At 50.7% G+C, this 72,089-nt stretch overlaps 3 protein-coding genes across 4 annotated transcripts in view; 2 read left to right on the plus strand and 1 right to left on the minus strand.

Moving 5' to 3' along the window:
* Positions 1-1,396: 1,396 nt before the first annotated feature.
* MMP23B (matrix metallopeptidase 23B) lies at positions 1,397-20,212 on the plus strand. Of its 2 annotated transcripts, none has more exons than XR_012946404.1 (8): positions 1,397-1,884; positions 11,319-11,392; positions 13,607-13,743; positions 14,149-14,322; positions 16,534-16,698; positions 17,266-17,376; positions 18,096-18,892; positions 19,529-19,615. XR_012946404.1 is itself a non-coding variant. In XM_032968282.2 (8 exons), the coding sequence occupies exons 1-8, from the start codon at positions 1,816-1,818 to the stop codon at positions 19,785-19,787; spliced, it is 1,113 nt and encodes a 370-aa protein (XP_032824173.1). In that variant the 5' UTR covers positions 1,397-1,815; the 3' UTR covers positions 19,788-20,212. The 2 variants fall into 2 exon arrangements, 1 of the variants encoding a protein (XP_032824173.1); XM_032968282.2 differs by having other exon boundaries at positions 18,096-18,219; positions 19,529-20,212.
* Positions 20,213-20,520: 308 nt separating this feature from the next.
* On the minus strand, positions 20,521-28,114 carry PIGP (phosphatidylinositol glycan anchor biosynthesis class P). Its single transcript, XM_032968474.2, has 5 exons — positions 27,921-28,114; positions 25,527-25,599; positions 24,633-24,751; positions 24,344-24,442; positions 20,521-22,848 (listed from the first exon to the last, which is right to left on the minus strand). The coding sequence occupies exons 1-5, from the start codon at positions 28,006-28,008 to the stop codon at positions 22,799-22,801; spliced, it is 429 nt and encodes a 142-aa protein (XP_032824365.1). The 5' UTR covers positions 28,009-28,114; the 3' UTR covers positions 20,521-22,798.
* A 37,961-nt stretch (positions 28,115-66,075) lies between these two features.
* LOC116950488 (uncharacterized) overlaps positions 66,076-72,089 on the plus strand; it is a 234,081-nt gene continuing 228,067 nt past the window's right edge. Inside the window, exon 1 of the mRNA XM_032968281.2 lies at positions 66,076-66,376. The gene's annotated coding sequence lies outside the window, so the exon portion shown is untranslated. The remainder of the gene's footprint in view (positions 66,377-72,089) is intronic.

Raw genomic sequence — 72,089 nt, forward strand, 5'->3', positions numbered from 1 at the left:
TGTTAGTGAGAGTGTTAGTGAGAGTGTTTGTGAGAGTGTTAGTGAGAGTGTTAGTGAGAGTGTTAGTGATAGTGAGAGTGTTAGTGAGAGTGTTAGTGATAGTGTTAGTGAGAGTGTTAGTGAGAGTGTTAGTGAGAGTGTTAATGAGAGTGTTAGTGAGAGTGTTAATGAGAGTGTTAGTGTTAGTGAGAGTGTTAGTGAGAATGTTAGTGAGAGTGTTAGTGAGAGTGATAGTGGGAGTGTTAGTGAGAGTGTTAGTGAGAGTGTTAGTGAGAGTGTTAGAGTGTTAGTGAGAGTGTTAGTGAGAGTGTTAGAGTGTTAGTGAGAGTGTTAGTGAGAGTGTTAGTGTTAGTGAGAGTGTTAGTGAGAGTGTTAGTGAGAGTGTTTGTGAGAGTAAGAGTGTTAGTGAGAGTGTTAGTGGGAGTGTTAGTGAGAGTGTTAGTGAGAGTGTTAGTGAGAGTGTTAGTGAGAGTGTTAGAGTGTTAGTGAGAGTGTTAGTGAGAGTGTTAGTGTTAGTGAGAGTGTTAGTGAGAGTGTTAGTGAGAGTGAGAGTGTTAGTGTTAGTGAGAGTGTTAGTGAGAGTGTTAGTGTTAGTGAGAGTGTTAGTGAGAGTGTTAGTGAGAGTGTTAGTGAGAGTGTTAGTGAGAGTGTTAGTGAGAGTGTTAGTGAGAGTGTTAGTGAGAGTGTTAATGAGAGTGTTAGTGAGAGTGTTAGTGAGAGTGTTAGTGAGAGTATTAGTGAGAGTGTTAGTGAGAGTGTTAGTGTTAGTGAAAGTGTTAGTGAGAGTGTTAGTGAGAGTGAGAGTGTTTGTGAGAGTGTTAGTGAGAGTGTTAGTGAGAGTGAGAGTGTTTGTGAGAGTGTTAGTGAGAGTGTTAGTGAGAGTGTTAGTGAGAGTGTTAGTGAGAGTGAGAGTGTTAGTGAGAGTGTTAGTGAGAGTGTTAGAGGCACCGAAGATTGAATTTTGGTTTCCGCTGCAGGAGCCAACCACGCCACGTCATCACGCACAGACAAAGATCCCCCGCATAATCTCAGCCCCTGGGGGCAAGTGCTGTTACTGCACAAGGACAACGGTGGGTAGGCATCACCACGCCCGGCCGCCTTTGTCTCCCCAGTGGCGATGTTTATAACTCCGTACCAGGTGCTCATTTGAGGCCGAGTCGATCTAGGGGAGGGCCCAGGACCGCTCCAAATATTCGTCACCGGTGTTGGTGGCCGTTAACGAGAATCGAACTCGCGGGGCCGGGGTTCGCAGCGCAACGCGCTAACCACTGCGCCACCGCTCCCCCTAACGCCCCCACCACTCTCCCCCCCCCCCACCACTCTCTCCCCCCCACCACTCCCCCCCCCCCACCACTCTCCCCCCCCCCCACCTCGCCCTTTCTCTGATGCGGCCCACATCGCGTGTTGCCAGCAGTGCGTAGGGGCGGGTGGTGGTGGTGGTGGTGGTAGTGGTGCACGCATCGCTCACAACAATGGTGATGGGTGGTGGTGGTGGTGACAAGAACGTGAACTCGCGATGCGGGTGACCACGGTGGTGACCACGGTGGTGACCACGGTGGTGACGAGGTCGCTTCACGCGCTGTGTGCTGTGAGCTCAGCACGAGGAGCCGGGCGGCAGCTCCACGCCGCCTTCTCACCCCATAGAGAGGAGCTCGCCTCGGGGCTCCACGGGGACCCCCCCCCCCCCCCCACCCAGGGACCCGAGGCCTCCCCCGGCTGCCCCCCCCCCACCCATTACCTCGGTACCACCACAGCCCCCGCGGGGGGCCTCGGAGTAGCCGGCCTCGAGCCCCCACGACTTTGAGGGGTTCCGTCATGGGACTCCCGCACGTGGCGCTGCTGCCTCTCCCACTCCTCCTACTCACCGCGCCGGGACTACTCGTGGTGAGGACATTACACATTCTCATGGCGAGGCCACGTCTCGCCATGATCGCCTCTTGGGGGGTGGGGGGGGGACTGCTGGATGTGGCTGATGCCGGTAGCGACAGAGGTGGATCGGCAACTTTGCGGCTACGGAGTGGCACGTGACTCCGTGGCTGCCCCCACGTGACTCCGTAGCTGCCCCCACGTGACTCTTTGGCTGCCCCCTCGTGACTCTTTGGCTGCCCCCACGTGACTCGTTGGCTGCCCCCTCGTGACTCTTTGGCTGCCCCCTCGTGACTCTTTGGCTGCCCCCTCGTGACTCTTTGGCTGCCCCCTGGTGACTCTTTGGCTGCCCCCACGTGACTCTTTGGCTGCAACCACGTGACTCTTTGGCTGCCCCCTCGTGGCTCTTTGGCTGCCCCCACGTGACTCTTTGGCTGCCCCCTCGTGACTCTTTGGCTGCCCCCACGTGACTCGTTGGCTGCCCCCTCGTGACTCTTTGGCTGCCCCCTCGTGACTCTTTGGCTGCCCCCTCGTGACTCTTTGGCTGCCCCCACGTGACTCTTTGGCTGCCCCCACGTGACTCTTTGGCTGCCCCCTCGTGACTCTTTGGCTGCCCCTCGTGTTTAAACAATAAAAAAGAAACCTCCGTAAAACTTGAATGTATTTTAACGTGAAGATAATTTACAAAATATGGGCAGGGAAATGGGGTCACTGTGGAATGTCTTGCTGACGACAAAAATGCACAACAGTCAAACTGTGTAGTCAGAGTGAATCTATCCTAGGGAGAGTGAATCTATAGTAGTCAGAGTGAATCTATAGTAGAGTGAATCTATAGTAGTCAGAGTGAATCTATAGTAGAGTGAATCTATAGTAGTCAGAGTGAATCTATAGTAGAGTTAATTTATAGTAGTCAGAGTGAATCTATAGTAGTCAGAGTGAATCTATCGTAGTCAGAGTGAATCTATAGTAGAGTGAATCTATAGTGGAGTGAATCTATAGTATTCAGAGTGAATCTATAGTAGTCAGAGTGAATCTATAGTAGTCAGAGTGAATCTATAGTAGAGTGAATCTATAGTCAGAGTGAATCTATAGTAGTCAGAGTGAATCTATAGTAGTCAGAGTGAATCTATAGTAGGCAGAGTGAATCAATAGTATTCAGAGTGGATCTATCGTAGTCAGAGTGAATCTATGTTAGTCAGAGTGAATCTATAGTAGAGTGAATCTATAGTAGTCAGAGTGAATCTATAGTAGAGTGAATCTATAGTCGTCAGAGTGAATCTATAGTAGAGTTAATTTATAGTAGTCAGAGTGAATCTATAGTAGTCAGAGTGAATCTATCGTAGTCAGAGTGAATCTATAGTAGAGTGAATCTATAGTGGAGTGAATCTATAGTATTCAGAGTGAATCTATAGTAGTCAGAGTGAATCTATAGTAGTCAGAGTGAATCTATAGTAGAGTGAATCTATAGTCAGAGTGAATCTATAGTAGTCAGAGTGAATCTATAGTAGTCAGAGTGAATCTATAGTAGGCAGAGTGAATCAATAGTATTCAGAGTGGATCTATCGTAGTCAGAGTGAATCTATGTTAGTCAGAGTGAATCTATAGTAGAGTGAATCTATAGTAGTCAGAGTGAATCTATAGTAGAGTGAATCTATAGTCGTCAGAGTGAATCTATCATAGTCAGAGTGAATCTATAGTAGGCAGAGTGAATCTATAGTAGGCAGAGTGAATCTATAATATTCAGAGTGGATCTATCGTAGTCAGAGTGAATCTATATTAGTCAGAGTGAATCTATAGTAGAGTGAATCTATAGTAGTCAGAGTGAATCTATAGTAGAGTGAATCTATAGTCGTCAAAGTGAATTTATCATAGTCAGAGTGAATCTATAGTAGGCAGAGTGAATCTATAGTAGTCAGAGTGAATCTATCGTAGTCAGAGTGAATCTATAGTAGTCAAAGTGAATCTATCCTAGGGAGAGTGAATCTATAGTAGTCAGAGTGAATCTATAGTAGACAGAGTGAATATATAGTAGAGTGAATCTATAGTAGAGTGAATCTATAGTAGTCAGAGTGGATCTATCGTAGTCAGAGTGAATATATAGTAGGCAGAGTGAATCTATAGTAGTCAGAGTGAATCTATAGCAGAATCTATAGTAGTCAGAGTGAATCTATAGTAGTCATTGTACATCTATAGTAGTCAGAGTGAATCTATAGTAGTTAATCTATAGTCGAGTAAATCTATAGTCATCAGAGTGGATCTATCGTAGTCAGAGTGAATCTATAGCAGAGTGAATCTATAGCAGAGTGAATCTATAGTAGTCAGAGTGAATCTATAGTAGTCAGAGTGAATCTATAGTAGAGTGAATCTATAGTAGAGTGAATCTATCGTAGTCAGAGTGAATCTATAGTAGTCAGAATGAATCTATAGTCGTCAGAGTGAATCTATAGTAGTCAGAGTGAATCTATAGTAGTCAAAGTGAATCTATTCTAGGGAGAGTGAATCTATAGTTGTCAGAGTGAATGTATAGTAGAGTGAATCTATAGTCAGAGTTAATCTATTGTAGTCAGAGTGAATCTATAGTAGACAGAGTGAATCTATCGTAGTCAGAGTGAATCTATAGTAGTCAGAGTGAAACTATAGTAGTCAGAGTGAATCTATCGTAGTCAGAGTGAATCTATAGTAGTCAGAGTGAATCTATCGTAGTCAGAGTGAATCTATAGTAGAGTGAATCTATATTAGAGTGAATCTATAGACAGAGTGAATCTATAGTAGAGTGAATCTATAGTAGTCAGAGTGAATCTATAGCAGTCAGTGAATCTATAGTAGTCAGAGTGAATATATAGCAGTCAGTGAATCTATAGTAGTCAGAGTGAATCTATTGTAGGCAGAGTGAATCTATAATAGTCAGAGTGAATCTATAGTAGAGTGAATCTATCGTAGTCAGAGTGAATCTATAGTAGAGTGAATCTATAGTAGTCAGAGTCAATCTATAGTAGTCAGAGTAAATCTATCGTAGTCAGAGTGAATCTATAGTAGAGTGAATCTATCGTAGTCAGAGTGAATCTATAGTAGAGTGAATCTATAGTAGTCAGAGTGAATCTATAGTAGTCAGAGTGAATCTATAGTAGTCAGAGTGAAACTATAGCAGAGTTAATCTATAGTAGTCAGAGTGAATCTACAGTAGACAGAGTGAATCTATAGTAGTCAGAGTGAAACTATAGTAGTCAGAGTGAATCTTTCGTAGTCAGAGTGAATCTATAGTCAGAGTGAATCTATAGTAGTCAGAGTGAATCTATAGTAGACAGAGTGAATCTATAGAAGAGTTAATCTATAGTAGAGTGAATCTATAGTAGTCAGAGTGGATCTATCGTAGTTAGAGTGAATCTATAGTAGGCAGAGTGAATCTATTGTAGTCAGAGTGAATCTATAGCAGAGTGAATCTATAGTAGTCAGAGTTAATCTATAGTAGTCAGAGTGAATCTATAGCAGAGTGAATCTATAGTAGTCAGAGTGAATCTATAGTAGTCAGAGTTAATCTATAGTAGAGTAAATCTATCGTAGTCAGAGTGAATCTATCGTAGTCAGAGTGAATCTATAGTAGTCAGAGTGAATCTATAGTAGTCAGCGTGAATCTATAGTCAGAGTTAATCTATAGTCAGAGTGAATCTATCTTAGTCAGAGTGAATCTATAGTAATCAGAGTGAATCTATAGGAATCAGAGTGAATCTATAGTAGTCAGAGTGAATCTATAGAAGAGTGAATCTATCGTAGACTGAATCTACAGTAGAGTGAATCTATAGTAGTCAGAGTGAATCTATAGTAGTCAGAGTGAATCTATTGTCAGAGTGAATCTATAGCAGAGTGAATCTATTGTAGTCAGAGTGAATCTATAGTAGAGTGAATCTATAGTAGAGTGAATCTATAGTAGTCAGAGTGATTCTATAGTAGAGTGAATCTATAGTAGTGTGAATCTGTAGTAGACAGAGTGAATCTATAGTAGTCAGAGTGAATCTATATTAGTCAGAGTGAATCTATAGTAGAGTGAATCTATATTAGTCAGAGTGAATCTATAGTAGAGTGAATCTATAGTCGTCAAAGTGAATTTATCATAGTCAGAGTGAATCTATAGTAGGCAGAGTGAATCTATAGTAGTCAGAGTGAATCTATCGTAGTCAGAGTGAATCTATAGTAGTCAAAGTGAATCTATCCTAGGGAGAGTGAATCTATAGTAGTCAGAGTGAATCTATAGTAGACAGAGTGAATATATAGTAGAGTGAATCTATAGTAGAGTGAATCTATAGTAGTCAGAGTGGATCTATCGTAGTCAGAGTGAATCTATAGTAGGCAGAGTGAATCTATAGTAGTCAGAGTTAATCTATAGCAGAATCTATAGTAGTCAGAGTGAATCTATAGTAGTCATTGTAAATCTATAGTAGTCAGAGTGAATCTATAGTAGAGTTAATCTATAGTAGAGTAAATCTATAGTCATCAGAGTGGATCTATCGTAGTCAGAGTGAATCTATAGCAGAGTGAATCTATAGCAGAGTGAATCTATAGTAGTCAGAGTGAATCTATAGTAGTCAGAGTGAATCTATAGTAGAGTGAATCTATAGTAGAGTGAATCTATCGTAGTCAGAGTGAATCTATAGTAGTCAGAATTAATCTATAGTCGTCAGAGTGAATCTATAGTAGTCAGAGTGAATCTATAGTAGTCAAAGTGAATCTATTCTAGGGAGAGTGAATCTATAGTTGTCAGAGTGAATGTATAGTAGAGTGAATCTATAGTCAGAGTGAATCTATTGTAGTCAGAGTGAATCTATAGTAGTCATAGTGAATCTATAGTAGACAGAGTGAATCTATCGTAGTCAGAGTGAATCTATAGTAGTCAGAGTGAAACTATAGTAGTCAGAGTGAATATATCGTAGTCAGAGTGAATCTATAGTAGTCAGAGTGAATCTATCGTAGTCAGAGTGAATCTATAGTAGAGTGAATCTATATTAGAGTGAATCTATAGACAGAGTGAATCTATAGTAGAGTGAATCTATAGTAGTCAGAGTGAATCTATAGCAGTCAGTGAATCTATAGTAGTCAGAGTGAATCTATAGCAGTCAGTGAATCTATAGTAGTCAGAGTGAATCTATTGTAGGCAGAGTGAATCTATAATAGTCAGAGTGAATCTATAGTAGAGTGAATCTATCGTAGTCAGAGTGAATCTATAGTAGAGTGAATCTATAGTAGTCAGAGTGAATCTATAGTAGTCAGAGTAAATCTATCATAGTCAGAGTGAATCTATAGTAGGCAGAGTGAATCTATAGCAGAGTTAATCTATAGTAGTCAGAGTGAATCTACAGTAGACAGAGTGAATCTATAGTAGTCAGAGTGAAACTATAGTAGTCAGAGTGAATCTTTCGTAGTCAGAGTGAATCTATAGTCAGAGTGAATCTATAGTGGTCAGAGTGAATCTATAGTAGACAGAGTGAATCTATAGTAGAGTTAATCTATAGTAGAGTGAATCTATAGTAGTCAGAGTGGATCTATCGTAGTTAGAGTGAATCTATAGTAGGCAGAGTAAATCTATTGTAGTCAGAGTGAATCTATAGCAGAGTGAATCTATAGTAGTCAGAGTTAATCTATAGTAGTCAGAGTGAATCTATAGCAGAGTGAATCTATAGTAGTCAGAGTGAATCTATAGTAGTCAGAGTTAATCTATAGTAGAGTGAATCTATCGTAGTCAGAGTGAATCTATCGTAGTCAGAGTGAATCTATAGTAGTCAGCGTGAATCTATAGTCAGAGTTAATCTATAGTCAGAGTGAATCTATCTTAGTCAGAGTGAATCTATAGTAATCAGAGTGAATCTATAGGAGTCAGAGTGAATCTATAGTAGTCAGAGTGAATCTATAGAAGAGTGAATCTATCGTAGAGTGAATCTATAGTAGAGTGAATCTATAGTAGTCAGAGTGAATCTATAGTAGTCAGAGTGAATCTATTGTCAGAGTGAATCTATAGCAGAGTGAATCTATTGTAGTCAGAGTAAATCTATAGTAGAGTGAATCTATAGTAGAGTGAATCTATAGTAGTCAGAGTGATTCTATAGTAGAGTGAATCTATAGTAGTGTGAATCTGTAGTAGACAGAGTGAATCTATAGTAGGCAGAGTGAATCTATAGGAGTCAGAGTGAATCTATCGTAGAGTGAATCTATGGTAGAGTGAATCTATAGTCAGAGTGAATCTATAGTAGAGTGAATCTATGGTAGACAGATTGAATCTATAGTAGAGTGAATCTATAGTCAGAGTGAATCTATAGTAGGCAGAGTGAATCTATAGGAGTCAGAGTGAATCTATCGTAGAGTGAATCTATGGTAGACTGAATCTATAGTCAGAGTGAATCTATAGTAGAGTGAATCTATGGTAGACAGATTGAATCTATAGTAGAGTGAATCTATAGTCAGAGTGAATCTATAGTAGTCAGAGTGAATCTATAGTAGAGTGAATCTATAGTAGTCAGAGTGAATCTATAGTAGAGTGAATCTATAGTAGTCAGAGTGAATCTATAGTAGAGTGAATCTATAGTAGTCAGAGTGAATCTATAGTAGAGTGAATCTATAGTAGTCAGAGTGGATCTATAGTAGAATTAATCTATAGTAGTCAGAGTGAATCTATAGTAGTCAGAGTGAATCTATAGTCAGAGTGAATCTATAGTCAGAGTGAATCTATAGTAGAGTGAATCTATAGTAGTCAGAGTGAATCTATAGTAGAGTGAATCTATAGTCAGAGTTAATCCATAGTAGTCAGAGTGAATCTATAGTAGAGTGAATCTATAGTAGAGTGAATCTATAGTAGTCAGAGTGAATCTATAGTAGAGTGAATCTATAGTAGTCAGAGTGAATCTATAGTAGTCAGAGTGAATCTATAGTAGAGTGAATCTATAGCAGAGTGAATCTATAGTAGACGGAGTGGAGGTGGAGAGAGCCGTCCCCCAGTGCCGTGCAGTGCGAGTCGCGAGCGGAGCGCGAGGATTTTCAGTGTCCCTACTCCCTGTCACTCTGCGGTGTTCTACCCCTGCAGCTCCTGGGGGGTGGTACACGGAACCCTGGGGGGTACGTGGATCCCTGGGAGGTGAAAGGGCTTCACTGAGCTATGCAGCTTCTTATCAGAAGCGACCTGGGCCACAAATGATATCACCACGAAGTGGCTTGTCGCGTGTAGCGGGCAGCCACGCACTCTGCACGCGCGCGATGTTGTTGATTCTAAATGTGGAGGGGGAAACCGGAGGTGGAGAGAGACACGGCGAAAACTCCAAATATACAGCAGCAGCAGGCGTCAGGGTCGTGATCGAAACCACGACCTCCTGTACACCAGGCGAGGTAGTTAACATCTCATAGCCACCGTGATGATGATGATGATGAGAGACACCGCAAACTCCAAATATACAGCAGCAGCAGCAGGCGTCAGGGTCGCGATCGAAGCCACGACCTCCTGTACACCAGGCGAGGTAGTTAACATCTCATAGCCACCGTGATGACGATGAGAGAGACACCGCAAACTCTAAATATACAGCAGCAGCAGCAGGCGTCAGGGTCGCGATCGAAGCCACGACCTCCTTGCACACCGGTTCACCCAGAAAGGCGTCACCGACTCTCAAGGCTCCTTTTCAGGATGGTCCCCTGCCTGCTGTTTTGGCCACTGCAGCTGCTGCTGCTGCTGTGATCCCAGCTGAGTGATTCACAGGCGCGGTTCGTCCACTAGGGGCGTTGGGGTGCCGCCCCACCAAGCAGCTGGAGATGATAAATTATATTTTTCTAATGAAAGAAAAAACTTTTCTAGAAATAGTTTTGTCGTGATAGAATTTTTGTTAAATATTATTATTCTTTCTGGTCTCGCGGTGGCCGTGAAGGCGCCCTCCGCGTGAGAATTTGCACCTTCATTCATTGCGATCAGCTTCGCATTTTAGCCACGCCGTTTGAGACCCATTCCGGAGCGGTGACGATGTCACAACGCCAGGTCGCGCTGTGCAACTGTAGCAGCTCAAGGCATACACAAATCTGGCTGTCGCCTGATGAAGCTGGTTGTAATTGCCGGTCGAAACGTCGTACTCAGAATTGTAAATGTTGTGGCTTGGCTCTCAAACACACAACGGGTGTGCTGTACTAGTGACGAATTGGCCACGTTCTGTTTACGTGACAAGTCTTAGTAGTTGGCTGTGTCGGGTGGTGGCGGTATTTACGACACATTTATATATTTTCGCGATCTAACCGAAGAAATCCCCCCCCCCCCTCCTCCTCTACTCTGGATGATATTGGCCGCGAACAGCGTACGTGTTAAATTGGCCTCCACGCTCTAGGACGAAACAGGAATAGCGATGGCAGCAGGTAAAGCAAATGAAGAATTAGAAACGAACACTGTGGAGCCACTCCTCAGTGTTCCATTTTAAATTGAAAGGATGACTATGAAGGAGAAGCTGAATGTTCAGCAACTGGGTCCTGATTAACCGAAAATCGACCAGCCCTCGGGAGACCCGGGGAAAAGCATACGAAAGGACACTTATATTCTTGGTTCTTTCGGTAAAGTCACGTAGAAGGGAAACAATAAAATAATACAAATATATTGTTTTATATTTAAATATTTTTTTATTTTATTGTTTCCCTTCCACGTGGTGACTTTACCGAAAGAAGCAAGAATATGAATCCCTGCAGTCACGAAAGCTTTAGATCAGAAAGGACACTTGTTAAGTATTAAAGAAAGGTCCCATATTGTAGCTGCTCACCACGAGCTATGAATGCCCTGATGGTGGCATTGTCTTTGTGCTGTGTGACGCCTTTTGGCGTCCTCTGGTCTAACACCGTTTTGAGACGAGGCTCAAAAGAAAGCCGTCTCTGGTACGTGGACCAATCAGTTTCAAAGACAATGCATCGTATATTGTCAGAGCGTGTTTTTTGTTTGTTTGCATGTTCACCGCAAGCACCGTCGTGTGTGTGGTTAATGCAGACACGATTCCTTGAAGAAGTATTCTGTTTGCAGCTCTATTGCCAGAAACGGTAAAACTTATTGCTATACTTGTTTCGTATTGTTTATAAATGCCCATCGTTCTCGGCAGGATCGACAGTTCTTCCACGGGAAAGCCAATAGCATGACGAGGTTTTTTTTTTCTTAATTAGAACGCCCTCTCGTCAGAGGTCACTCGCAACAGCCCCACTTCGTGGGCAAGTCACGAGCCGCCACCAGTGACTGGCAGGGAGATTTCACGTCAGTAGTGGGGGGGGGGGGGTCGTGAATCGAACCCAGGCCCTTTGTGGCTGCGAGGCGCCTGTGGCCCCACCTGCACTGCGTCTGGAACTGGACCACGACTCGAATTCATGGGCGGCTCTAATCGAGAACGCGCAGCGCGACTCGATGGGCGCGTGGGTGACTCTGAGCTCCCTGCCTGCACCGTTTTCTGTGCGCGAGCGAGCAGCTGGGGGGCAGGGCTCCCCGCTACGCCCTCAACCCCCTGGGCAAGAAGTGGGAGCGAGACAACCTCACCTACAGGTGAGGCGACACGGGGGGAGGGGGATGACACGGGGGGGGGGGTGGGGGATGGCACGGGGGGGGGGACACACGGGGAGGACACACGGGTAAGAGACACGGGTGAGAGAGAGAGACACAGGGTGAGAGACACGGGGTGAGAGAGACACGGGTGAGAGAGACACGGGTGAGAGAGAGACACGGATGAGAGAGAGACATGGGTGAGAGAGACACAGGTGAGAGAGACACGGGTGAGAGAGAGAGAGACACTGGTGAGAGAGAGAGACACTGGTGAGAGAGAGACACGGGTGAGAGAGAGACACGGGTGAGAGAGACACGGGTGAGAGAGACACGGGTGAGAGAGAGAGACACTGGTGAGAGCGAGACACGGGTGAGAGAGACACGGGTGAGAGAGAGAGAGAGACACTGGTGAGAGAGACACGGGTGAGAGAGAGACACGGGTGAGAGAGAGACACGGGTGAGAGAGAGACACGGGTGAGAGAGAGATACGGGGTGAGAGAGACACGGGTGAAAGAGAGAGACACGGGTGAGAGAGAGAGACACGGGTGAGAGAGAGAGACATGGGTGAGACACGGGTGAGAGAGACACGGGTGAGAGAGAGAGACACGGGTGAGAGAGACACGGGTGAGAGAGAGAGACACGGGGGAGAGAGAGAGACACGGGGGAGAGAGAGAGACACGGGGGAGGGAGAGAGACACGGGTGAGAGAGAGACACGGGTGAGAGAGAGAGACACGGGGGAGAGAGAGAGACACGGGTGAGAGAGACACGGGTGAGAGAGAGAGACACGGGAGAGAGAGACACGGGTGAGAGAGACAAGGGTGAGAGAGACATGGGTGAGAGAGACACGGGAGAGAGAGACACGGGTGAGAGAGACACGGAAGAGAGAGACATGGGAAAAACACGGGAAAGAGAGACACGGGAGAGAGACACGGGTGAGAGAGACACGGGTGAGAGACAGAGACACGGGTGAGAGAGACACGGGTGAGAGAGACACGGGAGAGAGAGACACGGGTGAGAGAGACACGGGTGAGAGAGAGAGAGAGACACGGGTGAGAGAGAGACACGGGGTGAGAGAGACACGGGTGAGAGAGAGAGACACGGGTGAGAGAGAGACACTGGTGAGAGAGAGAGACACTGGTGAGAGACACGGGTGAGAGAGAGACACGGGTGAGAGAGACACGGGTGAGAGAGACACGGGTGAGAGAGAGAGAGACACTGGTGAGAGAGAGACACGGGTGAGGGAGACACGGGTGAGAGAGAGATACGGGTGAGAGAGAGACACTGGTGAGAGAGAGACACTGGTGAGAGACACGGGTGAGAGAGAGACACGGGTGAGAGAGACACGGGTGAGAGAGACACGGGTGAGAGAGAGGGACACTGGTGAGAGAGAGACACGGGTGAGGGAGACACGGGTGAGAGAGAGATACGGGTGAGAGAGACACGGGTGTGAGAGAAACACGGGTGAGAGAGAGAGACACACGGGTGAGAGAGACACGGGTGAGAGAGAGAGACACTGGTCAGAGAGAGACACGGGTGAGAGAGACACGGGTGAGAGAGAGACACGGGTGAGAGAGACACGGGTGAGAGAGAGAGACACTGGTCAGAGAGAGACACGGGTGAGAGAGACACGGGTGAGAGAGAGACACGGGAGAGAGAGACACTGGTGAGAGAGAGACACGGGTGAGAGAGAGAGACACGGGTGAGAGAGACACGGGTGAGAGAGAGAGACACGGTTGAGAGAGAGAGACACTGGTGAGAGGGACACGGGTGAGAGAGACACGGGTGAGAGAGAGACACGGGTGAGAGAGATACGGGTGAGAAAGAGACATGGGTGAGAGAGAGACACGGGTGAGAGAGACACGGGAGAGAGAGAGACACGGGTGAGAGAGACACGGGGTGACAGAGACACTGGTGAGAGAGACACGGGTGAGAGAGATACGGGGTGACAGAGACACTGGTGAGAGAGACACGGGTGAGAGAGAGACACGGGTGAGAGAGAGACACGGGTGAGAGAGACACGGGTGAGAGAGACACGGGTGAGAGAGAGACACGGGTGAGACACGGGTGAGACACGGTTGAGAGAGAGACACGGGTGAGAGAGAGACACGGGAGAGAGAGACACGGGAGAGAGAGAGAGAGAGACACGGGAGAGAGAGACACCGGAGAGAGAGAGACACGGGAAAGAGAGACACGGGAGCGCGCGTCCCCTCCTGCAGGATCGACCGCTTCCCGTCGTCGCTGGGCCGCGAGGAGACGCGTGTCGCCATCGCGCGCGCCTTCTCCATGTGGGGCCACGTGTCGCCCCTGTCCTTCAACGAGGTGCCCCCCACCAGCCCCGCCGACTTCCGGATAGGTGCGGATACGAAAGGGGGGGCGGGCGGGATACGGGAGGGGAGGGGGTACGGGGTGGGTGTGGATAAGGGGGGCGGATGGATGTGTGGATACGAGCAGACGCTCGTGTGCCAAAAGTGATTGCAGTCTCAGCGACTTACGCCGCTCAAATGAGCACCGAGGCTCCTGTTCGCAAGCCCTTGAAGAGCCATCGGTGGAAATTCCACATTCCCATGGCGAGGAGCTAGTCTTTAATCGGACTTCAAGCGTGCGCTTGTTCTATCGACCCCAGAGGGAGGGATGATGGGCCGAACCAACCCACCCCACCCCCCTCCCCCAGTATTTGAACTTCTCAACGTGTCACGGAGACCACCGATGCAGTCACTGCCGTGACCCCGTGTGACCCCGACCCCCCCACCCCCTCCAGGGTTCTACACGCGCGTTCACGAGGGGTGCGCCCACGCCCCCGCGCTGCTCCACCCGTGCTTCGACGGGCGCGACGGGGAGCTGGCGCACGCCTTCCTACCCCCACGCGGGGACGTTCACCTGGACGATGACGAGAGCTGGGTGCTGGGCACCACACGCTTCAGCTGGAGCCGCGGTGGGGGGAGGGGGGGGGTTGGGTGGGTGGGTTTGGGTGGGTGGGATTGGGTGGGTGTGGGTGGGTGGGTTTGTGTGGGTGGGTTTGGGTTGATGGGTTTGGGTGGGTGGGTTTGTGTGGGTGGGTTTGGGTGGGTGGGTTTGGGTTGATGGGTTTGGCTGGGTGTGGGTGGGTGGGTTTGGGTGGGTTTGGGTGGGTGGGTTTGAGTGGGTGGGTTTGGGTGGATGGGTTTGGGTGGGTTTGGGTGGGTTTGGGTTGATGGGTTTGGGTGGGTGGGTTTGAGTGGGTGGATTTGAGTGGGTGGATTTGGGTGGGTGGGTTTGGGTGGGTGTGGGTGGGTGGGTTTGGGTGGGTGGGTTTGGGTGGGTGGATTTGGGTAGGTGGGTTTGGGTGGGTGGATTTGGATGGGTGGGTTTGGGTGGGTGGGTTTGGGTGGGTGGGTTTGGGTGGGTGGGTTTTGGTGGGTGGGTTTGGGTGGGTGGGTTTGGGTGGGTGGATTTGGGTGGGTGGGTTTGGGTGGGTAGATTTGGATGGGTGGGTTTGGGTGGGTGGGTTTGGGTGGGTGGGTTTGAGTGGGTGGGTTTGGGTGGATGGGTTTGGGATTTGGTGGAATTAGGATCTGGTGGGTTTGGGATTTGGTGGGTTTGGTATTTGGTGGGTTTGAGATTGAGTGGTTGGGCATTCGGCACAGGTCTATCAGTACCGTGGTACGAGTCAATTCCTGGCACCCCAACACGGACGCCGGTTGTCGGACCGTCTGGGTCAGGGGTCGGTAACCTGCAGCCCCGGAGCCGCGTGCGGCTCTTTAAGGGACCGATTCGTGACGTCATTCATTAAGGACCATCGTGTCTTTAATAAATAACAAACACTGCCAAGTCTCGAAATAAATGGCTCTTGTTATGTTTGTCGCCGACCGCTCGTATGGATTCTACCCTCGGGAAAGAATTGGGGAAGTGGGGGGGGTGGTGGTGGGGGCGAAGGTTGTTGTGATGTAGGGGTGTTGCTGAACGACCTGGTGTGTATTATTATTGTTGTTGTTGTGGTGGTGGTGTAGGCGTGTGGATGAACGACCTGGTGTGTATTATTATTGTTGTTGTTGTGGTGGTGGTGGTGTAGGCGTGTGGATGAACGACCTGGTGTGTATTATTGTTGTTGTTGTGGTGGTGGTGGTGTAGGCGTGTGGATGAACGTCCTGGTGTGTATTATTGTTGTTGTTGTGGTGGTGGTGGTGTAGGCGTGTGGATGAACGTCCTGGTGTGTATTATTATTGTTGTTGTTGTGGTGGTGCAGGCGTGTGGATGAACGACCTGGTGTGTATTATTATTGTTGTTGTTGTGGTGGTGGTGGTGTAGGCGTGTGGATGAACGACCTGGTGTGTATTATTATTGTTGTTGTTGTGGTGGTGGTGTAGGCGTGTGGATGAACGACCTGGTGTGTATTATTATTGTTGTTGTTGTGGTGATGGTGTAGCCGTGTGGATGAACGTCCTGGTGTGTATTATTATTGTTGTTGTTGTGGTGGTGTAGGCGTGTGGATGAACGACCTGGTGTATTATTATTATTGTTGTTGTGGTGGTGTAGGCGTGTGGATGAACGACCTGGTGTATATTATTATTGTTGTTGTTGTGGTGGTGCAGGCGTGTGGATGAACGACCTGGTGTGTATTATTGTTGTTGTTGTGGTGGTGGTGGTGGTGTAGGCGTGTGGATGAACGACCTGGTGTGTATTATTATTGTTGTTGTTGTGGTGGTGCAGGCGTGTGGATGAACGACCTGGTGTATTATTATTATTGTTGTTGTTGTGGTGGTGGTGGTGGTGTAGGCGTGTGGATGAACGACCTGGTGTGTATTATTATTATTGTTGTGGTGGTGGTGGTGTAGGCGTGTGGATGAACGACCTGGTGTGTATTATTATTATTGTTGTGGTGGTGTAGGCGTGTGAATGAACGACATGGTGTATTATTATTATTATTGTGGTGGTGGTGTAGGCGTGTGGATGAACGACCTGGTGTATTATTATTATTGTTGTTGTTGTGGTGGTGTAGGCGTGTGGATGAACGACCTGGTGTGTATTATTATTGTTGTTGTGGTGGTGGTGTAGGCGTGTGGATGAACGACCTGGTGTGTATTATTATTATTGTTGTGGTGGTGGTGTAGGCGTGTGGATGAACGACCTGGTGTGTATTATTGTTGTTGTGGTGGTGGTGGTGTAGGCGTGTGGATGAACGACCTGGTGCAGGTGGCGGCGCACGAGATCGGCCACGCGCTGGGCCTCATGCACTCGCGGCGTGCCCACGCGCTCATGCACGCCAACGCCACGGCCACGCGCACACGCAGCCTGGCGCGAGACGACGTGTGGGGCATCCAGAGGCTCTATGGTGGGACACCGCCGCCGTCGTCGCCGTCGTCACCGCAGTTGTCATCATCGCGGTCGTCGTCATCACCGTTGCCGTCGTCATCGCCATCTTCATCACCGTCGCCATCATTACCACCGTCGTCGTCACCGTCATCATCACCGTCGTCATCGTCACCGTCATCTTCATCACCGTCGCCATCATTACCACCGTCGTCACCGTCATCATCACCGTCATCATCACCGTCGTCGTCACCGTCATCATCACCGTCGTCATCGTCACCATCATCTTCATCACCGTCGCCATCATTACCACCGTCGTCATCATCACCGTCGTCGTCGTCACCGTCATCTTTATCACCGTCGCCATCATTACCACCGTCATCTTCATCACCGTCATCGCCGTTGTCAACACCCATGTTACCCTCCTCAACATCATCGTCGTCGTCCCTGGTATCAACGTCTTCGACTCCCCCAGGCACCTTGGCCGTTACGTTATCCCCCCACACCCCCGCGAACAGCACTTGCCCCAACAATCTGTTGAGGCTATACGGGGGATCTTTGTCTTTATTTTGTTTTGGCGAACGTGCAGGCTGCCGGGACAAATCCGGGACGTGCGATCGCTGGGTGCGCCGTGGTCTCTGCTCCTCGCGCCCGCGCCTCTCCATGAGCCGCTGCGCCAGCTCCTGTGACCTCTGCTACGGTGCGTGACCCCCCCCCCCCCCACCGGCTTGGGGGGGTCAGGGGGGGGTCAGGGGGGGTCAGGGGGGGTTTCCCCAGGGACTCGGGGTGGGGAATGAGCGCAGTCATTAAAATTCATAGTTCATAGTTTATTTATTTGGTATAGCCCTGTGAGCCATTCGGCTCTTGAATCGGGTGCAACCGCAACAAACAAAAAACATGAACAAGAAAACATCTTAAAGTGATTATGTGACTGTGCAAACAGAAAATCCAGGAAAAAAATATCAAAATATTCCTGAAATAGCAGCGTACACCAACGCTGTGTGCAAAAATCCCAGTGGGATGCAAGTCAAATAATAACAACAACCACAAGACAACGAAGATTAAAGCCATCAGTCTAACTCTGTACTACAATAAACAAAAACATGGCCAAAACAAAAAATAATAGGGGCGCCACGTTGGCTAGGAGATGTTAACTACCTCGCCTGGTGCGCAGGAGGTCGTGGGTTCGGTCCGACCCTGACGCCTGCTGCTGCTGTATATTTGGGGTTTGCGTCTCTCTCTCTCTCCGTGGTCGCGTGGATTTGTCTCCGGGTCCTCACGACGCGCGCCACATACAACCTTGCGTCACGACGTACGACCTTGCGTAATCACGTGCGACCTTGCGTAATCACGTACGACCTTGCGTCACGACGTAATCACGTGCGACCTTGCGTCACGACGTACGACTGTTGTGTGCAGGGCATGCGCCCCCCTCCGCGACCCCCCGCCCCCGCACGCCCCCCAAGGCCAAGGTGGTGTCGCGGGGTCGCATCGTGACCTTTCACTGCGGGAGGCGGCGCTCCCTGCCCGGGGTCACCGTGAGGTACGGAAGTGAGATTCTGGGTACGGTTCCCATCATCGGCGAGCCCCTCCGGCAGGCGAGGCTGCGTTGGCGAGATGTTAACTACCTCGCCTGGTATTCAGGAGGGCATGGGTTCGATCCCTGACCATAACGCCTGCTGTATATTTTGAGTTTGTGCGTCTCTCTCCCCGTGGCCACGGGGATTTTTCTCCGGGTCATCCGGTTTGTCCCTCCAAATTTAGAATCAACGTCACGCGTTTACAGTATTTGGCAGCGATAAATTTCCACATGATGAGCCACTTCGTTGAGCTATCATTTGTGGCCTGGTCGCTTCTAAACACACAGCTCAGCGGGCTTTACCTGGCAAAGAAGAAAAAAAACGCGCATCGTTTTTTTACATAGCCCGCATTTCCAGTCACCGCATGCCCAAGCAGATTCCGTTTGGCCCGATTGAGGGGTCTAAACGGGCGCGGCACGGGCTAGAGAAGAGACGGAGCTGATGCGGTACAGGAGGATGTGGAGCTGAGTGGACTTGCCGGTGACTGGTACCAGCGGTGTCAAGATCGGAGGCTCGCTACTGGGCAGTTGGAAGCAGTCGCCCTCCAACAGCAGCGGAAGACGGAGGAGTGAAGCTCCCAACGAGCAGAGTGCTGGGCGGCTAAAATTCAGCAAGTGGGCACAGTGGGGAGCACAGGTGGTGCATGATCCAGTCACCCTCTATGCATGTTCGTGGCGTGTTCACGGCATGTGCTCAGTATGTTCACTGTTTGTGGCGTGTTCCCGGCGCATTCATGGCGTGTTCAGTGTTCATGGTGTGTTTTTCGTGTGTTTAGTGCGTGTTCATGGCGTGTTCAGTGTTCATGGTGTGTTTTTCGTGTGTTTAGTGCGTGTTCATGGCGTGTTCAGTGTCCATGGTGTGTTTTTCGTGCGTTTAGTGCGTGTTCATGGCGTGTTCAGTGTTCATGGTGTTCTTCGTGTGTTGAGTGCGTGTTCATGGTGTGTTCGGTGTTCATGGCGTGTTCGCGTGTTCAGTGCGTGTTCATGGCGTGTTCGCGTGTTCTTCCTGTGTTGAGTGCGTGCTCATGGCGTGTTCGGTGTTCATGGCGTGTTCTTCGTGTGTTGAGTGCGTGTTCATGGTGTGTTCGGTGTTCATGGCGTGTTCGCGTGTTCAGTGCGTGTTCATGGCGTGTTCGCGTGTTCTTCCTGTGTTGAGTGCGTGCTCATGGCGTGTTCGGTGTTCATGGCGTGTTCTTCGTGTGTTGAGTGCGTGTTCATGGGGTGTTCATGGGGTGTTCCTGGCGTGTTTACTGCGTGTTCGCACCACGTGCAGCTGGTACAAGGACGGCGAGTGGCTAGAGGCCTCGGTGCCGGGGCGGCTGACGATGTCTGGACGTGAGCTGCGCCTCGTCGCCAACGAGGTGAACGAGGGGGAGTACACGTGCACGCTGGCGCGCGGGGGCAGCGAGCTGCGAGCCAACGCCTGGCGCATCGTCCTCAAGGATCCCCACGGGGACCCGCAGGGAGAAGAAGGCGGGGAGATCCCCACCACTCAAGTCTCAGGGCTACGACCCTCGGGCCGAACGCCGTGACGCACGGGGCCGAGGTCAGGGGGAGCCGCTTAGCTCGGGGCCGGAGAGGAAGGGCCGACGGTGACTCGCGGAGGCGAGGCCGCAGTCACGTGGGAGGTGAGGCCACGGCGGAGGCCAAGGTCACGGCGGAGGCCATGGTCACGGCGCGCGTTTTCTCAACTTTGGGCGCGTTCCGGCCGTGCCACGGAGACAGCCTCGGTCTGAAACGACGAGGACGAGCAGGAGGAGGAGGAGCGCAGCTTCAGCTTCAGCTGCTTCGCGTGCTGCCCCATCGCGGCTGGCACAGCCGTGTGTATTTTATAAATATAGATATTTTGTATTGTGGTAAGCACGCAAGTCCGGAACAACGAGTCGATGATTTCTGGGGGAGGGGACAGAAAAACCGAGGTGGGGGTGGGGGGGTGCTTGGTGCCCACTTCCATAGGTGGAGGGAGCTTTCATACATACACGGGGGGGGGCGGGGGGGGTAACGAGCAATCCAAGGGGCCACAGTCGCCTATTGTAATCCCAAGGTCACTCCCCACTGCTGGGTGCAGAGGGCCTCCTCCTCCTCCCACTCCTCCCGCTCCTCGCACCACAGCGTGCGGGTTTACGTGTGACCGTACTCCACCGTGCTGGCCGCAGCCAGATACGGGCAAACGTGGCGTGCGTGGTGGCCCCCAACCAACCCTCCCACCCCCCCCACCAAACCCCGCGTCGCCCCCACTTAACCAATACGCAATGCAAACAATAATAACAAATATACATTTTATATCGCAGCCTCCACGCAGAGCGCACGTTCACAACGCCGCCGCGCATGGCTCCTAGCACGCAGGCACCGGGGGACACCACAGAGGAGCGGGAGGCAGCCGGAACCGGGCCAGTGATTGCCCAAGCTCTGTGGTCCTACGCGCGAGGGATGTTTGGCCAATGAACAACTACAACAACAACCGCCACAACAACGTGGGCAGTGCAAGTCGCACATCTCTGAGCAGAGCCGTTGATTGAAAAACTATCGCGCTGCCTTTAATCGGTTTTAACACGTAGGCTTTCACGACGCTAACTTGTCCGTAATCAGGGTTTTTCTTTCCTCTTGGGGTCACATCGCGTGAATAGAAATGCGTCGTTAAGCCCGCCGCCACACGACACATTTATATTTGCGCGATCTAAAACCCCCCCAAAAAAACAACCCCGTTATTGTAGCTCAAATCAGTCGGTTTACAGGGCAATGAACACGACAGCTTGGAGTACAATCAATGACACGCGCATCCCACCCCTTCGCGCCACTCCTCCCGTTCCATCCCACCCCCACCACCACTGCCGCCCCCCCCCCCCATCACGCCAAAATAGCTCGAGAGCCGCTTCGCACGCAGAGCAGCGAGCTGCTCGTGCACAAACACAGCAGAAGGTATCTAAAACAGATGACAACACACATTCTTCAATAAACATAAAAGCTGATGGGATGAACTGCGTCCATTTCGTTTTGTGCTGCCCCCCCCCCCGCACCTCAGTTATTCTCCAACAATAGGTTTGACTCTCGCCAACAAGACATTCTACAGTGACCTGCAGTGTGGAGAGTGAGGAGTGACCTACAGCGTGGAGAGTGAGGAGTGACCTGCAGTGTGGAGAGTGAGGAGTGACCTGCAGTGTGCAGAGTGACCTGCAGCGTGGAGAGCGAGAAGTGACCTGCAGCGTGGAGAGTGAGGAGTGACCTGCAGTGTGCAGAGTGAGGAGTGACCTGCAGTGTGGAGAGTGAGGAGTGACCTACAGCGTGGAGAGTGAGGAGTGACCTGCAGTGTGGAGAGTGAGGAGTGACCTGCAGTGTGGAGAGTGAGGAGTGACCTGCAGAGTGGAGAGTGAGGAGTGACCTGCAGTATGGAGAGTGAGGAGTGACCTGCAGTGTGGAGAGTGAGGAGTGACCTGCAGTGTGGAGAGTGAGGAGTGACCTGCAGTGTGCAGAGTGACCTGCAGTGTGGAGAGTGAGGAGTGACCTGCAGTGTGCAGAGTGAGGAGTGACCTGCAGTGTGAAGAGTGAGGAGTGACCTGCAGTGTGGAGAGTGACCTGCAGTGTGGAGAGTGAGGAGTGACCTGCAGTGTGCAGAGTGAGGAGTGACCTGCAGTGTGGAGAGTGAGGAGTGACCTGCAGTGTGCAGAGTGAGGAGTGACCTGCAGTGTGGAGAGTGAGGAGTGACCTGCAGTGTGCAGAGTGAGGAGTGACCTGCAGTGTGGAGAGTGAGGAGTGACCTGCAGTGTGGAGAGTGAGGAGTGACCTGCAGTGTGGAGTGAGGAGTGACCTGCAGTGTGGAGAGTGAGGAGTGACCTGCAGTGTGGAGTGAGGAGTGACCTGCAGTGTGCAGAGTGACCTGCAGTGTGCGGAGTAAGGAGTGACCTGCAGTGTGCAGAGTGAGGAGTGACCTGCAGTGTGCAGAGTGACCTGCAGTGTGCAGAGTGAGGAGTGACCTGCAGTGTGGAGAGTGAGGAGTGACCTGCAGTGTGCAGAGTGAGGAGTGACCTGCAGTGTGCAGAGTGAGGAGTGACCTGCAGTGTACAGAGTGACCTGCAGTGTGGAGAGCGAGAAGTGACCTGCAGTGTGCAGAGTGAGGAGTGACCTGCAGTGTGCGGAGTGAGGAGTGACCTGCAGTGTGCAGAGTGAGGAGTGACCTGCAGTGTGCAGAGTGAGGAGTGACCTGCAGTGTGTGGAGTGAGGAGTGACCTGCAGTGTGGAGAGTGAGGAGTGACCTGCAGTGTGCAGAGTGAGGAGTGACCTGCAGTGTGCAGAGTGACCTGCAGTGTGGAGAGGGAGGAGTGACCTGCAGTGCGGTGTTAGACACTGGATGAGAAGAGAAGGTCACGACCTCCGAGGTCAGGTGCCGAGCACACCAGCTGCTTGATGTGGCAGGAAGGAAAGAAGCGATGGCGACGCGTGGTGGCGTCAGCAGTGGGGAAAAACAACCAACGGCTGCCGGTCGCAGTGGTGACCGTTCCTCTTCATCCTCCTCATCCCGCTGCTGTTGTGACGAGGCCGGGCGGGCTCAGAGTGGCGCAGACTCTCCCTCGTTCCGGGCCGCAGCATCAGGAACCCCTGCGGCACAATCACGCATCATCCTCGCGTCAACCTCGCATCGTCCTCGCATCGTCCCCGCATCGTCCCCGCATCGTCCCCGCATCGTCCCCGCATCGTCCTCGCATCGTCCCCGCATCGTCCCCGCATCGTCCCCACGTCGTGTGTCCTGAAGCCGTTCGCTCGGAACCTCACCACACGACCAATGAGGGTGCAACGGCACGTACTCCGCTTAAAAGGGAACGATATATTTCACCAGGTAAGGCCCACTGAGCTGGAGAGCTCTTATTACGCGCGCTCATTTAACTCACGCTGTCTGTTGTTCTCGTCGTATCCTCAAATTTTAAGCCACTTCCCAATGTGGTATCGACTGCAAACTCGGTGAACTTATGTCATACTGAAGACAATACGATATTCTATCATTAAAAAAATATATATTTTTTTTAAACATTTTTTTACGTTATGTTTCGGCTTGGGTCTAATTGTCCACGCTCAACTGTCTAAATCTAAATCACCAAAGGTCCCTTGCAGTGAGGGAAAAAAGTATTTGATCCCCTGCTGATTTTGTACGTTTGCCCACTGACAAAGAAACGATCAGTCTATAATTTTAATGGTAGGTTTATTTGAACAGTGAGAGACAGAATAACAACAAAAATCCAGAAAAACGCATGTCAAAAATGTTATAAATTGATTTGCATTTTAATGAGGGAAATAAGTATTTGACCCCCTCTCAATCAGAAAGATTTCTGACTCCCAGGTGTCTTTTATACAGGTAACGAGCTGAGATTAGGAGCACACTCTTAAAGGGAGTGCTCCTAATCTCAGCTTGTTACCTGTATAAAAGACACCTGTCCACAGAAGCAATCAATCAGATTCAAAACTCTCCACCATGGCCAAGACCAAAGAGCTCTCCAAGGATGTCAGGGACAAGATTGTAGACCTACACAAGGCTGGAATGGGCTACAAGACCATTGCCAAGCAGCTTGGTGAGAAGGTGACAACAGTTGGTGCGATTATTCGCAAATGGAAGAAACACAAAATAACTGTCAATCTCCCTCGGCCTGGGGCTCCATGCAAGATCACCTCCTGGAGCCGTGGTGTTCTGCCATTACTAGTACGGTACATTTCATTAAAGCGTGTTTAAAAAAGAAGTATTTTAAAATATTACTTATTCAGAAGCGACCTGGCCACAAATGATAGCTCAACGAAGTGCCCTACCATTGTGTGTAGGGGCAGCAGGAGGGAGCTGTGTGTAGGGTGCAGCAGGAGGAGGCTGTGTGTAGGGTGCAGCAGGAGGAGGCTGTGTGTAGGGTGCGGCAGGAGGAGACTGTGTGTAGGGGCAGCAGGAGGGGGCTGTGTGTAGGGTGCGGCAGGAGGAGACTGTGTGCAAGGTGCAGCAGGAGGGGGCTGGGTGCAGCGGGCAGCAGGAGGAGGCTGTGTCAAGGGTGCAGCAGTAAGAGGCTGTGTGCAAGGTGCAGCAGGAGGGGGCTGGGTGCAGCGGGCAGCAGCGTCTCACCGTAGAGTCTGCGATTCACGAGGGAGATGTCGAGGTCTCTGAGCAGTGGCACCCCCCCCTCAGGGGCCTCGCCCTCCTCCTGGGCCCAGGCGTAGGGGTCTTGGGGGGAGGGGAGCGGGAGAGTGGAGGGGGGGGGGGCACAGGGATCGGAGCATTCAACGCCATGGAACGTGGACACCAGAATTGGTTTGTATATAACGTGCTGGGACACGCACGACGGTGCATTACCTGTCGCTGTGTGACACACGTGGTGGGTGTGCGAGGGGGTGACACCGATGGCGACACGTACCCGTCACTGTGTGTATGGAGTCTAGGGGCGCCGTGCTCATGATGTTGAGTCCGTGCAGCACAATCACCAGGAAGCCGACGGACACGATCAGATACAGTGGCACGGCCACCGCCCAGTACCTGATTGCAACACACAAGACAAAGAGTTTCCATGATAGCCTGCACAGACTGTTGGGGCAAGCGCTGTCAGCATCTATGAACCCGGCACGGCACGCGAGGGGGTGGGTGGCCAACACCACGCCCGGCCGCCTTTGTCTGTGCGGTGGCGATGTTCAAACGCCGCACCAGGTACTCGTTTCAGGCTGAGTCGACCTAGGGGAGGAGGTCCATGACCGGTACAGATAATCGTCACTGGTGCTGGCCGTGAGCGGGAATCAAACTCGGGCCGCCGGGTTCTTATCGCAGCGTAGCGCTAACCGCTACACTACCACTCCCCAAGACAAAGATCCCCCGTGTAGCCTTAACAAACTGCTGGGGCAAGTGCTGTTAGCGAGCACCTATGCAGGCCGGCACGGCACACGAGGGGGTGGGTGGCCAGCACCAGGCCCTTGTATACCCCAGGGTACTCATTGGAGGCTGAGTCTACACTGCTGCCCCTCACACACATAGACAGACACACTCGACTACACTCGCACAGAAACAGACCCAAGATCCCCCTTTGCATAGCCTTGGCAGACTGTTAGGGAATGTGCTGGGAGAGAGCACACCTCAAGGATCGAGGTGATGGAGAAGAGGAGGGAGGAGAGAATGGGAGATGATGGGAGGAGAGCAGAAGGGAGCTGGGGAGGAGGAAATGAGAGGAAAGGTGAGAGGTGGGATGAAGGTGGTGGGAGTTTGTGGTGAGAAGAGAGGTGAGGGGGGGGTGTGGGTTGTGAGTGAGGTGAGCGCCACTCACTTCTGGGGGAAGTAGGTGAGCCCTACGGCGTGCAGCCACTCGTCCGGCACCACGGCCCAAACCACGTACACGGCTGTGCGCAGGTCAACACGCACGCACCAAATAACACGCACGCACCAAATAACACGCACGCACCAAATCACACGCACACACCAAGTAACACGCACGCACCAGATAACACGCACGCACCAGATAACACGCACGCACCAAATAACACGCACGCACCAGATAACACGCACGCACCAAATAACACGCACGCACCAAATCACACGCACGCACCAGATAACACGCACGCACCAAATCACACGCACGCACCAAATCACACGCACGCACCAAATCACACGCACGCACCAGATAACACGCACGCACCAGATAACACGCACGCACCAAATAACACGCACACACCAAATCACACGCACGCACCAGATAACACGCACGCACCAGATAACACGCACGCACCAAATAACACGCACGCACCAAATCACACGCACACACCAGATAACACGCACGCACCAGATAACACGCACGCACCAGATAACACGCACGCACCAGATAACACGCACGCACCAGATAACACGCACACACCAAATAACACGCACGCACCAAATAACACGCACACACCAGATAAGACGCACGCACCAGATAAAAGTAAACTATATATTTATTGTATTTTACCAGGCAAGGCCCACTGAAGCGACCTGGCTATCACAAATTATATCTCACAACGAAGTGGCTTATCATCGTCACGTGGAAATGTATCGCAAAGAGCCAAATCCTGTGCGACGTTGATTGCAAATGTGGAGGGGAAAAACTCGGGAGGACCCAGCGGAAAAGTCCACGGGGAGCGAGAGAGACACGCAAACTCCAAATATACAGCAGCAGCAGGTGTCAGGGTCGGGAACGAACCCACGACCTCCTGTATACCAGGCGAGGCAGTTAACATCTCCTAGCCACATAAATAACACGCGCGCGCCACATACATCAAGATGCAGAAAACGCCAACAGGATGCACGCACGTAACACCTGGGCACATTTGAGATGCACATCAGCACGGTGCAATACAGCAACACGCCACACTCAAGTATCATTCAAACAATTAGAATAGAGAAGGATCCCCCGTATAGCCCGAACAGACTGTTGGGGCAAGTGCTTTTAGCGAGCAGCACCTGTGAAGGCAGGTGGCAAGCACCACGCCCGGCCGCCTTTGTCTCCCCAGCGGCGATGTTTACACACCGCACCAGGTACTCATTTGAGGCTGAGTCAACTTGGTGGAGTGCCAGGACCGGTTCAGATAATCGTCACAGGGGTTGTTGGCCGTGAACTCGCACCGACACAACATCTACACACAGCACCTGACACAACAGCTACACACACAGCACCCACACAACAGCTACACACAGCACCCACAACAGCTACACACACAGCATCCACACAACAGCTACACACATAGCACCGACACAACATCTACACACAGCACCCACACAACAGCTACACACAGCACCCACACAACAGCTACACACATAGCACCGACACAACATCTACACACAGCACCCACACAACAGCTACACACAGCACCCACACAACAGCTACACACAGCACCCACACAACAGCTACACACAGCACCCACACAACAGCTACACAGAGCACCCACACAACAGCTACAGACAGCACCCACACAACAGCTACACACAGCACCCACACAACAGCTACACACAGCACCCACACAACAGCTACACACACAGCACCCACACAACAGCTACACACACAGCACCCACACAACAGCTACACACATAGCACCGACACAACATCTACACACAGCACCCACACAACAGCTAGACACAGCACCCACACAACATCTACACACAGCACCCACACAACAGCTACACACAGCACCCACACAACAGCTACACACAGCACCCACACAACAGCTACACACAGCACCCACACAACAGCTACACACAGCACCCACACAACAGATACACACAGCACCCACACAACATCTACACACAGCACCCACACAACAGCTACACACAGCACCCACACAACAGCTACACACAGCACCGACACAATAGCTACACACAGCACCGACACAACAGCTACACACACAGCACCCACACAATAGCTACACACACAGCACTGACACAACATCTACACACAGCACCCACACACCAGCTACACACAGCACCGACACAACAGCTACACACACAGCACCCCACACAACAGCTACACACAGCACCTGACACAACAGCTACACACACAGCACCTCAGGTCGCCACCCAGAGCTCTGTACACACACACACGGAGCGCAGCGAACACAGCAGAAGCGGTCGCCCTGAAGACGGACAACACGGAATGTGAGCAGAGAGTTCGTCTCAAGAGCTTCACGGACCGCACCGAACGCCACGATGGACCCCAGGAAGATGACGAAGCCATGGATCGCTCGCTCGGGCAGCGGCGCAGGCGACTTCTCCGTCCCTGACATGGATGCTGCGAGAGGTCCTTCGGCGGCGGCGGCGGGGGAGGAGGAGGAGGGAGCTCTCCGAGTCCGGCCGCCAACTAGGAAACGCGGGGGGGCTTCGTCTCGGGCCTAGTCGGTCTCGCCGGGTTTCCGGGCTCCTGCGGCGGTCGTTTGCCCGCCTGTGGCCGTGGCTGGTGGCGAGGTGCGGGTCGTGCGTGTGTGGGTCGAGCCCGGGGTGGGGGGGGGGGTGGCGGGCGGGTGTGAGGTCGGCAGCGAGGAGATTCGGGCGGCGCGCGGCGCTCCGAGGACCGCAGCGAGACGGCGGGCGGGCGGTCACAGTGGGCGACGAGACGCGATCTGATTGGACGAGAGGTGGGAGCCAATCCCACTGCGCGGGGATCGAGCGTTGCCCCCTCGCGATTTCTCCGGCGACGAAAGCTATTTCAACTTTTGATATATTTTAAATATTACCAGGTAAGGCCCGCTGAGCTGTATGTAGCGCTTTTTCAGAAGCGACCTGGCAAAACCATAAAGTGATAGCTCAAACGAAGTGGCCTATCATCATGTGTAAATTGATAGCAGCCAAATAACCCTAAACATTAATTCGTTCATCAAACATGGTCAGCGAAAGACTATGCGTGATACGCCAAGCGCGTGACCCCTTGCGACAGTATTTATGTAACCTGTACTCTAAACGCATAATGCTGATTTTATATGTGGAGGGGAAAAACCGGAGGACTTTGAAAAAAAATCCACCCGACCACGGGGAGAGAGAGAGAGAGGCACCGAAAAACTCCAAATATACAGCAGCATGCGTCAGGGTCGGGATCAAATCCACGATCTCCTGTACACCAGCCGAGGTAGTTAACATCACGCCATTATTGTATACGCCGGTTTCCTCGAACGCGTATAAAATCACGTACATTGTTTGAAAATCATCTCTATAAATAAAGACCTAAATCCGTATGTCTCAAAACACTTCTAGGGTGCTTGCCCACAAGGTACAAAGCTGACATTTGGGTACATAAGTAGCTTTTAGGACACGAACCGCAGGGAACATGTGAAAATCCGAGATTTATTTTTATTTTAAGGCCACCAAATCTCGATTTTAAGTGCGCTATAAACATGTTTGTGCGTGGTGTCATTCAGAAACCGTTCACAATATACGATTGCGGGTTTTTTCGTTTGATAGAGCGTTAAGCAGAAAATACAATTCAAGAGATAACCATTTTATTATTGGGTCTTTCGGTAAAGTCACGTAGATAGGTTCAAAGAAAATAACAAAACCTATCTACGTGATTTCGAGTTAAAGCTTTCGTGACTGCAGGGATTCATATTCTTGGTTCTTTCGGTAAAGTCACCGCGTGGAAGGGAAATAATAAAATAATAAAACATAATAAAATAAAATTCTCACGACGTTTCGGCCACAGAACCAAGAAGATCTATTTACGTGACTTTACCAAAAGACCCAAGAATATGAATTCCTGCAGTCGCGAAAGCTTTAAGTCAAGAACCATTCTTCTATCTTTCATTGTTCTTGAGATATTTCAGATTCAAGCGGTTTTGAATTAAAAACAAATTAACATTTCATGATGTTCAAATCGGAACAATTCGAATACGGTAAAATATGAACTTCCCTTCACATAGTATTAAGCTCATTAATGTTTGTTCTTTCTAATAATAAAAAGAACAGCATCTTAAAATCGAGCGGTTTCTGATGGGTACGTCTTTAAACAAGGATTTGAATTAAGTCGTCAACAATTCAAATTCATTTTGCAGAAAAATACAAATTTTTGTAGTGGTTTGATCGTAGATTAAAAAAAAACAAATTGTAACAAAATAATCTTATCAGGTTTATTATCACATGCATTGAAAACTTTTTTTTCATGGCGAAGACAGCCTTTATGAACTAGTCTGAACATGAAGTTTTTTTTATTTTTTAACCTCAATACAGGGACGCGTCTGAAAAGTAAACAGACGTCTCGTTGTGGCATTACCCTGAACAATAAATAAGTCCCGTAAATGTTGACCAAGATGCTTGCTGTTGACAGCGAACGAGATATCAAAGGGGGTCGAAGCCACCAAACACCGACGCTGCTGTCTTGCAGTAGCGATGCGACCTCCAAAGGACTCCCCTCACGGCCTCCCAACCCCATGGCCTCAGGGTCTCCTCTTGCCGGCTCGCTCGCTCTCTCTCTCTCTATCCCTCGCTCGACGCGCTGATCTCCCCCACCCACCCAGTGCTCACTCCGAACTGGTTTCCACCATCCCATCAAAAAGCCCTGCCCGGTTAATGCCTCTGACATCTCCTCTGCTTTATGGACGTCAACTGCCGTAGCGCACAAGGCGGGTCGCTTACTAAAGCCCCGCGTCGGAATGAGGCCCACCGGGACGAACTAATCCCGGGGGCTCATAGAGCCAGACTAAGGCTCACAGAGCATGACTAAGGCTCTATCAGGTTCAAAGTGTTCATCTCAGAGGATCATCGGGACAGACTAAGGCTCACAGAGCATGGCTAAGGCTCCATCAGGTTCAGACTAAGGCTCTCTTAAGATCAGAGCGTTGATCCCTGAGGCTCATAGGGCCAGACTAAAGCTCCATCAGGTTTAGAGCGTTAATCCCCGAGGCTCAAAGTGCCAGACTAAGGCTCCCTCCGGTTCAGAGCGTTCATAGAGCCAGACTAAGGCTCATAGAGCCAGACTAAGGCTCATAGAGCCAGACTAAGGTTAATTCAGGTTCAGAGCGTTAACCCCAGAGGCTCATAGAGCCAGACTAAGGCTCCCTCAGCTTCAGAGCCAGACGAAGGCTCCCTCAGGCTCAGAGTGTTAATCTCCGAGGCTCATAGAGCCAGACTAAGGCTCCTTCAGGCTCATGGTGCTAATCCCAGAGGCTCATAGCCAGACTAAGGCTCCCTCAGGCTCATGGTGTTAATCCCAGAGACTCATAGAGCCAGACTAAAGCTGCCTCAGGTTTCGATTGTTCATCCCATTTGCTCACAGGGCCAGACTAAGGCTCCCTCAGCTTCAGAGCGTTAATCCCTGAGGCTCATAGAGCCAGACTAAGGCTCCCTCGTCATAATCTTCATCGTAGGCTAGTGAACAACGCTTGGGCTAGTGACCAACGTAGAAGTAAGGACAAGGTTGTACATAGAAGAAGACAGACCTGGTGATGCAGCAGGCAGTGATCAAAAGGAAACTGGGCACCGTTTGGATAACACGCACGTAGGGTGAACAACAAAAACAGGAACATGAAAAGAGGCGTTGTTGTCGTCGTTGTTGTTGTTAGGAGAAGTGTAAGGAACAGGCCAGAGAGGAAGATCCTGACAGAGACAATGGCTTGACGACAACATCACCAGAGATTGGTGCCAGAAGGACGTGGCCAATATTTGAGCGTGTCATTTGACACTATCAGGCAGAGAGAAAACGTGGACACAAATGGCGAAATGTGCAGCGGTCAGCAATTACCGGGGGCTACTCTGCCCCCACGGATCGTGATGATGATGACGACGAGGATGCTTAGGCTGCCACTCTCCGTTTTAATAATAAAAATTACAATTACATTAACACAGCCACTCATCTACTTACGAACGAGTTAGCTCCCAGAGGTCTGTTCGTAAGTCGATTTGTTCGTAAATCCAACTTTACTCCTGTCGATTCCAGGCCATGCTGTACGGCGTGTACACGAAACACTGGGAATGGCTTTAAAAGTTGTAGATGTAGATGTCACTGGTTCTTCATGTTTTGTAGATGTAGATGCCACTGGTTCTTCATGTTCTGTAGATGTAGATGCCACTGGTTCTTCATGTTCTGTAGATGTAGATGCCACTGGTTCTTCATGTTCTGTAGATGTAGATGACACTGGTTCTTCGTGTTCTGTAGATGTAGATGACACTGGTTCTTCATGTTCTGTAGATGTAGATGCCACTGGTTCTTCATGTTTTGTAGATGTAGATGCCACTGGGTCTTCATGTTCTGTAGATGTAGATGACACTGGTTCTTCGTGTTCTGTAGATGTAGATGACACTGGTTCTTCACGTTCTGTAGATGTAGATGCCACTGGTTCTTCATGTTTTGTAGATGTAGATGCCACTGGGTCTTCATGTTCTGTAGATGTAGATGCCACTGGTTCTTCATGTTTTGTAGATGTAGATGCCACTGGTTCTTTATGTTCTGTAGATGTAGATGCCACTGGGTCTTCATGTTTTGTAGATGTAGATGCCACTGGTTCTTCATGTTCTGTAGATGTAGATGCCACTGGGTCTTCATGTTCTGTAGATGTAAATGCTACTGGTTCTTCATGTCCTGCAGATGCCACTGTTTCTTCATGTTCTGTAGATGTAGATGCCACTGGGTCTTCATGTTCTGTAGATGTAGATGCCACTGGGTCTTCATGTTCTGTAGATGTAAATGCCACTGGGTCTTCATGTTTTGTAGATGTAGATGCCACTGGGTCTTCATGTTCTGTAGATGTAGATGCCACTGGGTCTTCATGTTCTGTAGATGTAAATGCCACTGGGTCTTCATGTTTTGTAGATGTAGATGCCACTGGGTCTTCATGTTCTGTAGATGTAGATGCCACTGGGTCTTCATGTTTTGTAGATGTAGATGCCACTGGGTCTTCATGTTCTGTAGATGTAGATGCCACTGGGTCTTCATGTTTTGTAGATGTAAATGCCACTGGGTCTTCATGTTCTGTAGATGTAGATGCCACTGGTTCTTCATGTTCTGTAGATGTAGATGCCACTGGGTCTTCATGTTCTGTAGATGTAGATGCCACTGGGTCTTCATGTTCTGTAGATGTAAATGCCACTGGGTCTTCATGTTTTGTAGATGTAGATGCCACTGGGTCTTCATGTTCTGTAGATGTAGATGCCACTGGGTCTTCATGTTCTGTAGATGTAGATGCCACTGGGTCTTCATGTTCTGTAGATGTAAATGCTACTGGTTCTTCATGTCCTGCAGATGCCACTGTTTCTTCATGTTCTGTAGATGTAGATGCCACTGGGTCTTCATGTTCTGTAGATGTAGATGCCACTGGGTCTTCATGTTCTGTAGATGTAAATGCCACTGGGTCTTCATGTTTTGTAGATGTAGATGCCACTGGGTCTTCATGTTCTGTAGATGTAGATGCCACTGGGTCTTCATGTTTTGTAGATGTAGATGCCACTGGGTCTTCATGTTCTGTAGATGTAGATGCCACTGGGTCTTCATGTTTTGTAGATGTAAATGCTACTGGTTCTTCATGTCCTGCAGATGCCACTGTTTCTTCATGTCCTGCAATGTGTAGATGCCACTTCTTTGAGGTTCGTAAGTCGAATGTTCGTAAGTAGAGGAGTCGCAAGAATGGCAATTTGAATCAAGGATCGGCAAAGCGCTGCACAGGACACATCAGCAACAGCTCCTTTCTACCAGCCGAGAGCGCTGTTCCCCAGACTCTGCGTTTCTGCTCAGCTTTTGTGGAGCTTGCTGTGCACGCGGCAAGGCTGTGTGTGTGTGGCTGTGTCAGTACACGGGGCAAGGATGTGTGTGTGTGGCTATGTCAGTACACGGGGCAAGGCTATGTGTGTGTGTGTGGCTGTGTCAGTACACGGGGCAAGGCTGTGTGTGTGTGGCTATGTCAGTACACGGGGCAAGGCTGTGTGTGTGTGGCTGTGTCAGTACACGGGGCAAGGCTATGTGTGTGTGGCTGTGTCAGTACACGGGGCAAGGCTGTGTGTGTGGCTGTGTCAGTACACGGGGCAAGGCTGTGTGTGTGGCTGTGTCAGTACACGGGGTAAGGCTGTGTGTGTGTGGCTATGTCAGTACACGGGACAAGGCTGTGTGTGTGTGGCTGTGTCAGTACACGGGGCAAGGCTGTGTGTGTGTGTGGCTATGTCAGTACACGGGGCAAGGCTGTGTGTGTGTGGCTGTGTCAGTACACGGGGCAAGGCTGTGTGTGTGTGTGGCTATGTCAGTACACGGGGCAAGGCTGTGTGTGTGTGGCTGTGTCAGTACACGGGGCAAGGCTGTGTGTGTGTGGCTATGTCAGTACACGGGACAAGGATGTGTGTGTGTAGCTATGTCAGTACACGGGACAAGGCTGTGTGTGTGGCTGTGTCAGTACACGGGGCAAGGCTGTGTGTGTGGCTATGTCAGTACACGGGGCAAGGCTGTGTGTGTGGCTGTGTCAGTACACGGGGCAAGGCTGTGTGTGTGTGGCTATGTCAGTACACGGGACAAGGCTGTGTGTGTCTGGCTGTGTCAGTACACGGGACAAGGCTGTGTGTCTGGCTGTGTCAGTACACGGGGGAAGGCTGTGTGTGTCTGGCTGTGTCAGTACACGCGGCAGGCTGTGTGTGTGGCTGTGTCAGTACACGCGGCAAGGCTGTGTGTGTGTGGCTGTGTCAGTACACGGGACAAGGCTGTGTGTGTCTGGCTGTGTCAGTACACGGGGCAAGGCTGTGTGTGTGGCTATGTCAGTACACGGGGCAAGGCTGTGTGTGTCTGGCTATGTCAGTACACGGGGCAAGGCTATGTGTGTGGCTGTGTCAGTACACGGGGCAAGGATGTGTGTGTGTGGCTATGTCAGTACACGGGGCAAGGCTGTGTGTGTCTGGCTATGTCAGTACACGGGGCAAGGCTATGTGTGTGGCTGTGTCAGTACACGGGGCAAGGCTATGTGTGTCTGGCTATGTCAGTACACGGGGCAAGGCTATGTGTCTGGCTATGTCAGTACACGGGGCAAGGATGTGTGTGTGTGGCTATGTCAGTACACGGGGCAAGGCTGTGTGTGTCTGGCTATGTCAGTACACGGGGCAAGGCTATGTGTGTGGCTGTGTCAGTACACGGGGCAAGGCTGTGTGTGTCTGGCTATGTCAGTACACGGGGCAAGGCTGTGTGTGTCTGGCTATACGTGTGCACGCGGCAGGCTGTGTGTCTGGCTATGCACGCGGCAGGCTGTGTGTCTGGCTATACGTGTGCACGCGGCAGGCTGTGTGTCTGGCTATGCACGCGGCAGGCTGTGTGTCTGGCTATGCACGCGGCAGGCTGTGTGTCTGGCTATGCACGCGGCAGGCTGTGTGTTTGCAAGCAAACCGCGGCAGGTGCTTGCTCAAGGGGAGGTACGGGACAGGTCATGTCCGTGACTGTGATTAAAACTTAGAGATTTCGGGGTTGTTAGGTCTTTTGATTCGTGCGAGAACCACCGCACTGCCGCTCCCCACCCACACACCCTAAGACAAAAATCCCCCCGTGTAGCCTGTAATCAACTATTGGGGCAATTGCTGTTAACGAGCACCTATGAAGGCCGGCATGGCACACGAGGGGGTGGGGGGCCAGCACCACGCCAGGCCGCCTTTGTTTCCCTAGTGGCGATGATTTTTACACACCGCACCAGGTACTCGGTTGAGGCTGAGTCGACCTAGGGGAGGCCCAGGATTGGTTTAGATAGTCGTCACTGGTGTTGGCCGTGAGCGGGAATCGAACTCGGGTCGCCGGGTTCGTAGCGCAGCGCGCTACCCGCTACACTACCGCTCCCCACACCGAGACAACACACAGTCCCTCTGTAAAATTGCGCATTAAAATTGAAATATCGATACATTGTTAAGAATCAAATTTACACATCACTTTGGCAAATGTGGCTGTAGGCAGAAATCAAGGCCGTAATTATAATATAATTGGGGGGGGGACGCATCCCCCCCAATATTCAAATATACTCAAAATGTCCCCCCCCATATATTGCTATAAAATAGATTTCTGTTAATATGATTGTGGTTATGGTTGTACTTTATTAATCCCTAATCTCTGCCATTACATACAATGAAACAAGAAAAGGTAAAAAATAAAAAAACAGAGCAATGTAATACACTATTAGACATTATTGTAAAAAATTAATGAAAAGTCCATCCTATGTTAGCGAATTTTTTATATTATAGGCAGGACATGGCAGGAAATGAGTTTTCAAATTTAGATTTTTTTTCTGGGGGGGGGGGGACCCCCAGACCCCCTGGAAGATTTGGTCCCCCCCAATGTTGACTCCATGGTTACGGCCTTGGCAGAAATAACAAAATTTCGCCTTCAGAATATTTTTTGAAGGAATATTTACGATGTCAAGGAAAGAAACGAGGTTGTTCCAAAACGTTGGTGCTGCTACGGCAACAGCTTTGTCACCTATTCCAATTCTTGTTCTTGGGATAATTAGAAGGCAATTAGATTCGGTATTTAGGTTTCTTGTATTGTGACAATTGGGTTAATGAATCAGCTGAGTCTAGCGCAAGGTATCCCAAGAAGGATCGAATGGATGAAGAGGGCCCAATGGAGATGTATTCTTGTATCGAGTGATGTGAGATTGGATTTTTAAGTAGGGATCACGATGATGGATCCTCTATGGCACATCCAGTGCAAATCGACGAGCAGAATTACGAAGCAGGTTTAGTCTAAATTTTGATTTATAGCTTTCGTGACTGCAGTAATTCATATTCTTAGCTCTTTCGGTAAAGTCACGTTGAAGGGAAACAATAAAATAATAAAATATATATAAAACAATAAAAATTCTCACGACGTTTCGACCATAACACAAACGGTCGTCATCAGGTGTGTCGGTTTGCATAAATTGATTGTTTTATATATTTTATTATTTTATTGTTTCCTTTCAACGTGACTTTACCGAAGCAGGTTTAGTCTGTTTAGTGAATCATTAGCAGCCTTTGTGTAAGCAGCGTCACCGGAGTCAAACAGTGGTAGAATTATCGCTTGAACACTTTGCTGACGCAATCGAATGTTAAAAATATATAAATCAAAACCCAACTTTTTTTGCTTGACTTTTTTTCGAGAGGTGATCAACACGAGGGTTAAAATGTAACTTTTGAACCAATTAGTAAACCCAAGCATTTGAAGCACTGTCGTTTGTTCAATGATGCTGTTTTATGATATGTGTAATGGGTGAAAGATAAATGAAACTGGACATCTGTTTTCGTTTAGGGACAAGACCACGCCCTGTTGGGGTGTTTTTTAAGAATTTAGGAGCTATTTTAGTGATGATCTTCCTATGTTTTGATGCTGGCAAGAAAGGTCCCATGTTGTGGCTGCTCACCCCGAGCTATGAATGCCCTGATGGTGACATTGTCTTTGTGCTGTTCGCCTTTTGGCGTCCTCTGGTCTGACATCGTTTGGAGCTAGGCCCTAAAGAAGGCTATCTCTGTTGTGGACCAATCAGTTCCAAAGACAATGCATCGTATACTACCAGAGTATGTGTTTTGTTTGCATGTTCACCGTGTGTGGTTAATGCAGACAGGATTCCGTGCCAAAGGTATCTGTTTTGTGTGTTAACATCTTAACTTTTGTTTTATTGCCAGAAAGGGTAAAACCTATTCTGAAAATTGACGTTGAATTAAGTCAAACGCGTGTTGGATATTCCGTTCAACCTCGTTTAGTGACTTACCCCGATACTAGCATTGACAGTGTCATCAACAAAGGTATTTAATTCCGAGTGATTTAAGTTTAGTCCAATTTTTTCCATCAGTTTGTATAAATGAGAACAGAATTGTACCCGGCACGGAAGCCTGGTGGAGCACCCTTTGTCATTTTAATATTGTGAACAAGACGTTATCACCATGTACCCTTTAATAACGGTCTGAGAGGGAGCCCTTAAACCATGTATTTGTGCTGTCCGAACTTTGTAGTTGGCTCGAGTCTTGTGAGTAGCAATATATTTGGTCGACCGTATCAGACAAGAAGCTGTTGACAAGTCGAGGGATAGTGCAGTGGTGGCCTCTATACAGGTTAGTGTAGAGCAAATTTAAATACATCCACAATTGCTGCGGTTTCGCAGTAATCCTCTAGATAAACAGACTTCCCTGTGCGGGAGAATGTGCATGCTAACAGCACTTGCCCCAACAGGGTGTCCCAGGCTATATGGGGGACCTTTGTCTTTGTGCGTGTGAGTACACGTGTGTGTGTGAGTACACGTGTGTGTGCGAGTACACGTGTGTGTGTTTGCGAGTACACGTGTGTGTGAGTACACGTGTGTGTGCGAGTACACGTGTGTGTGTTTGCGAGTACACGTGTGTGTGTGAGTACACGTGTGTGTGCGAGTACACGTGTGTGTGTTTGCGAGTAGACGTATGTGTGTGTGTGAGTACACGTGTGTGTGTGTGAGTACACGTGTGTGTGTGTGTGTGAGCACACGTGTGTGTGTGTGAGTACACGTGTGTGTGTGTGCGAGTATACGTGTGTGTGAGTACACGTGTGTGTGCGGGTACACGTGTGTGTGTGTGCGGGTACACGTGTGTGTGAGTACACGTGTGAATACACGTGTGTGTGTGTATGAGTACACGTGTGTGTGCGGGTACACGTGTGTGTGAGTACACGTGTGTGTGTGAGTACACGTGTGTGTATGTGTGTGCATACACGTGTGTGTGAGTACACGTGTGTGTGTGTGAGTACACGTGTGTGTGAGTACACTGTGTGTGAGTAAACAGGTGTGTGTGAGTACACGTGTGTGTGAGTACACGTGTGTGTGTGTGTGTGAGTACACGTGTGTGTGTGTGAGTACACGTGTGTGTGAGTACACTGTGTGTGTGTGAGTACACGTGTGTGTGAGTACACGTGTGTGTGTGTGTAAGTAGACGTGTGTGTGAGTACACTGTGTGTGTGAGTACACGTGTGTGTGAGTACACTGTGTGTGTGAGTACACGTGTGTGTGTGTGAGTACACGTGTGTGTGAGTACACGTGTGTGTGAGTACACGTGTGTGTGTGTGGGTACACGTGTGTGTGAGTACACTGTGTGTGTGTGTGAGTACACGTGTGTGTGAGTACACGTGTGTGTATGTGTGTGCGTACACGTGTGTGTGAGTACACGTGTGTGTGAGTACACGTGTGTGTGTGTGTAAGTAGACGTGTGTGTGAGTACACTGTGTGTGTGAGTACACGTGTGTGTGAGTACACTGTGTGTGTGAGTACACGTGTGTGTGAGTACACGTGTGTGTGTGTGAGTACACGTGTGTGTGAGTGCACGTGTGTGTGAGTACACGTGTGTGTGTGTGGGTACACGTGTGTGTGAGTACACTGTGTGTGTGTGAGTACACGTGTGTGTGAGTACACGTGTGTGTATGTGTGTGCGTACACGTGTGTGTGAGTACACGTGTGTGTGAGTACACGTGTGTGTGTGTGAGTACACGTGTGTGTGTGAGTACACGTGTGTGTGTGTACACGTGTGTGTGAGTACACGTGTGTGTGTAAGTACACGTGTGTGTGAGTACACGTGTGTGTGAGTACACTGTGTGTGTGAGTACACGTGTGTGTGAGTACACGTGTGTGTGTGTGGGTACACGTGTGTGTGAGTACACTGTGTGTGTGTGAGTACACGTGTGTGTGAGTACACGTGTGTGTGAGTACACGTGTGTGTATGTGTGTGCGTACACGTGTGTGTGAGTACACGTGTGTGTGAGTACACGTGTGTGTGTGTGAGTACACGTGTGTGTGTGAGTACACGTGTGTGTGTGTACACGTGTGTGTGAGTACACGTGTGTGTGTGAGTACACGTGTGTGTGAGTACACGTGTGTGTGTGAGTACACGTGTGTGTGTGAGTACACGTGTGTGTGTGTGAGTACACGTGTGTGTGTGCACGTGTGTGTGACTACACGTGTGTGTGAGTACACGTGTGTGTGTGAGTACACGTGTGTGAGTACACGTGTGTGTGAGTACACGTGTGCGTGTGTACACGTGTGTGGGTGTGTGTGAGTACACGTGTGTATGTGAATACAGTTGTGTGTGTGTGAGTACACCTGTGTGTGTGTGAGTACACTGTGTGTGAGTACACGTGTGTGTGTGAGTACACGTGTGTGTGAGTACACTGTGTGTGTGAGTACACGTGTGTGTGAGTACACTGTGTGTGAGTACACGTGTGTGTGAGTACACTGTGTGTGTGAGTACACGTGTGTGTGTGTGAGTACACGTGTGTGTGAGTACACTGTGTGTGTGAGTACACTGCGTGTGTGTGAGTACACGTGTGTGTGAGTACACGTGTGTGTGTGTGACTACACGTGTGTGTATGAGTACACGTGTGTGTGTGAGTACACTGTGTGTGTGTGAGTACACGTGTGTGTGAGTACACGTGTGTGTGTGTGTGTGACTACACGTGTGTGTATGAGTACACGTGTGTGTGTGTGAGTACATATGTGTGTGAGTACACGTGTGCGTGTGGCTACACGTGTGTGTGTGAGTACACGTGTGTGTGTGAGTACACGTGTGTGTGAGTACACGTGTGTGTGTGTGACTACACGTGTGTGTATGAGTACACGTGTGTGTGTGAGTACACGTGTGTGTGTGAGTACATGTGTGTGTATGAGTACACGTGTGTGTGTGAGTACATGTGTGTGTGTGAGTACACGTGTGTGTGAGTACACGTGTGTGTGTGTGGCTACACGTGTGTGTATGAGTACACGTGTGTGTGTGAGTACACGTGTGTGTGTGAGTACACGTGTGTGTGTGTGTACACGTGTGTGTGTGTGAGTACACGTGTGTGTGTGTGAGTACACTGTGTGTGTGAGTACACGTGTGTGTGTGTGAGTACACGTGTGTGTGAGTACACGTGTGTGTGTGTGAGTACACGTGTGTGTGTGTGTGAGTACACGTGTGTGTGTGTGAGTACACTGTGTGTGTGTGATTACACGTGTGTGTGTACACGTGTGTGTGTGTGAGTACACGTGTGTGTGTGTGACTACACGTGTGTGTGTGAGTACACGTGTGTGTGAGTACACGTGTGTGTGAGTACACGTGTGTGTGTGTGACTACACGTGTGTGTATGAGTACACGTGTGTGTGTGAGTACACTGTGTGTGTGTGAGTACACGTGTGTGTGAGTACACGTGTGTGTGTGTGTGTGACTACACGTGTGTGTATGAGTACACGTGTGTGTATGAGTACACGTGTGTGTATGAGTACACGTGTGTGTGTGAGTACACGTGTGTGTGTGTGAGTACATGTGTGTGTGAGTACATGTGTGTGTGTGTGAGTACACGTGTGTGTGTGTGTGAGTACATGTGTGTGTGTGTGAGTACATGTGTGTGTGTGTGAGTACATGTGTGTGTGTGTGAGTACATGTGTGTGTGTGTGTGAGTACATGTGTGTGTGTGTGAGTACATGTGTGTGTGTGTGAGTACATGTGTGTGTGTGTGAGTACATGTGTGTGTGTGTGAGTACATGTGTGTGTGTGTGTGAGTACATGTGTGTGTGTGTGAGTACACGTGTGTGTGAGTACACGTGTGTGTGAGTACATGTGTGTGTGTGTGAGTACATGTGTGTGTGTGTGAGTACATGTGTGTGTGTGTGAGTACATGTGTGTGTGTGTGAGTACATGTGTGTGTGTGTGAGTACACGTGTGTGTGTGTGAGTACACGTGTGTGTGTATGAGTACACGTGTGTGTATGAGTACACGTGTGTGTATGAGTACATGTGTGTGTGTATGAGTACACGTGTGTGTGTGAGTACACGTGTGTGTGAGTACACGTGTGTGTGTGACTACACGTGTGTGTGTGTGTACACGTGTGTGACTACACGTGTGTGTGAGTACACTGTGTGTGACTACACGTGTGTGTGAGTACACTGTGTGTGAGTACACGTGTGTGTGAGTACACGTGTGTGTGACTACACGTGTGTGTATGAGTACACGTGTGTGTGTGAGTACACGTGTGTGTGTGAGTACACGTGTGTGTGTGTGACTACACGTGTGTGTGAGTACACGTGTGTGTGTGTGTGTGACTACACGTGTGTGTATGAGTACACGTGTGTGACTACACGTGTGTGTGAGTACACGTGTGTGTGTGTGTGAGTACATGTGTGTGTATGAGTACACGTGTGTGTGTGACTACACGTGTGTGTGAGTACACGTGTGTGTGTGTGTGAGTACATGTGTGTGTATGAGTACATGTGTGTGTATGAGTACACGTGTGTGTGTGAGTACACGTGTGTGTGAGTACACGTGTGTGTGTGAGTACATGTGTGTGTGTGTGAGTACATGTGTGTGTGACTACACGTGTGTGACTACACGTGTGTGTGAGTACACGTGTGTGTGAGTACACGTGTGTGACTACACGTGTGTGTGAGTACACGTGTGTGTGTGTGTGAGTACACGTGTGTGTGTGAGTACACGTGTGTGTGTGTATGAGTACACGTGTGTGACTACACGTGTGTGTATGAGTACACGTGTGTGACTACACGTGTGTGTATGAGTACACGTGTGTGACTACACGTGTGTGTGAGTACACGTGTGTGTGTGTGTGTGAATACATGTGTGTGTATGAGTACACGTGTGTGTGAGTACATGTGTGTGTGTGTGTGTGAATACATGTGTGTGTGTGAGTACATGTGTGTGTGTGTGTGTGAGTACATGTGTGTGTGTGTGTGTACACGTGTGTGACTACACGTGTGTGTGAGTACACGTGTGTGTGAGTACACGTGTGTGTGTGTGAGTACACGTGTGTGAGTACACGTGTGTGTGAGTACACGTGTGTGTGTGTGAGTACACGTGTGTGTATGAGTACACGTGTGTGAGTACACGTGTGTGTGAGTACACGTGTGTGTGAGTACACGTGTGTGTGTGTGAGTACACGTGTGTGAGTACATGTGTGTGTGTGAGTACACTGTGTGTGTGTACACGTGTGTGTGTGTGAGTACACGTGTGTGTGACTACACGTGTGTGTGAGTACACGTGTGTGTGAGTACACGTGTGTATGAGTACATGTGTGTGTGTGTGAGTACACGTGTGTGTGTGAGTACACGTGTGTGTGAGTACACGTGTGTGTGAGTACACTGTGTGTATGAGTACACGTGTGTGTGTGTGACTACACGTGTGTGTATGAGTACACGTGTGTGTGTGTACACGTGTGTGTGTGTGAGTACACGTGTGTGTGTGTGAGTACACGTGTGTGTGAGTACACGTGTGTATGAGTACACGTGTGTGTGTGTGTACACGTGTGTGTGTGTGAGTACACGTGTGTGTGTGTGTGACTACACGTGTGTGTGTGTGAGTACACGTGTGTGTGTGTGTGAGTACACGTGTGTGTGTATGAGTACACGTGTGTGTGAGTACATGTGTATGAGTACACGTGTGTGTGTGTGAGTACACGTGTGTGTACACGTGTGTGTGAGTACACGTGTGTGTGACTACACGTGTGTGTGAGTACACGTGTGTGTGTGAGTACACGTGTGTGTGTGAGTACATGTGTGTGTGAGTACACTGTGTGTGAGTACACGTGTGTGTGAGTACATGTGTGTGAGTACACGTGTGTGTGAGTACGTGTGTGTGTGAGTACACGTGTGTGTGTGAATACACGTGTGTGTGAGTACACTGTGTGTGTGTGAGTACACGTGTGTGAGTACACGTGTGTGTGTGAGTACATGTGTGTGTGTGTGTGTGAGTACACTGTGTGTGAGTACACGTGTGTGTACACGTGTGTGTGTGTGAGTACACGTGTGTGTGTGTGAGTACACGTGTGTGAGTACACGTGTGTGTGTACACGTGTGTGTGTGTGTGCGCTTCTGGGGAGGCTTCCGCCGCACGCTGTTCGCGCGTCCCCCGGCGGTGACGTCGTCAATTAAAACCCCACTCACGTTTACTGTTGAATTAAAGACGAAAATAACTCGCGTCGCCGCGCTCCCGCAGATTTCTAATCCCCTCGCGGAATGCCTTGGACTTCTAACCCCCAAACCCCGACCCTACCACGGTGAATATATCATCCCCCGGGAGATGTTGTCGCGGATTTCTATCGGGTCATTCCCTCCCCTCCCTACAACCAGTGGGTTCTAATCCCTCAGGTGGCGGGGTTGGGCGGGAGGGGGGCTGCCGCGGATTTCTATCGGGTTATTCCCTCCCTATAGCCAGTGGGTTCTAATCCCTCAGGCGGGGGGGTGGGGGGGGCTGCCGCGGATTTCTATCGGGTTATTCCCCTCCTACAACCAGTGGGTTCTAATCCCTCAGGCGCGGGGGGGGGGGGGTGGGGGGGGCTGCCGCGGATTTCTATCGGGTTATTCCCTTCCTACAACCAGTGGGTTTTAATCCCTCAGGCGGCGGGGTGGGGGGGCTGCCGCGGATTTCTATCGGGTTATTCCCTTCCTACAACCAGTGGCTTCTAATCCCTCAGGTGGCGGGGTTGGGCGGGAGGGGGGCTGCCGCGGATTTCTATCGGGTCATTCCCTCCCTACAACCAGTGGGTTCTAATCCCTCAGGTGGCGGGGTTGGGCGGGGCGGGTCTGCCGCGGATTTCTTCGGGTTCGCCTTCTGCTGTCGCGGATTTTTTGTTGTTGTTGCGATAATTGGGAGACTGCCACGGATTTCTGAGTGGCCTCCCTGTGCCATCGCTGATGGTACGGGGAGGCCACACGCGCATCTAATTCCCGTAGAGCCTGCCACCGCTTTCTACCCAGAGGTGGGTGTGGGATACAGAAGGGTGAGTGGGTTTGGTCAGGGATAGGGTAGTGTTCGGGCAGGCGTTATGCGTATTAAACGAACCTCTTTTATTTTACCAGAGTAAGGCGACCTGGCCATCACAAAGGAGAGCTCAACGAAATGGCTCAGGGTGTGGAAAATTATAGCGGGAGCCAAATACTCTGAACGCGTGATGTTGATTATAAACGTGGAGGTGAAAACCGGAAGACTCGGGAGACAAATCCACGCGACCACGTGGAGAGAGACACCGCAAACTCCAAAGATACAGCAGCAGGCGTCAGGGTCGGGATTGAACGCACGACCTCCTGCATACCAGGCGAGATAGTGTTAGGGTAGGGGTATGGGTAGTCTAAGGGCATGGCTTGTGTTCGGATAGGTGTATGGGTAGCGTTAGAGTAGGGGAAGTGTTAGGGTATGGATAGTCTTAGGGTAGAATTCATTCCTCGAGCACAGACGCATCTAACCTGCATGTTCTGTTTGGACCCACGCGGTGGCGAGATGTTAACTACCTCGCCTGGTATGCAGGAGGGCGTGGGTTCGTTCCCCGACCCTGACGCCTGCTGCTGTATATTTGGAGTTTGCGTGTCTCTCTCTCTCCCCGTGGTCGCGTGGATTTTTCTCCAGGTCCTCAAGTTTTACCCTCCACATCGAGAATCAACATTAATTTCGAGTATTTGGCTGCTATAAATGTCCACGTGATGAGCCAACTTCTTCGGGCTATCATTTGCGGTCGCAAGGTCGCTTCTGAAAAAAGAACTACATAGCTCAGTGGGCCTCTTACATGGTGAAATAGAAAGTCTAGTTAAATGTTTAGTTTGTTGTCCTTCCCCCCCCCACCCACACCTCCGATTAGCACGGTTGGCTACGTACGGTGCGAAAGAAGTTCAACATACATACCTACATGCCTAGTCCCGATCTCCACGTGGATCTGTGGAGCCACCAGGGGCGTGTCGTCCCAAGTGCCGCTCACCTGGACACCCAAGCCGTGTCAAGAGCAGTGGCGACAGATGAACCTCATGGCGGTACCCCGGGGTACCATAGTACCCCTGCTCTCGCATGATGTCCGTGATGCAGTCCTAGTGAGTCTGTTGATGGTCGGCGATGCTGAAATCGACTCATCTCGACGAGCTGTACCCACAATGCACCGCCACTACGGTGCGTACCGCGAGCGTTCAGGGTTTCGGCGCAATCGACCTCGCTGCGTTTCGACATCGCGGAGTGTGGCACCGATTTCGGATTGATTGGTACCCCAGTCGCGGAGTTAAGTAACACCCGTGGACAAAAATAGTGTCCCAGAAATCAAATATTTTATTTTGTATTGTTTGGTAGCCCGGAGTACCGCCATAAGGATCAGATGTTTAAAGTGCGATGTGGTTGGAGGGACCGTGTGTTGTGTGGTTAGTGTGACCAGTCAGTCTTCATAGTTGCTTCTCGCTAACAGCACTTGCCCCAACATTCTTTCAAGGCTATACGGGGGAATCTTTCGGCCGCTCGGGTGAGGGGAGGGTTGGAGGAGGGGGAGGAGGAGGGGGAGGGGGAGTAATCCACCGTGAACGCGAACGGGGCCCACGTCAAATCTCATCCGCGGGTGGACGAGCACAGCGGGAGCACTGAGCAGGCTGTAGACGACGTGGGCGACCGCGACGTCTGGGCGAGCCTACGGGCTCGCCCAGACGTGTGTCTCCACGCGTGTCTCTACCTGTGCCTCTATGTAAGTCCACGTGTCTCTCCACGCGTGTCTCTACCTGTGTCTCTATGTAAGTCCACGTGTGTCTCCACGCGTGTCTCTCTACCTGTGTCTCTATGTAAGTCCACGTGTGTCTCCACGCGTGTCTCTACCTGTGTCTCTATGTAAGTCCACGTGTGTCTCCGCGTGTTTCTTCACGTGTGTCTCTGTGCGAGCGCACGTGTGTCTCCACGCGTGACTCTACCTGTGTCTCTATGTAAGTCCACGTGTGTCTCCGCGTGTTTCTTCACGCGTGTCTCTGTGCGAGCGCACGTGTGTCTCCACGCGTGTCTCTACCTGTGTCTCTATGTAAGTCCACGTGTGTCTCCGCGTGTTTCTTCACGTGTGTCTCTGTGCGAGCGCACGTGTGTCTCCTCGCGTGTCTCCTGTGTCTTATGCCAATACGCTCAAGTGGTACGCACATCTTTCCGGCGCTCGATCTCCTATGTCGTTGTCATCAAGCCATTCACGTGGGGGATCTTGGAAGGAGAGGACTGCTCCACTCAGCTACCCCGATACAACCACGCGTACTCTGGTGGAACGAGAGGACTGCTCAACTCAGCTACCCCGATACAACCACGTGTAGTAGAACCAGGTCTAATAGTATCACCAAGCGGTGAGTACTATTTGACCTGGTTCTACTATTCGGGCTCGTGTCTCTATTAGGGCTCTAAATCATATGAGGAGTAGTGATAGCATTAGGGCCGGTCATACTATTAGGGATAGTGATGCTTTTAGTGGCGAGCAATACCATTAAGGCAGGCGTCACTCATGGGGCAGATTTAACCAATTAGGGCAGGTGGTGATATTCGGGCTAGTGATACTATTAGGGCTAGTGATCCTATAAGGGCACGTGTCAGTGTGTGTGTGGGATTGTACCTATCTCGGGGGTGCTCCTGGTATGGTCACTGGGGGATGAGCGTTCGGGTTTTGTTGGGGGGGGAGGGGAGTGAGGAGGTTATCGAGTTGGGGGGGGGGGTGTGAGGGGGGCGAGGGGAGGAGTTCAATACCCCCCCCCCACCCCTGCCTCTCCAGCAGTGATTTATCCGACTGATTGATTCTGTCCGCTTGTGCGCGCGCGCGCACGTTCATTTATCGCGGGATAATTCACGCAATTGATAATTCCGAACTCTCATTGTGGCATGTGTTGTTTGTTTTTTGACGCGGATTCAGACGATCATTGGCTCCGCTAAGCGACCGTCCGCATGGATCATATCGCGCTTAACATGCGCGACATGCACCCGGCACACACGTGAACAGGCTCTAGGGACACACGTGAACAGGATCTAGGCACACACGTGCACAGGATCTAGACACACACGTGAACAGGCTCTAGACACACACGTGAACAGGATCTATGCACACACGTGAACAGGCTCTAGGCACACACGTGCACAGGATCTAGACACACACGTGAACAGGATCTAGACACACACGTGAACAGGATCTAGACACACACGTGAACAGGCTCTAGACACACACGTGAACAGGCTCTAGACACACACGTGAACAGGCTCTAGGCACACACGTGAACAGGATCTAGGCACACACGTGAACAGGCTCTAGGCACACACGTGAACAGGCTCTAGACACACACGTGAACAGGATCTAGGCACACACGTGAACAGGCTCTAGGCACACACGTGAACAGGATCTAGGCACACACGTGCACAGGATCTAGACACACACGTGAACAGGCTCTAGGCACACACGTGAACAGGCTCTAGGCACACACGTGAACAGGCTCTAGACACACACGTGAACTGGATCTAGGCACACACGTGAACAGGCTCTAGGCACACACGTGAACAGGCTCTAGACACACACGTGGGCAGGATCTAGGCACACACGTGAACAGGCTCTAGGCACACACGTGAACAGGCTCTAGACACACACGTGAACAGGATCTATGCACACACGTGAACAGGCTCTAGGCACACACGTGAACAGGCTCTAGGCACACACGTGAACAGGCTCTAGACACACACGCGAACAGGCTCTAGACACACACGTGGGCAGGATCTAGGCACACACGTGAACAGGATCTAGGCACACACGTGAACAGGCTCTAGACACACACGTGAACAGGATCTATGCACACACGTGAACAGGCTCTAGGCACACACGTGAACAGGCTCTAGACACACACGTGGGCAGGATCTAGGCACACACGTGAACAGGCTCTAGGCACACACGTGAACAGGCTCTAGGCACACACGTGAACAGGCTCTAGACACACACGTGAACTGGATCTAGACACACACGTGAACAGGATCTAGACACACACGTGAACAGGATCTAGACACACACGTGAACAGGATCTAGGCACACACGTGAACAGGCTCTAGGCACACACGTGAACAGGATCTAGGCACACACGTGAACAGGATCTAGACACACACGTGAACTGGATCTAGACACACACGTGAACAGGATCTAGACACACACGTGAACAGGATCTAGACACACACGTGAACAGGATCTAGGCACACACGTGAACTGGATCTAGATACACACGTGAACAGGCTCTAGACACACACGTGGGCAGGATCTAGGCACACACGTGAACAGGATCTATGCACACACGTGAACAGGATCTAGGCACACACGTGAACAGTATCTAGGCACACACGTGGACAGAATCTATGCACACACGTGAACGGGATCTAGGCACACACAAAGACAAAGATCCCCCGTCCAGCCTACGTAGGCTGCGGGGACAAGTGCCGTTTGCGAGCACCTACAAAAGACCCACGTGGTGCACGACGAGGTGGTTGGGGCCAGTACCGTGCCCGGCCGCCTTTGTCTCCCCAGTGATGATTGTCACAAAGCGTGAAAGGTTTGAGTCGACTTAGGGAAGACCCGAGGACCGGTTCAGATATTCACCACCGATGTCAGCCCGAGAGCGTGAATCGAACTCGGCTCTGCCGAGTTCGTAGGTCAGTGCGCTAACCATTTCGCCACCGCTCCTGGCCCCAACCAACGCAAAGAGACAAAGATCCCCCGTGTAGCCTTTACAGACTGTGATGGCAAGTGGTGTTAGCGAGCACCTATGAAGGCCGGCACGACACACGAGGTGGTTGCTGGCCAGCACCACGCTCGGGCAACTAAAAGTCTCTGAAGGCGATACGGATGATCTTCGTCTTTCGGTGGTGGCTGTGCACGTGGCTGCCTGCTCTCCAGCGCTGTGGAAGGAGCAGCGAAGGGGGTTGGTGGATCACCGCGCAGATGTTGTTGTGAAACTCCCTTGCCGTCGGTGGGCGTCGATGGGGAGCCGTAACCTCCTGGGCTCGCCAGGAGAAGTCGGTGCAGAAAAGTCTCGACTAATCGCCATCTCTATCCGTCTGTACAGGGGTGAGGTTAAAACGTTGACTGCTCGTGATAGGCGTGGCTTGTCTCCGGGTGCTCCGGTCTCCTCCTTATCCTCCTCCACACGCGAATAATAAACACGGCGACTCATCATTCATCGGCCGCAAACATATTTAGCAAAATAAACACGGCGTGGCAGGAGCGGGGAGCAGCTCCCTGTGGCTGACACAAAGAGTCCTGGCGACTCGGTGTGGCTCTCCTGGATAAATAAGTAAATCATAATAATACATATTATTATCATATTTGTATTTTCACCGTGCAGCAACTAAAACCGCACCTCCCGTTCGTTATTCGCGCAAACTCAGATCTCACCTCCGGCGTGGTGACAGACGGCCCCACTCGCACCCGGGCTCCTGGGCCACGGCTCGGCACGTGCTTGAGGCACGCTCAAGGGAATGCCGAGGGGTCGAGCCGAGGGGTCGAGCCGAGGGGTCGAGCCGAGGGGTCGAGCCGAGGGGTCGAGCCGAGGGGTCGAGCCGGCTCCGTCAACCCTCGCCAGGTCAGAGGCGCGGGGTCCGCGTGCTCAGCCGCAGATGGCGAATCTCTGGGTCACTGCGCCCCGAGTGTGAGTGTCTGTGTGAGACTGTGTGTGTGTGAGTGTGTTAGTGTGTGTGAGTGTGTGTGTGAGACTGTGTGTGTGTGAGTGTGTGAGTGTGTTAGTGTGTGTGAGTGTGTGTGTGAGACTGTGTGTGTGTGAGTGTGTGAGTGTGTGTGTGAGTCTGTGTGTGAGTGTGTGTGAGTGTGTGTGAGTGTCTGTGTGAGACTGTGTGTGTGTGAGTGTGTGAGTGTGTGTGAGTGTGTGAGACTGTGTGAGTGTGTGTGAGTGTGTGAGGCTGTGCGTGTGTGAGTGTGTGTGTCTGTGTGGGTCTCTCTGTGTGAGTGTGTGTGTGAGACTGTGCGTGGGTGAGTGTGTGAGTGTGTGTGTGAGTGTGTGTGTGAGTGTGTGTGAGTGTGTGTGTGAGTATGTGTGTGTGTGAGTGTGTCTGTGTGTGTGTATGTGTGTGAGACTGTGCGTGTGTGAGTGTGTGAGTCTGTGTGTGACTGTGCGTGTGTGAGTGTGTGTGTGAGTGTGTGTGTGTGAGACTGTGCGTGTGTGAGTGTATGAGTCTGTGTGTGAGTGTGTGTGTGAGTGTGTGTGAGTGTGTGTGAGACTGTGCGTGTGTGAGTGTGTGAGTGTGTGTGAGACTGTGCGTGTGTGAGTGTGTGAGTGTGTGTGTGAGACTGTGCGTGTGTGAGTGTGTGAGTGTGTGAGTCTGTGTGTGAGTGTGTGTGTGTGAGACTGTGCGTGTGTGAGTGTGTGAGTCTGTGTGTGAGTGTGTGTGAGTGTGTCTGTGTGAGACTGTGCGTGTGTGAGTGTGTGAGTCTGTGTGTGAGTGTGTGTGATTGTGTGTGTGTGTGAGACTGTGCGTGTGTGAGTGTGTGAGTCTGTGTGTGAGTGTGTGTGAGTGTCTGTGTGAGACTGTGTGTGTGTGAGTGTGTGAGTCTGTGTGTGAGTGTCTGTGAGTGTGTGTGAGTGTGTGGGTCTGTGTGTGAGTGTGTGAGTCTGTGTGAGACTGTGTGTGAGTGTGTGTGTGTGAGACTGTGCGTGTGTGAGTGTGTGAGTCTGTGTGTGAGTGTGTGTGAGTGTGTGAGTCTGTGTGTGAGTGTGTGTGAGTGTGTGTGAGACTGTGCGTGTGTGAGTGTGTGAGTCTGTGTGTGAGTATGTGTGAGTGTGTGTGAGTCTGTGCGTGTGTGAGTGTGTGTGTGTCTGTGTGGGTCTCTGTGTGTGCGTGTGTGAGTTTCTGTGTGAGTGTGAGTCTCTGTGTGTGCGCCTGTATGTGAGTGTGTGTAAGTGTTAGTTTGTGTGTGTGAGTCTGTGTGTCATTGTGTGTGTGTGAGTCTGTATGTGAGTCTGTATATGTGTGAGACTGTGCGTGTGTGAGTGTGTGAGTCTGTGTGAGTGTGTGTGTCTATGTGAGTCTCTGTGTATATGTGTGAGTCTCTGTGTGTGCGCCTGTGAGTGTGTGCAAGTGGGTGTGTCAGTTTGTGTGTGTGAGTCTGTATGTGTGTGTCTGTATATGTGTGAGACTGTGCGCGTGTGAGTGTGTGAGTCTGTGTGTGTGTCTGTGTGAGTCTCTGTGTGTGAGTGTGTGGGTCTCTGTGTGTGAGCCTGTATGTGAGTGTGTGTGAGTCTGTATGTGTGTCGTTGTGTGTGTGAGTCTGTATATGTGTGAGTGTGAGTCTGTATGTAAGTGAGTGTGAGTCTGTATGTGTCAGTGTGTGTGTCTGAGTGTGTGTGGGGAGCGGTAGTGTAGCGGTTAGCGCACTGCGCTATGAACCTGGCGACTCGGGTTCGAACCGGTCCTGGGCCTCCCCTAAGTCGACTCAGCCTCAAATGAGTACCTGGTGCGGTGTGTAAACATCGTTATTGGGGAGACAAAGGCGGCCGGCGTGGTACTGGTCACCCACCCCCTCGAGTGCCGTGCTGGTCTGTGTGTGTCTGTGTGTGTGTCTGTGTGAGTGTGAGTCTGCGTATGAATCTGTCTACGTTTGAATCTGTCTCTGTGTGTGTCTCTGTGAGGAGCGACGCTCACAACAACGAGCAGAGCGCCGGGCGGTAATAAAACGCAGCAGGTTAGCATAGTAGGGAGCACAAGGTGGTGCATCTGCCAATAATCTCAGTCGACCCATGGCACCTGCGACTCTGCCCCGTGACCTCCTGCCAGCGAGCCGTTGACGCTTCACGAGGCCTCAGGGTGCGCCTAGCCTGGCACAAGCGACGTGGTAACGAATACGCGGCTGTTATTGTGAATCTGTGTGTGTGTGCGTACATCCGTGAGCGTGTATGTGTGGGGAGCGGTGGCGCAGCGATTAGCGCACTGTGCTACGAACCGGACAACCCGAGTTCGATACCCGCTCACGGGCCAACAATCGGTGACGAATATCTAAACCGGTGCCGGACCTCCCCTGGGTCGACTCAGCCTCAAAAGCGAGTCCCTGGGATGCGGCGCTTAAACGTTTAGCAATGGGGAGATAAAGGCTGCCGAGCGTGGCGTTGGCCACCCACCTCCCCCCCCCCAGTCTCTGCCTTCCGCAACGCGAGCAGCGCTCTTGCCACAACCGCCTGCGCGAGGCTACACGGGCAGCTTTGTCTGTGCGCTTTCTTTTGAGTGGCCCGCGCGTGTGTGCGCGCGTGTTCGCGCGTGTGTGTGTGTGTGTGTGCGCGTGTGTGCGCGTGTGCGTGTGGATGTGGTGGGTGTGCGTGTGCGCGTGTGTGCGTGTGTGTGCGCGTGCGTGTGTGTGCGTTTGTGCGCGCGTGCGTGTGTGGGCGTGTGCGCGTGCGTGTGTGGGCGTGCGCGCTGCGTGTGTGGAGGCGCGCGCGCGCGCGCGCGCGTGGGCTGCTGCTCCGCTTGTGCAATCGCAGCGCGCGCGCGCGTGCGTGCTCGTGAAGCGTCGTGGAGAGAGAGGGAGGGAGGGAGGGAGAGGTCGGCGGGGGGTATAATTGAGAAAGAGGTGAGGGAGAGAGCGGTGGGGAGATGAGACGAGGAGGAGAGGAGAGGGGGTGGAGGAGAATTGAGAGAAAGAGGTGAGAGGGAGAGAGAGCGGGGGAGGGATGCGAGGGAGGGAGACTATGAGGAGGATGTGGAGGAGGACGCGAGGAGGGGGGGGTGGTGGTGAGGAGGAGGAGGAGGTGAGTGGGGAGGGGTTAGGAGTGGGGTGAGTGGGAACGAGAAGGAGTCTGCGACTCTCTCTAAGTGGATGCGTGCAGGCGCGCTCAGCCACCTCATTCGGGAGCCCACGCTCGGTCCATTGAGTAACGGAGCCACATTACAGTCCGCACGCCACAGTACACACACACAGTACACACACACACAGTACACACTACATACACTACATACACTACACAGTACACACACACAGAACACACACTACACAGTACACACACAGTACACACTACATACACTACACAGTACACACACTACACAGTACACACACACAGTACACACTACATACACTACACAGTACACACACACAGTACACACACACAGTACACACTACATACACTACATACACTACACAGTACACACACACAGAACACACACTACACAGTACACACACACACAGTACACACTACATACACTACATACACTACACAGTACACACACACAGAACGCACACTACACAGTACACACACACAGTACACACTACATACACTACACAGTACACACACAGTACACACACTACACAGTACACACTACATACACTACATACACTACACAGTACACACACTACACAGTACACACACACAGTACACACTGCATACACTGCACAGTACACACACACAGTACACACTACATACACTACACAGTACACACACTACACAGTACACACACAGTACACACTACATACACTACACTGTACACACACTACACAGTACACACACTACACAGTACACACACAGTACACACTACATACACTACACAGTACACACACTACACAGTACACACACACAGTACACACTACATACACTACACAGTACACACACTACACAGTACACACACAGTACACACTACATACACTGCACAGTACACACACTACACAGTACACACACTACACAGTACACACACACAGTACACACTACATACACTACACAGTACACACACTACACAGTACACACACAGTACACACTACATACACTACACAGTACACACACAGTATACACACTACACACAGTACACACAGTACACAGTACACACACAGTACATACAGTACACACACAGTACACACGCAGTACACACATAGTATACACAGTACACACACTACACACACACTACACAGTACACACAGTAGACACACACAGTACACACAGTACATACTACACACACACTACACAGTACACACACAGTACACACAGTACACACACATTACACACACACAGTACACACACAGTATACACACACAGATGACTCGCCACACACTACACACACATTACATACACAGTACACACACTACACAGTACACACACAGTACACACTACATACACTACACAGTACACACACTACACAGTACACACACACAGTACACACTACATACACTACACAGTACACACACACAGTACACACACACAGTACACACTACATACACTACATACACTACACAGTACACACACACAGAACACACACTACACAGTACACACACACACAGTACACACTACATACACTACATACACTACACAGTACACACACACAGAACGCACACTACACAGTACACACACACAGTACACACTACATACACTACACAGTACACACACTACACAGTACACACACACAGTACACACTACATACACTACACAGTACACACACAGTACACACACTACACAGTACACACTACATACACTACATACACTACACAGTACACACACTACACAGTACACACACACAGTACACACTGCATACACTACACAGTACACACACACAGTACACACTACATACACTACACAGTACACACACTACACAGTACACACACAGTACACACTACATACACTACACTGTACACACACTACACAGTACACACACTACACAGTACACACACAGTACACACTACATACACTACACAGTACACACACTACACAGTACACACACACAGTACACACTACATACACTACACAGTACACACACTACACAGTACACACACAGTACACACTACATACACTGCACAGTACACACACTACACAGTACACACACTACACAGTACACACACACAGTACACACTACATACACTACACAGTACACACACTACACAGTACACACACAGTACACACTACATACACTACACAGTACACACACAGTATACACACTACACACAGTACACACAGTACACAGTACACACACAGTACATACAGTACACACACAGTACACACGCAGTACACACATAGTATACACAGTACACACACTACACACACACTACACAGTACACACAGTAGACACACACAGTACACACAGTACATACTACACACACACTACACAGTACACACACAGTACACACAGTACACACACATTACACACACACAGTACACACACAGTATACACACACAGATGACTCGCCACACACTACACACACATTACATACACAGGACACATACAGTACACACACAGTACACACACACTACACAGTACACACCACAGTACACACAGTAAACACACACTACACACACAGTATACACTCATATGACTGACCACACACAGTAACACACACTACACACACAGTAACACACAATACACACACAGTACACACAGTACACACACACAGTACACACACTACACACACAGTACACACATACACTACACACACAGTACACACGCACATGACTCACCACACAGTACACACACACATGACACAGTCCACACACCACAGTACACACACAGTACACACACTACACAGTACACACACAGTATACACAGTATACACAAACATGGCTCACCACACACAGTAACACAGTACACACACAGTACACACGAAGTATAGACGGAGGGTACAGGACTCACCACACATTACACACACAGCCCACTCATCACAGTACACACAGACACGCACAGTACACATACAACAGTATACACAGTGTGAGTGGTGTGTGTGAGCAGTGTGTGTGAGTGGTGTGTGTGAGTGAGTGGTGTGTGTGAGTGAGTGGTGTGTGTGAGTGGTGTGTGTGTGGTGTGTGTGAGTGGTGTGTGGTGTGTGTGTGAGTGGGGTGTGAATGGTGTGTGTGTGTGCGTGAGTGGTGTGTGTGGTGTGTGTGTGAGTGAGTGGTGTGTGTGTGGTGTGTGTGTGAGCGAGTGAGTGGTGTGTGTGTGTGTGAATGGTGTGTGTGAGTGGTGTGTGTGTGAGTGGTGTGTGTGAGTGGTGTGTGAGTGGTGTGTGAGTGGTGTGTGTGAGTGGTGTATGTGTGAGTGGTGTGTGTGAGTGTGTGAGTAGTGTGTGTGAGTGGTGTGTGTGAGTGGTGTATGAGTGGTGTGTGTGTGTGTGTGTGAGTGGTGTGTGTGTGAGTGTGTGAGTGGTGTGTGTGTGTGAATGGTGTGTGTGTGAGTGGTGTGTGTGGTGTGTGTGGTGTGTGTATGTGTGAGTGGTGTATGTGTGTGAGTGCTGTGTGCGAGTGGTGAGTGAGTGGTGTGTGTGTGAGTGGTGTGTGTATGTGAGTGGTGTGTGTGAGTGGTGTGTGTGTGTGTGAGTGGTGTGTGTGTGTGAGTGGTGTGTGTGTGAGTGGTGTGTGAGTGTGAGTGGTGTATGTGTGAGAGTGGTGTGTGTGTGTGAGTAGTGTGTATGAGTGGTGTGTGAGTGTGAGTGGTGTGTGAGTGTGCATCTCTGGAGTGGTCGCGTCACGGTTAACGCGCTGTGTGCTACGTACCCGGCTACCCGAGTTCGATTCCCGTTCGCGGCCAACACCAGTGGCAATTATCTGAACCCGTCCTAGGCCTCCCCTAGGTCGACTCAAATGAGTACCTGGTGCGATGTGTAAACATCGCTCACTGGGGATACAAAGGCGGCCGGGCGTGGTTCTGGTCACCCATTCCCCCTCGTGTGCCGTGCCGGCTTTCATTGGGGCTGCCCGCTCACAGCACTTGCCCCGACAGTCTGTTACGGCTACACGGGGGATCTTTGCGTGTGCGCGTGCGTGTTCAAATTTATGTGAGCCTTTGAGTGTGTTCGTGTTTATGTGGGCGAGAGAATAAATGTGTGACAGTGCTGTTCGTGTCTTTGTCTGTGCATGCGCGCGTGGAGCGGTGATGGAGCGGTTAGGGCGCTGCTGCCCTACGAAACCTGGCCACCCGCGTTCGATTCCCGCTCACGGCCAACATCAGAGACGATTATCTGAACCGGTCCTGGACCTTCCCTAGCTCGACTCAGCCTCAAACGAGTACCTGGTGCGGTGCTTAAAAAAACATCGCCACGAGGGAGACAAAGGCGGCCGGGCGTGGTGCTCGCCACCCACCCCCTCGTGTGCCGTTGCGGCCTGCGTAGGTGCTCGCTAGCAGCACTTGCCCCAACAGTCTGTTACGGCTACACGGGGGATGTTTTTGTCTTTGTGTCTACACATGCATTTGGTGTATGTACACATATAATTAATTATATATCATCACGCTGCAAGCTCGGAGGGTGGCGTTAACCTGTTTGTGTATGCACAAGTGCGTGTGTGAATGTGTGTTTGTGTGCGTGTGTCTGCGTGTCTGTGTGTGTGCGTGTGAGTGTGTCTCTGCGTGTGTTTGTGTATTTGCGTGTTTGTGTATGTGCGTGTTTCTGTGTGTGTGTGCGCGCGTGAGTGTGTCTGTGTGTGTGCATGTGAGTATGTCTGTGTATGTGTGTACTTGAAGGGGGGAGCGGTGATGTAGCGGTTAGCGCGCTGCGCTCCGAACTCGAGTTCGATTCCAGCTCACGACCAACACCATTGACGATTAACTGAACCGGTCCTGGGACTCCCCTAGGTCGACTAAGCCTCAAATGAGTACCCTGGTGCGGTGTGTAGTAAACATCGCCACTGGGGAAGACAAAGGCGGTCTGGCGTGGTGCTGGCCACCCACCTCCTCGTGTACCGTGGCGGTCTTCATAGATGCTCGCTAACAGCACTTGCCCCTACAGTCTGTTACAGGCTATACGGGGGATCTTTGTGCGTGTACGTGAATGCATGTGTGTCTGCGCATGTATTGAAAGCACTTGCCGCAACAGTCTGTTACAGGCTATATGGGGGATCTTTGTCTTCGTATCGGGGAGCGGTGGCGCAGTGGTTAGCGCGCTCACAGCGCTTTGAACCCGGCTACCCGAAGAATTTGATTCCAGGCCACGGCTCACATCAGTGGCGCGTAATATCCGATCACATCCCGGGCAGCCCAACAGTAATCACAGTGACCACTTCAAAATGTGCCTGTACGTGTGTCTCTGTGTCCTTATCCATGAGAAAGCACAGACGTACACACAGACATACACCACAAAGGTCCGCCCTATAGCCTTAACATTGCTTTGTTTCACTCTCCTATACTCTGTTTATTGTTGCCACGTTCTGACCCCGTGACCCCTACTGGACATCTCTGAATAAAGAGCTTGATAGCTCATCGGATTCCTCCAGTACAAATACTGATTCTGACTTTTTGCTGTTAGCGAGCACCAATGAAGGTCGGCACGGCACACGAAGGGGTGGGTGGCCAGCACCACGCCCGGCCGCCTTTGTCTCCCCAGTGGCGATGTTTACACACCGCACCAGGTGCTCATTTGAAGCTGAGTGAACCTAGGAGAGGCCCAGGACCGGTTCAGATAATCGTCACCGGTGTTGACCGAGAGCGGGAATCGAACTCTGACCGCACGGGTTCGTGGCGCAGAGCGCTAACCGCTACACTTCGCCCGACAACAACAACAACCTCAACAACAACCTCAACAACAACAACAACAGTCGTTCGCCACTATGTGGCGGTGACGTCACCACGGCGTTTGTGCCAGGCTAGGTGCCCTTTGAGGCCGCGTCAAGTGTCGAAGGATCACTGCTGGGAGGTCAGGGGACAGACCCCGGGTGCCATGGGTCGACTGACGGATGCACCAACCGTGCCGCCCTGCTTTGCCGACTCGCTGCGTTTTATCCGCCCGGCGCTCCGCTCGTTGTTGTGAGTTGCTGGAGAGCGACTGCCTCCAACTGCCCAGCAGCGTCCTTCACGAGCCTCCTCCTCTATAGACGCCGATCTTGACACCGCTGGTATCAGTCCTCGGGAAAATCCCACTCAGCTCGACGTCCTCCCGTACCGCATCAGTCCATCTCTTTTCAGCCACACACACGCGGACACGGACACGCAGATCACGCAAACAAACACGGGCGCACACGGCGACTGTTCATAGGACGCCCCGGGTCACCGCGTCCAGTTCAGCTTCGACTCCCGTCCCTGGCGCGGTCACGACCCCGGGTCCCCGTTTCCAGGGGGACGTTCGAGACGATTTGGCGACACGCGGGCGCGAACAAAAATTGCCAAACGGCACGGAAGTCTCAAGTCACTTCGCGGGGCAACTTCGGGCCCATCCCCTCCTCCTTCTCCTTCCTCGCTCCTCGCTCGGCTCGGGGTAGGGGCGCGGGTCGTGCTCGCAGGTCGCGTGCCCCTCCTGCTCGCGGACGAGAGGCCACCGCTGCGGCGTGAGGCCCAGAGCCGGCGCGTCGGGTCCACTGTCTCACGCTCGCTGGGGCAGGTCTGTGAGCATTAGCGAGATTTCTCTCCCCTCGCCCGGTGTGCGCGAGGGGTCGTGGGGGGGGGGGGGTCTCGATCCCTGACCCTGACGCCTGCTGCTGTATATTTGGAGTTTGCGTGTCTCTCTCATCATCATCGTTATCATCACGGTGGTTAAGAGATGTTAACCACCTCGCCTGGTATGCAGGAGGTCGTGGGTCTCGAACCCGACCCTGACGCCTACTGCTGTATATTTGGAGTTTGTGTGTCTCTCTCATCATCATCGTTATCATCACGGTGGCTAAGAGATGTTAACCACCTCGCCCGGTATGCAGGAGGTCGTGGGTCTCGAACCCGACCCTGACGCCTGCTGTATATTTGGAGTTTGTGTGTCTCTCTCATCATCGTTATCATCACGGTGGCTAAGAGATGTTAACCACCTCGCCTGGTATGCAGGAGGTCGTGGGTTCGATCTTGACCCTGACGTTGCTGCTGCTGTATATTTGAAGTTTGCTATGCCTCGCTCTCTCTCTCTCTCTCTCCCCCGCCCGGGGGTCGCGTGGATTTTTATCCGGGTCCTCCGGTCCCCCGCCTCTACATTTAGAATCAACATCGCACGCGTTGAAAGTATTGTTTATTAAAAATGCTGTCGCAAGGGGTCACCCGTTTGGAGCGTCGGTCTTTCTCCGACTGCGCACGATGACTGAATGGACGTTTGGAGTATTTTGGCTGCTGCTGGGAATGTTCCACGTGGTGATGATGACGAGAAGAAGAAGAAGCCACTTCATTCGAGCGATCATTCGTGATTCCCGGGTCGCTTCTGAAAAAAAACAAAATTCGAAGAGCTCGGTAGCTCAGCGGGGGCCTTCCCTGGTGAAATAAAAAGATCGCTAAATCTTTACCTAAAGCTTTCGTGACTGCAGGAATTCACATTCTTTGATTCTTTCGGTAAAGTCACGTAGATAGGTTCAAAGGAAATAATAAAAAGTAACGACGTTTCGATCGCGACACAAGCGGTGATGACGACCGCTTGTTGTCGCGATCGAAACGTCGTAGTTTTCTTTGTTATTTTCCTTGAACCTATCTACGTGACTTTACCGAAAGACCCAAAAGATATGAAAGGTAGCTCGTTAAGAGGTGGAAGTATCCACACTTTACCCCACCGCAGGCGACCTCACGTCTTCACGTTGGTGGTGGTGGTGAACCCCTTAACACGACTATGGGGATGCAATTCCAGTGCGATTACCACTCCGGCACGTGTTATGCCCGTTTATACCAGTTACCTTGCCGCATACCGGTAACCGGTTTTTTTAATTCGATGCGGTTACTGGTAATGCGAAAACCGAACCACCCCCCCCACCGCCCGCCCGCCCACCATCGTCCCGTGTTTATACACCGCGCCAGATAATCAGTGTGTAACAAAATATAGTGTTTTTTTTGTTCCTGGTTAGTAAATGTTATTTCCTAATTGCTTATCCCTCAAAAGTGCATAAAGTGGCTATTATTCCCCGCAAACTTTGCTCTTGTGACCAGAACATTGATATTTTTAAATGTACCTATTTTTTTAATGAGAAAACGTGGTGTGCATTTGTGTAATTCCTTCACGTGAAGTCCTTGTCACAAAAGCAACGTTTGTGGGGGAATAATAATATCCACTTGCTGTACTTTTGAGGCATAAGCAATTATAAACAAAACTACCCAGGCAAAGAAATCGTGTTACATAGTGCATCATCATCTCAGGCTGAGTGGACCTAGGAGAGACCCATAATCGGTTCAGATATTCGCCACGAATCTTGGCCGTGACGGGAGTCGAACTCAGGTGGGGGCAGCTTGTGAGCGCAGTGCGCCTGCGACTTGACAACCTCTGCCCCCCTTCGCCGCCAGCCACTCCACGCACAACCTCGGTGGAGTGGCTGCACACACAAAGACAAAGCTCCGCCTCACATCCTTCATGGTACTGTTGGGGCAAGTGCCGTGAGCGAGAACGCAAACTCGCGCGCACACTCACACAGGCAGTGATAGAGACGCTCACACACATAGGCTGTGAGAGAGACGCACGCACACACACAGGCTGTGATAGAGACACACGGACACTCAGGCTGTGAGAGAGACACACGCACACTCACACAGGCTGTGAGAGAGACGCACACACACACAGGCTGTGAGAGAGACGCACACACTCACAGGCTGTGAGAGAGACACACGCACACTCACACAGGCTGTGAGGGAGACGCACACACTCACAGGCTGTGAGAGAGAGACACGCACACCCACACAGGCTGTAAGAGACACGCACGCACGCACTCTCACACAGGCTTGAGAGAGACGCACACACGCACACACACAGGCTGTGATAGAGACGCACGCACACTCACACAGGCTGTGATAGAGACACACGGACACTCACACAGGCTGTGAGAGAGACGCTCACATACGCACACACACAGGCTGTGAGAGAGACGCACACACACGCACACTCACACAGGCTGTGAGAGAGACGCACACACACGCACACTCACACAGGCAGTGAGAGAGACGCACACACACGCACACAGGCTGTGAGAGAGACGCACACACACACACAGGCTGCGATAGAGACGCACACACACGCACACTCACACAGGCAGTGAGAGAGACGCACACACACGCACACAGGCTGTGAGAGAGACGCACACACACACACAGGCTGCGATAGAGACGCACACACACGCACACTCACACAGGCAGTGAGAGAGACGCACACACACGCACACACACGCAGGCAGTGAGAGAGACGCTCACACACGCACACACACACACAGACTGTGAGAGAGACGCGCACACACACAAGCTGCGATAGAGACGCACACACACGCACAGTAACACAGGCAGTGAGAGAAAACGCACACACACGCACACACACAGGCTGTGAGAGAGACGCACACACACGCACACTAACACAGGCAGTGAGAGAGACGCTCACACCCACACGCACACAGGCTGTGAGAGAGACGCACACACACACAGGCTGCGATAGAGACGCACACACGCACACACACAGGCTGTGAGAGAGACGCGCACACACACAGGCAGTGATAGAGACGCTCACACACGCACACACACAGGCTGTGAGAGAGACGCACACACCCACACGCACACAGGCTGTGAGAGAGACGCACACACACACAGGCTGCGATGCGATAGAGACGCACACATACGCACACATACACAGGCTGTGATAGAGACGCACACACACAGGCAGTGATAGACACACACGCACACTCACACAGGCTGTGATAGCCACACACACAGGCAGTGATAGACACACACACAGGCAGATAGACACACACACAGGCAGTGATAGACACACACACAAGCAGTGATAGACACACACAGGCAGTAATAGACACACACACAGTGATAGACACACACACAGGCTGTGATAGACACACACACAGGCAGTGATAGACACACACACAGTGATAGACACACACACAGGCAGTGACAGACACACACACAGGCAGTAACAGACACACACACAGGCAGTGACAGACACACACACAGGCAGTGACAGACACACACACAGGCAATAATAGACACACACAGTGATAGACACACACACAGGCAGTGATAGACACACACACAGGCAGTGATAGACACACGCACAGGCAGTGATAGACACACGCACAGGCAGTAATAGACACACACACAGGCAGTGATAGACACACACACAGGCAGTGATAGACACACACAGGCAGTGATAGACACACACACAGGTAGTGATAGACACACACACAGGCAGTAACAGACACACACACAGGCAGTGATAGACACACACAGGCAGTGATAGACACACACACAGGCAGTGATAGACACACAGGCAGTGATAGACACACACACAGGCAGTGATAGACACACACAGTGATAGACACACACACAGGCAGTGATAGACACACACAGGCAGTGATAGACACACACAGGCAATGACAGACACACAGGCAGTGACAGACACACACAAACAGGCAGTGACAGACACACACACAGGCAGTGACAGACACACACAGGCAGTGATAGACATACACACAGGCAGTGACAGACACACACACAGGCAGTGATAGACACACACACAGGCAGTGATAGACACACACAGGCAGTGATAGACACACACACAGGCAGTGATAGACATACACCCAGTGATAGACACACACACAGGCAGTGATAGACACACACACACAGGCAGTGATAGACACACACACACACACAGGCAGTGACAGACACACACACAGGCAGTGATAGACACACACAGGCAGTGATAGACACACACACAGGCAGTGATAGACATACACACAGTGATAGACACGCACACACAGGCAGTGATAGACACACAGGCAGTGACAGACAGACACACACAGGCAGTGACAAACACACACACAGGCAGTGACAGACACACACACAGGCAGTGATAGACATACAGACAGGCAGTGATAGACACACACACACAGGCAGTGATAGACACATACACAGGCAGTGACACACAGGGAGTGACAGACACACACACAGGCAGTGACAGACACACACACAGGCAATGATAGACACACACAGGCAGTGACAGACACACACACAGGCAGTGACAGACACATACACAGGCAGTAACAGACACACACCCAGGCTGTGACAGACACACACACAGGCAGTGACAGACACACACAGAGGCAGTGACAGACACACACAGGCAGTGACAGACACACACAAACAGGCAGTGATAGACACACACAGGCAGTGATAGACACACACACAGGCAGTAATAGACACACACACAGTGATAGACACACACACAGGCAGTGATAGACACACACACACAGGCAGTGATAGACACACACACAGGCAGTAATAGACACACACACAGTGATAGACACACACAGGCAGTGATAGACACACACACAGACAGTGATAGACACACACACAGGCAGTAATAGACACACGCACAGGCAGTGACAGACACACACACACAGGCAATGACAGACACACACACACAGGCAGTGACAGACACACACAGAGGCAGTGACAGACACACACAGGCAGTGGCAGACGCACACAAACAGGCAGTGATAGACACACACACAGGCAGTGATAGACACACACACAGGCAGTAATAGATACACACAGTGATAGACACACACACACAGGCAGTGATAGACACACACACACAGGCAGTGATAGACACACGCACAGGCAGTGATAGACACACACACAGGCAGTGATAGACACACACACAGGCAGTAATAGACACACACACAGTGATAGACACACACACAGGCAGTGATAGACACACACACAGGCAGTGATAGACACACGCACAGGCAGTGATAGACACACACACAGGCAGTGATAGACACACACACAGGCAGTGATAGACACACACACAGGCAGTGATAGACACACACAGAGGCAGTGATAGACACACACACAGGCAGTGATAGACACACACACAGGCAGTGATAGACACACACACAGGCAGTGATAGACACACACACAGGCAGTGATAGACACACACACAGGCAGTGATAGACACACACACAGGCAGTGATAGACACACACACAGGCAGTGATAGACACACACACAGGCAGTGATAGACACACACACAGTGATAGACACACACACACCCACACGCGCACGCACAAGCGAGGCTGCTCGAGGCTCGCGCGGATCCCTCCACGCATTCATCGCTTCTGGAGGCGAGGGGCGCGCGCGTGCGCGGAGACACCGAGACACAGAGACACGGTACCTAGCCACATAGACACGGAGATACAGAGACACGGAGACACAGAGACACGGTACCTAGCCACATAGACACGGAGACACAGAGACACGGACAGAGACAGAGACACGGAGACACAGAGACACGTTACCTAGCCACATAGACACGGAGACACAGAGACACGGACAGAGACAGAATCACTGAGACACGTGCAGACGAGACAGGGCCACACGGGGACACTGAGATGTAGGGATATAGACATGGACGCAGAGACAGCGACACAGAGATAGACAGAACCACCGATACATGTACCCACAGAGAGAGAGAGAGTCACTGTGGCAGAGAGACACGGAGACCTCGAGGAAGCGAGAGACGTGGGGGTGAGATGCCAACTCGGTGAACTGCCGAGTGGCGAGGTCACTGAAGGAAGGAGAAGGCGGTGGCGGTGGTGCGGCCGTGTCTAGGAGCGGTGCGGCCGCCCCTTGTGCTCGGAGGTGTTGCGCTCTCCATCCTCGTGGCCTCGTGCGGTGTGGCCGTGGAGATTGGTGGGGTGGGGGGTGACGGAATGATGCGGCCGCTGAAAGGCGGTGGGGCCGTCCAAGCGGTCGGCTGCTGGTGCGGTTGACGCGTGGAGGGGTGGTGGGGGGGAGGGGGGGGGCTGGTGGTGTGGTGTGGGGGGGGAGGCCGGGGTGGTGGTTCGGGCAGCCCGCTCTATTGGGGCACGTGGTGCAATCCGCGACCCCCTGCGTCGACCCGCGCTGCACACACGAGGAGAGACGAGAGAGGAGTCACGGAGGCTGCTGCTGCTGCTGCGGGGTGCCCGTAGGGATCCCTTGACCCCCTGACTGGGGTCCCACAGTACAAGGGGTTCGGGACCCCCCCCCCCCTCCCTGGAGGTGATCCTGGGGGGCGGAGGCGAGGGAGGCGGGGGAGGGGAGGGGCCACGGAGGCGCGGAGAGCGGAGGTGAGGAATCCACCCGCGGCGCGACCACTCACGACTCTCACCACGCGGGCATTCAACCACGATCCTATCACCACCACCACCATCACCACCATCACCACCATCACCACCATCACCACCATCACCACCATCACCATCAGCAGTCGTGGTGAATGGCTCTCCGCGCCATCGCCGTCTCTCGGGGTGGCCCGCGATCCCGCCGTGCCGCTCGCTCCGTCGCTCCATCGTCTGCCGCTGAGTCGCGGTCCTTCCTTGGGGGGGGGGTTAGTTAACCCGCCCCCCCCCACTCCTTCTCCCCCCCCCCCCACGGCGTAGAGCGCACGGGGGTTGTCACGGCGGTGCGTCCGCTCGCCTCCAAACGGTGTTCGAGGTGGGGTGGTGTCCGTGCGTTCTTCAATCCTTCCCCCCCCGCCTCCTCTGCATTCTCGGTGTCATTCCTAGCACGCGGCTCCCTCCCTCCCTCCATGCCTCCCTCCCTCCCTCCAGACGCTTGTTTGCTTACTTTTCAGCTTTTGGTTCCGCTTTTCCAGCGTTTAAACTATTTAAAACTCATATTTTTGTTTTATTTTGCCAGTGGGTAAAGGCCCAACAGAGCTGTGTAGCTATTTATTTCGTGTTAATTGTCGGTCAGAAGCGACCCTGCCATCACCGAAGATCGCTCAAGGAGAGTGTCTCATCATCAGTCATCATCACGTGGACATTTATAAGCAGTAGCCAAATAACTCTGAGACGCGTGATCTTGGGTCTAAATGTGAAGGGATTCTGGGGGGTAGAGACAGGAAACAGGAATACCGCCAGCATCGCCTGATGAAGCTGGTGGCAGCAATCACCGGCGAAACGTCACAGTACTCAAGTTGTAAATGCTGTGGTTTTTTGCTCTGCAACGCACCTGGTGTGCTGAAGTAGTCACTAACTGTGCACGGTTTAACACGTAGGCTTTCGCGACCCATATCATCCATAATACAGGTTTTTTTTATTTTGGGTTAGATCACGTGAATATGCGTCGTTGATCCCGCCACCACCCTACACAGTCAATTAGTAAGGTGTGTCGCTTCAACAGAACGTGCCAATTCGTTACGCGTACAGCGCACCGCTTGTGTGTTGGAGAGCAAAGCCACAACATGTAATTGTGCTTCGTTTTGTTTACGCGACAAACCTAACCGATTGGCTGTGTTACAGGGTGGTGGTGGTGGTGATGGGTTCACGACACATTTATATTGACGCGAACCAACCCCTAAAAAAAAACCCAACTTTATCATTCCAAATATACTGCAGGCGTCAGGGTGGGGATCGCGCCCACGACCTCCTGTGTACCCAGGCGAGATAGAAAATCCTTGCCACCGTGGCGCATGTATGCATTGCCTTTGAAACAACAACATCATGCAAACTACAAATATATATTGCTGCAGGCGTCAGGGTCGGGATCGAACGTGCATACCAGGCGAGGTAGTTAACATCTCCTAAACAACAGCGGGAGGATAAGTGACCTTGGTGTGAAGTCAACATATGATTACACCCTTCGTCACAATGCCTCGCCCGGCTGTCTATCTGCGATCAGCCGGGTACACGCCGGCAAACCGGCATCTGCACGCCACTTTCGCCACGTTCATCAATGTTTGATAACCGACCAGACTTCAATCATCGTTCTCGGAATACACACAGCAACAGCAGCAATAGCAGCCACAGCTGCAGCAACAGCAGCAGACAGCAGCAGCAGCAACATCAGCAACTGCAGCAGCAGTAGCAACATCGACAGTAGCAGCAAAACGCGCGCGTATTTCCAGGTTTGCTCCTCCGAAGAGAGATGCCGCCGCTGCTTCCCATCGATGGTGCCACGGTGGCTATGAGATGTTAACTACCTCGCCTGGTATGCAGGAAGTCGTGGCTTCGATCCCAGCCCTGATGCCTGCTGCTGCTGTATATTTGGAGGTTGCGTGTCTCTCTCCCCGTGCTCGTGGGGATTATTTTTTCCCCTCCACATGAATAAACACAATTGTTTAGAGAATTTGGCTGCGGGAAACTTCCAGATGATAAGCCACTTCGTTGAGCTATTATTTGTGGCCAGGTTGCTTCTGAAAAGAGTTGTATAGCTCAGTGGGACTTATCTGGTCAAATTTAAATAGTTTAGTTATTGTATCTGGAAAGGCAATGTTGTCGTTTTATATAGGGGGGCGTCCATAAATGACGGGGGGGGGGTGTTTGAGAAATGTGACGTCACATCAAAATGCGCAACTTTAAATAAATATAGAATTGTTATAACAACACTAATTGTTATAACAACACTCCTACAACATCAGAGTGCAGCGCCACATTAAATACGCACTACAATGACAATAGTTTAAAGCGATTTGAAACATGTTTATTTTTCAAAATGGAAATATGTTTTTTTTTGGGGGGGGGGGGGGCAGAGCTTTGTGACGTCATATTTGAGGGGGGGGGTCTGACTTTTTGTGACGCCGTGTGACGACGGTGGGGGGGTTAAAAATCGTCCAAAATCGCGTGACGTCATTTATGGACGGCCCCTAACTGGGGCTCTTGTTTGTTGATGAGCCGCAGGATACATACAGATCTCATATAGTCACGGATGTGACGTTAAATCATGTTCTACAAGGGCTAGAGAACCGAGTAATTGATGTAAATTCTCGTGATGTTCTAGAAGGGCTGGAGATCTGAGTGACTGATTTAAACTCTAGTGATTTTCTAGAAGGGCTGGAGATCTAAGTAACTGATGTCAGCTCTAGTGATGTTATATAAGGCCTGGAGATTAGCACAACTGACATCAAGTCTAGTGATGTTCTAGAAGGGCCGGAGATCTTAGTGACTGATGTAAACTCGAGTAATGTTACTCCTTGGTTCTTTCGGTAAAGTCACGTAAAAATAAATTAAATAATAATAGAATACGACGTTTCGATTGTAACACAAGCAACCATCATCAGGTACAAATGAATGAGAAAACAAACATAGTAAACTTGTAAATATAATACAATACAACACAGAGAGTCGGTCAACACAACAGTCAACAGCCAAACCCGGTTGATTACGTTCTTCCAAAGATTGTTAAATTTGAGAGCGAGACAAAACATAGACATGGAGACACGCGGACAGACACACAAGCAGAGAGAGACACACAGAGACACAAGCAGAGAGAGACACACACATAGGCACACAGAAAGACAAGGTCTCTGTGTCGAGGCCTTAAATAGAGATAGAGGGTTGCGGCAGAGGGGGAGTTGTGTGGAGTTCCTGCCCATAGCGGCCAGAGGAGAGAATGGACTTTTAAACAAGTACGGAACAAGCACGTTAGAAAGCAAATTTAGTAAAATTAGGAAGTGTAATGCAATGCAACACAGAGAGTCGGTTAGCACACAGTTAACGCATAGCCTGATTGATTACGTTCTTCCAAAGATTGCTAAATTAGAAGTTATGTGTGAAACAAACGAGCATGGCAAACCCTCCCCGTAGAGGAGTGGTGTATATAAAGGTTGGGGATTTGAGTGACTGATGTCAACTCTAGTGATGTTTATTGTATGAGTCTCTCGGTAAAGCCACGTAGATAGAAACATATTTAAAATATCACGACGTTTCGATCGCAACACAAGCAATCGTCTTCAGGTGAAAAAAGTACAGCTTGGCTGTATCTTCAGGTTCTAGAAGGGCTGGAGCGTGTGTTGTTGATGTGGCTTCGGAGCTTCGATCTCTTTCACTCCGAGGGCAAGGTTAGGGTCCAGCTCTAAGTATCACGCAAAACACTTTAAAATTATACAATCTCGGTCATCATCACCGTCGTAATCAGCCCTGTAGCATCTTTCACGAGCCTCCTCCACAGAGGCTGACTTTGACACCACTGGCACCGGTAATCGGCGGGTCCAATCTGCTTTACATCCTTCTTTACCACATCAGCTCGATCGCTTCTATAGCCTGTGTCGCGCCCGTTTAACCCGCTCTATGGGGCCAAGCAGAAGCTGCTTAGGCATGCGGTGGCTGGGCATGCAGGCTACATGAACCAGCCAAGGCAGCCTTACCTGCCGGAAGAGGTCACTGATGGGACCGTGTCTGGATCTTTCTCGGATCTGTGAGCTTCACACACGATATAGTCTTGTTAAACCCAGAATTGATCGTAGGCAGGCCAGCCCGAATGTTTCACACCGGCGGCGGTGTTCGGTCAAAAGCATCAAGATTTCACAAGCATGGAGAAGGGGGGGGGCATGACCGTGGCCGAGAAGAGCCAAAGCTTAGTATGGAGCAATAGACCAGGTAGCTTCCGTACATGGTGAAGCAGCTGATTAAACTTGTTTTGGAGTGAGCTGGTTATTAGCACACTGCCCATATATGAGAACTCCTGCACTGTAAACTAACCTATCTGCTAAAACGAAGCAATGTTTTATTTTACCCGGTAAGGCCCACTGAGCTATATAGCTCCTTTTTTCAGAAGCGACCTGGAAACCAATGATAGCTCAACGAAGTGGCTTATCATGTGTAAATTGATAGCAGCCAAATACTCAAAACGCGTAATGTTGATTCCAAATGTGGGGGGGGGGGGGGGGGGGGGGGAACCGAAGGACCTGGAGACAAATCTACGGGACCACGGGGAGAGAAACAAGCAAACTCCAAATATACAGCAGGGTCGCAATCTATCCCACCACCTCCTGTATACCAGGCGAGGTAGTTAACAACTTTCCACCCATTTACTCACGAAGAGTGGAGGGGCTCGATGGCGTTACCGTACCCCGGGATAGATGCGTGGCGTTGGTGGGGGTCGGTGGGAAGCTCGGCGGGGGGGGGGGGGGGTTCAGCAGGGGAGTCACTAGCGACTCAGTGTGAGCAAATAATGGCACCAGCGTCATCCGTGGTGTACGGCGCGAAAGAAGTTCAACACACATACACACACGCAGAGCGCGCTGATAACGCGACTCTCAGAGCGCAGGGGACGGAGCACAATGGGAGGGAAAAGGGATGGAGCAATTAAAGGATCATCAGCATTCATCACATGGTCGACGCAAGTAGGAATCCATCGCTTGGCAGCATTTAAATCATCGATCAGCCCTCCCATTGTATCTGCACCGAGATGGATATTCCACCAGCCATGGGAAGCTTCTCGAACTAAGGGGTCAAAGAATATCTTCTTTGGTTCTTTCGGTAAAGTCACGTAGAATGAGAATAATATAATACATTAATAAAATAAAATAACACAATAAAATGCTCACGACGTTTCGGCCACAACACAAGAGGCCTTCTTCAGGTGAAAGGAACAGACCCGTCGGGACGACAGAGCTTCAATGAACGTTGTTAAGATTCGTAGCGTCTTTTTAAGCTGGTTTAGAGAAGTGAGGCACCTTGACAAAGGGGTTTACAAATCAAACAGGAGAATTTAGCATTGAAATAGCTGAGTGATTAGCTTGTGACTGGTCATAGAAATAGCTATGTTAAAGTCAAAGCCTACACATCCACAGAGGCACCTAGTACAAATCAAACAGGAGAATTTAGCATTGAAATAGCTGAGTGATTAGCTTGTGACTGGTCACAGAAATAGCCATGTTAAAGCCAAAGCTTACACATCCACACTAGACTATGCGTTAATTGTGTTTTGACCGTCCGTCTGTGTTGCTTTATATGGTTTCCAAATTTTGCTAAACCCTGATTGTTTGGTATGCTTCTCTCTCTGTTGTATCCTGTTGTATCTGTGTTAGTTCCCCCCTACTTGGGTGTCTGTATATAC

This window comes from Petromyzon marinus, chromosome 39 (genome assembly GCF_048934315.1).
Source record: "Petromyzon marinus isolate PM22_M1 ecotype Great Lakes invasive population chromosome 39, UKy_Petmar_22M1.pri1.0, whole genome shotgun sequence".
NCBI classification, from domain to species: Eukaryota; Metazoa; Chordata; class Hyperoartia; order Petromyzontiformes; family Petromyzontidae; genus Petromyzon; species Petromyzon marinus.

What these genes read in the sequence shown, in the direction of transcription:
- PIGP (XM_032968474.2), bottom strand. Translation starts at nt 28,008, where the DNA reads ATGTCAGGGACGGAGAAGTCGCCTGCGCCGCTGCCCGAGCGAGCGATC. An exon ending in GGGGTCCATCGTGGCGTTCG is followed by an intron (nt 25,600 to 27,920) that starts GTGCGGTCCGTG and finishes ACCTGCGCACAG; the next exon opens with CCGTGTACGTGGTTTGGGCC. An exon ending in CTCCATACACACAGTGACGG is followed by an intron (nt 24,443 to 24,632) that starts GTACGTGTCGCC and finishes CCTCCCCCCAAG; the next exon opens with ACCCCTACGCCTGGGCCCAG.
- MMP23B (XM_032968282.2), top strand. Translation starts at nt 1,816, where the DNA reads ATGGGACTCCCGCACGTGGCGCTGCTGCCTCTCCCACTCCTCCTACTC. An exon ending in CCCCGCCGACTTCCGGATAG is followed by an intron (nt 13,744 to 14,148) that starts GTGCGGATACGA and finishes CACCCCCTCCAG; the next exon opens with GGTTCTACACGCGCGTTCAC. An exon ending in GGGCATCCAGAGGCTCTATG is followed by an intron (nt 16,699 to 17,265) that starts GTGGGACACCGC and finishes GCGAACGTGCAG; the next exon opens with GCTGCCGGGACAAATCCGGG.